At 42.5% G+C, this 72,089-nt stretch overlaps 2 protein-coding genes and 1 long non-coding RNA gene across 9 annotated transcripts in view; 2 read left to right on the top strand and 1 right to left on the bottom strand.

Annotated features, from left to right (window-relative positions):
• LOC115103944 (zinc finger protein OZF-like) overlaps positions 1–7,533 on the top strand; it is a 10,801-nt gene extending 3,268 nt beyond the window's left edge. The window contains exon 2 of the mRNA XM_065006327.1: positions 5,534–7,533. Coding sequence (XP_064862399.1) covers positions 5,534–6,678 — 1,145 coding nt within the window. The 3' untranslated portion in view covers positions 6,679–7,533. The remainder of the gene's footprint in view (positions 1–5,533) is intronic.
• A 23,632-nt stretch (positions 7,534–31,165) lies between these two features.
• On the bottom strand, positions 31,166–58,011 carry LOC115103949 (zinc finger protein OZF-like). Of its 5 annotated transcripts, none has more exons than XR_010460357.1 (2): positions 32,467–32,938; positions 31,166–31,497 (listed from the first exon to the last, which is right to left on the bottom strand). XR_010460357.1 is itself a non-coding variant. In XM_065006323.1 (2 exons), exons 1-2 carry the CDS (start codon positions 57,772–57,774, stop codon positions 31,487–31,489), a joined length of 378 nt encoding a protein of 125 aa, XP_064862395.1. In that variant the 5' UTR covers positions 57,775–58,011; the 3' UTR covers positions 31,166–31,486. The 5 variants fall into 5 exon arrangements, 3 of the variants coding, with proteins under 3 accessions (XP_064862395.1, XP_064862394.1, XP_064862393.1); XM_065006323.1 differs by lacking the exon at positions 32,467–32,938 and adding an exon at positions 57,408–58,011; XR_010460356.1 differs by lacking the exons at positions 31,166–31,497; positions 32,467–32,938 and adding exons at positions 34,478–35,853; positions 37,199–37,884.
• Positions 58,012–64,680: 6,669 nt separating this feature from the next.
• On the top strand, positions 64,681–69,390 carry LOC115103955 (uncharacterized). 3 transcript variants are annotated; one of them, XR_003859676.2, is made up of 2 exons: positions 64,681–65,257; positions 68,940–69,390. It is a non-coding gene; the product is annotated as an uncharacterized LOC115103955 (long non-coding RNA). The 3 variants fall into 3 exon arrangements; XR_010460370.1 differs by having other exon boundaries at positions 67,780–69,390; XR_010460369.1 differs by lacking the exon at positions 68,940–69,390 and adding an exon at positions 67,783–68,903.
• The last annotated feature ends 2,699 nt before the right edge of the window (positions 69,391–72,089 follow it).

Genomic DNA, 72,089 nt, shown 5'->3' with positions numbered 1-72,089 from the left:
ATGGTGACCAGCGAGCTGAGATAAGGGGGGACTTTACCTAGCAGGGTCTTGTAGATGACATGGAGCCAGTGGGTTTGGCGACGAGTATGAAGCGAGGGCCAGCCAACGAGAGCGTACTGGTCGCAATGGTGGGTAGTATATGGGGCTTTGGTGACAAAACGGATTGCACTGTGATAGACTGCATCCAATTTGTTGAGTAGGGTATTGGAGGCTATTTTGTAAATGACATCGCCAAAGTCGAGGATTGGTAGGATGGTCAGTTTTACAAGGGTATGTTTGGCAGCATGAGTGAAGGATGCTTTGTTGCGAAATAGGAAGCCAATTCTAGATTTAATTTTGGATTGGAGATGTTTGATATTGGTCTGTAAGGAGAGTTTACAGTCTAACCAGACACCTAAGTATTTGTAGTTGTCCACGTATTCTAAGTCAGAGCCGTCCAGAGTAGTGATGTTGGACAGGCGGGTAGGTGCAGGTAGCGATCGGTTGAAGAGCATGCATTTAGTTTTACTTGTATTTAAGAGCAATTGGAGGCCACGGAAGGAGAGTTGTATGGCATTGAAGCTTGCCTGGAGGGTTGTTAACACAGTGTCCAAAGAAGGGCCGGAAGTATACAGAATGGTGTCGTCTGCGTAGAGGTGGATCAGAGACTCACCAGCAGCAAGAGCGACCTCATTGATGTATATAGAGAAGAGAGTTGGTCCAAGAATTGAACCCTGTGGCACCCCCATAGAGACTGCCAGAGGTCCGGACAGCAGACCCTCCGATTTGACACATTCTGTGAAATCTATCAGAGAAGTAGTTGGTGAACCAGGCGAGGCAATCATTTGAGAAACCAAGGCTGTCAAGTCTGCCGATGAGGATGTGGTGATTGACAGAGTCGAAAGCCTTGGCCAGATCAATGAATACGGCTGCACAGTAATGTTTCTTATCGATGGCGGTTAAGATATCGTTTAGGACCTTGAGCGTGGCTGAGGTGCACCCATGACCAGCTCTGAAACCAGATTGCATAGCAGAGAAGGTATGGTGAGATTCGAAATGATCGGTAATCTGTTTGTTGACTTGGCTTTCGAAGACCTTAGGAAGGCATGGTAGGATAGATATAGGTCTATAGCAGTTTGGGTCAAGAGTGTCCCCCCCTTTGAAGAGGGGGATGACCACAGCTGCTTTCCAATCTTTGGGAATCTCAGACGACACGAAAGAGAGGTTGAACAGGCTAGTAATAGGGGTGGCAACAATTTCGGCAGATAATTTTAGAAAGAAAGGGTCCAGATTGTCTAGCCCGGCTTATTTGTAGGGGTCCAGATTTTTCAGCTCTTTCAGAACATCAGCTGAATGGATTTGGGAGAAGGAGAAATGGGGAAGGCTTGGGCGAGTTGCTGTTGGGGGTGCAGTGCTGTTGACCGGGGTAGGAGTAGCCAGGTGGAAAGCATGGCCAGTCGTAGAAAAATGCTTATTGAAATTCTCAATTATGGTGGATTTATCAGTGGTGACAGTGTTTCCTATCTTCAGTGCAGTGGGCAGCTGGGAGGAGGTGTTCTTATTCTCCATGGACTTTACAGTGTCCCAGAACTTTTTTGAGTTAGTGTTGCAGGAAGCAAATTTCTGCTTGAAAAAGCTAGCCTTGGCTTTTCTAACTGCCTGTGTATAACGGTTTCTAGCTTCCCTGAACAGCTGCATATCACGGGTGCTGTTCGATGCTAATGCAGAACGCCATAGGATGTTTTTGTGTTGGTTAAGGGCAGTCAGGTCTGGGGAGAACCATGGGCTATATCTGTTCCTGGTTCTAAATTTCTTGAATGGGGCATGTTTATTTAAGATGGTTAGGAAGGCATTTTTAAAAAATATCCAGGCATCCTCTACTGACTGGATGAGATCAATATCCTTCCAGGATACCCCGGCCAGGTCGATTAGAAAGGCCTGCTCGCTGAAGTGTTTCAGGGAGCGTTTTACAGTGATGAGTGGAGGTCGTTTGACCGCTGACCCATTACGGATGCAGGCAATGAGGCAGTGATCGCTGAGATCTTGGTTGAAGACAGCAGAGGTGTATTTAGAGGGGAAGTTGGTTAGGATGATATCTATGAGGGTGCCCGTGTTTAAGGCTTTGGGGAGGTACCTGGTAGGTTCATTGATAATTTGTGTGAGATTGAGGGCATCAAGTTTAGATTGTAGGATGGCTGGGGTGTTAAAAGCATGTTCCAGTTTAGGTCGCCTAGCAGCACGAGCTCTGAAGATAGATGGGGGGCAATCAGTTCACATATGGTGTCCAAAGCACAGCTGGGGGCAGAGGGTGGTCTATAGCAGGCGGCAACGGTGAGAGACTTGTTTTTAGAGAGGTGGATTTTTAAAAGTAGAAGTTCAAATTGTTTGGGTACAGACCTGGATAGTAGGACAGAACTCTGCAGGCTATCTTTGCAGTAGATTGCAACACCGCCCCCTTTGGCAGTTCTATCTTGTCTGAAAATGTTGTAGTTTGGAATTAAAATTTCAGAATTTTTGGTGGTCTTCCTAAGCCAGGATTCAGACACAGCTAGAACATCCGGGTTGGCAGAGTGTGCTAAAGCAGTGAATAGAACAAACTTAGGGAGGAGGCTTCTAATGTTAACATGCATGAAACCAAGGCTATTACGGTTACAGAAGTCATCAAAAGAGAGCGCCTGGGGAATAGGAGTGGAGCTAGGCACTGCAGGGCCTGGATTCACCTCTACATCGCCAGAGGAACATAGGAGGAGAAGAATAAGGGTGCGGCTAAAAGCAATAAGAATTGGTCGTCTAGAACGTCTGGAACAGAGAGTAAAAGGAGGTTTCTGGGGGCGATAAAATAGCATCAAGGTATAATGTACAGACAAAGGTATGGTAGGATGTGAATACAGTGGAGGTAAACCTAGGTATTGAGTGATGAAGAGAGAGATATTGTCTCTAGAAACATCATTGAAACCAGGAGATGTCATAGCATGTGTGGGTGGTGGAACTAATAAATTGGATAAGGTATAGTGAGCAGGACTAGAGGCTCTACAGTGAAATAAGCCAATAAACACTAGCCAGAACAGCAATGGACAAGACATATTGACATTAAGGAGAGGCATCCTTAGTCGAGTGATCAAAAGGGTCCAGTGTGTTGTTAGCCACCTCTTGCGTACCGTCAGTAGATTAGTGAGGTTCCGTGTGGTAGAGGGGATTAATCCAAATCACACAAAAAAAAAATAAACAACAAATAAATAAAATAAACATTAGATATAGTTATAGAGGCCCAAGAAGAAACATAATAATAATAATAATACAAATAAATAAATTGTCCGATTGTCTATTCTGAGAGCAGCCGGTAAGACAGCTAACGGTTAGCAGGCCGCAGATGGGCGTCCAGGTAACGTCGCGACGGAGGAGCCAGCCGGATCTCCTTCGGGTAGATAACGTCGGCAGTCCAGTTGTGAAGGCCCGGTGGGGCTCCGCGTAGGCAGTAAAACGGGTCCGGATAGGTGACTGCAGCCCAGGAGTGATTGATGGAACTCAGGAGTGATTGACGGAGCTGGCTAGCTCCGGGGTAATTGATGTTTGCTCCGGAATCGACGAAAGCAGATAGTCACACGGATAGCAGCTAGCTAGCTGTGAGATCCGGGTATGAATGTCCAGAGAGCAGTTGAAATCCAGGGACATGGAGAGAAAAATTGGTCCGGTATGTTCCGTTCCGAGCCGCGTTGCGCCGTACAAAACTGGCGATAGATTTTCGAGCTAAAGGATAGCTGATGACCACAAACCGTGGTTAGCTGAATACTAACGATTAGCCAGTAAAGAAGCTAACTAGCTTCTGAACTAGCTTCTGGGCTAGCTTCTGGATAGCTCCTGGCTAGCCTCTGGCTAGTTTCTGGCTAGCTTCTTGGAGTTTCTGGCTAGCTTCTTGGAGTTTCTGGCTCGCTTCTTGGAGGATTGCAGATTTGAGGTAAATAATACTTATTTATAAATATAAATTGGTGAGGCGGGTTGCAGGAGAGTGTTTTGAAGATGAGTTGATGGAAAATAAAAATAAAATGTATGACACCTGCATTGTTTGCTGTTTGGGGTTTTAGGCTGGGTTTCTGTACAGCACTTTGAGATATCAGCTGATGTACGAAGGGCTATATAAATAAATTTGATTTGATTTGATGTGAAAAAAGTTGTAAATATATATATATACAGGACACGACAAGACGAGGACAAAAGACGTCTGAACTGCTATGCCATCTCGGACAACTCATTAGCAGGGAGGAGTTTCTATACAACATCCATAACTAGTGGTTTCCTCATTACCAGATATACTACATCCATAACTAGTGGTTTCCTGATTACCAGATATACTCCATCCATAACTAGTGGTTTCCTCATTACCAGATATACTCCATCCATAACTAGTGGTTTCCTCATTACCAGATATACCACATCCATAACTAGTGGTTTCCTCATTACCAGATATACTACATCATAACTAGTCGTTTCCTCATTACCAGATATACTTCATCCATAACTAGTCGTTTCCCCGTTACCAGATATACTACATCCATAACTAGTGGTTTCCTCATTACCAGATATACTGCATCCATAGCTAGCGGTTTCCTCATTACCAGATATACTACATCCATAACTAGCGGTTTCCTCATTACCAGATATACTACATCCATAACTAGCGGTTTCCTCATTACCAGATATACTACATCCATAACTAGCGGTTTCCTCATTAGCAGGGAGTTTCTACAACCAGATATACAACATCCATAAGTAGTGGTTTCCTCATTAGCAGGGAGGAGTTTCTCAGCTAAAATATACTACATCCATAACTAGCGGTTTCCTCATTACCAGATATACTACATTAACCTCATTACCAGATATACTACATCCATAACTAGCGGTTTCCTCATTAGCAGGGAGTTTCTACAACCAGATATACAACATCCATAAGTAGTGGTTTCCTCATTACCAGATATACTACATCCATAACTAGTGGTTTCCTCATTACCAGATATACTACATCCATAACTAGTGGTTTCCTCATTACCAGATATACTACATCCATAACTAGTGGTTTCCTCATTACCAGAAAAACTACATCCATAACTAGTGGTTTCCTCATTACCAGATATACTACATCCATAACTAGAGGTTTCCTCATTACCAGATATACTACATCCATAACTAGTGGTTTCGTCATTCGCAGGGAGGAGTTTCTGCAACCAAATTGCGTGTGCTTCACCCTCATGCCGCAATTTTGGCAAACACAGAAAGGGGCCTGTATTGGCGACCAGAAGTCGTCTGGCACATTGCTTAGGGTTTCAACAACTTTAATAACTTTATTTTTAGCCTTCTATCATAGATGTTACTACTAATGTGAAAACAAGACTAAATATGACTATTGTTGCTCGTTTTAAGACAATTGTCAAATCATTTTAACCTTCATTATACATCAATTGTTGTACAACGTCGTGGCTACGCTGTTGGCATCACCTTTTACAGTGGATTTCCACTGTTGTGGGCCTTTAACCATCTGTCTGACTTTTTGTTCACACAGGAGAGAGACGGGACTACCGTGGGTCATCTGGGAAGCCTCAACAACCTCATGATGCTGACGAGGCAGAGAAGAGTCTCTACAGATCAGAACACGTCAAGAAACACCAGCGGAGATCCACAGGGAAGGGAACTCACTGCTGCTCTGACTGTGGGAAGAGATTCACCTCATCAGGCATTAAAATTCATCAGAGAATACACACAGGAGAGAAACCTTACGGCTGTGATCAATGTGGGAAGAGTTTTGTTCAATACAGCCATCTGAAGATACACCAGAGAACACACACAGGAGAGAAATCTTATAGCTGTACTCAATGTGGTAAGAGTTTTAGTCATTCAACCAGCCTGATACCACACCAGAGAACACACACAGGAGATAATCCTTATAGCTGTGATGAATGTGGGAAGATTTTTACTACATCTAGAAATCTGACTCTACACCAGAGCATACACACAAAAGAGAAATCTTTTAGCTGTACTCAATGTGGGAAGAGTTTTCTTCAATATAGCCATCTGAAAATACACCAGAGAACACACACAGGAGAGAAACCTTTTAGCTGTACTGAATGTGGGAAGAGTTTTAGTCATTCAACCAGCCTGATATCACACCAGAGAACACACACAGGAGAAAAACCTTATAGCTGTGATCAATGTGGGAAGAGATTTACTCAGCTAAGCATCCTGATATCACACCAGAGAACACACACAGGCGAGAGACCTTATAGCTGTTCTCAATGTGGGAAGAGTTTTACTCAGCTAAGCAACCTGATTTCACACCAGAGAACACACACAGGAGAGAAACCTTTTAGCTGTGATGAATGTGGGAAGATTTTTACTACATATAGAAATCTGACTCGACACCAGAGAATACACACAGGAGAGAAACCTTTTAGCTGTACTCACTGTGGGAAGAGTTTTACTCAGCAAAGCAACCTGATATCACACCAGAGAACACACACAGGAGAGAAACCCTATAGCTGTGATCAATGTGGGAAGAGTTTTACTCAGCTAAGCAACCTGATATCACACCAGAGAACACACACAGGAGAGAAACCCTATAGCTGTGGTCAATGTGGGAAGAGTTTTGCTACATCTGGGCAGCTGACTATACACCAGAGAACACACACAGGAGAGACATCCTGTAGCTGAAATCCATGTGGGAAGAGTTTTACTCAGGCCAACAGCCTGGTACAACACCAGAGAACACACACAGGAGAAACCTCTTAGCTTTGACCAGAGATAATCTGATAAAAGATTTCAGATCAAATATCAGAAAGTACATACAGGAAGGAGTTGTTTCATGATATCAATGAATTACTGTCAATGTTTTAACATTGTACTAGGAGTATTTTAATCATGTCACAATGTAGAAGCCTAAATGTTTGCCCCCTCATCAATTGATATCAACATTCGGGGGAAAAATCCATGCTCTGAATTGAAAGTTGTGTTGAGTTGTGTTACACTTACCACGTTGGTGACACACTGCAGTTTATAAGGAGCTTGTTTAAAAAATACAAATAACATGATTATTGTGGCAGATGTTTGTGTATATAGCACATGTTATGTTTAGGTTTTCAATTTATCCCAAACTGTTTCTGCGTATTGGTTATTGATTTGGACACGTTAACACTGTTTTGACATCGGGCTATCCCACCGAGCAAAATGTAATTGAAAAGACGTTCAAAAGAAGACTATGCCCGACATCCAATATACGTTCGGTTGAAAATATCTATTTTGGGGTCATTTTTTTCAATGACATGAAAATAACTTAATTTCAACTAACTTGCAGGTATCCTAGTGGTTAGAGCGTTGGGCCGTCATTGTAAGCCAGAATTTGTTCTTAACTGACTTGTTTACAATGACGGCCTACCAGGGAGCAGTGGGTTAACTGCCTTGTTTAGGTGCAGAATGACAGATTTCTACCTTGTCAGCTCGGGATCCAGTCCAGCAACCTTTCGGTTCCTGTTAAATGAAGGTTAAAATAAATAAATAAATACACATGGACACAGTATAATAAATTGGTCTATAATCAATTTTATTAACCATCTTTCATCACTCCAGTATTTCTTGACAACATTCAATTGCTAATTGTCTTTATTCCACTACTGAAGACGCATGTCTCAAATCACCTCATATTTCAAACATTCAGCCTGACAAAAGATACATGTTTTATTATTCAATGCCTGACAATTAAGTGAATTATTGCCAATACATATTAACAAAGGGGTGTACATTTGATCACAATTTATTGTGACTGCACGTTTTTCTGTATTGGAGATGGGTTTTGTTTGGACTCGTTCCAAGTGGACTAGAAGCTAGTGAGTTTTAGGAAGATGAGAGTTCTAGAAGCTAGTGAGTTTTAGGAAGATGAGAGTTCTAGAAGCTAGTGAGTTTTAGAAGCTAGTCAGTTTTAGGAAGATGAGAGTTCTAGAAGCTAGTGAGTTTTTAGGAAGATGAGAGTTCTAGAAGCTAGTGAGTTTTAGGATTCTATAGAAAGAAAAATGAGAAAATGGTATATTATTATTTAGAAATGTGTTTTTAATTGTTGACAGCCAGTAGACGCCATGTTTATATTGGTGAAGGTGAAGCATTGTAGTTGATTATAATGTGAAATGGAAGTTTTTTTCTGTTGGTGGTAAGCAAACTTGTCCAACAAAAATATAGGATATATTTGTTGTCTTAAGGCTTTGTTACAGGCTTTGGTTTTTCCATTTATGTTTTGAGGTTGGACTTTAGCACGTAGGACGAACTGATTGGTGCCACCTCGTTAGTCAGTATGTGTTTCACCTGTGCTGGCTTGTCCATCTCGTTAGTGGGAAGGTGTTTCACCTGAGCTGGTCCAGGTTCTATTTAAGATTGTCTGGCCCAGTGCTCCAGTTGTCTTGATAGATGTGGAGAGGCAACACCTTTAGTTGCGCTACCGTTTTGGCTTGCTGTTTATTCCTGTTTATAAGTTTGAGGTGGTGGGACGGGTGCGCCATCGTCCGTGAGGAGATGGCGCAAAGTACATCTGGACCGTCGGTTCCGGGGATTGGACTGGTCAACACGGTGCGCTTTTCTTGGCGGGGAAAAGAGATGGAGCCTTGGGGGAGAGAAACCTTCGGTAGGAACATCCTAATGGGGCACCTAAAATTGAAGGTTAAAGATGTTCTATGCCTTCAGGGGAACCCAATGGAGAAGGGGTTTGATGTAACCCTATATTTGGAAGAAAAACACAATGAGATTATGAAGACGGTGACGGAAGGGAAAGAAGAAGGTCCCCTGTGTCATTACACGGTGACCAGCCTGGCAAGAAACAACTTCAGGGTGGTCACCGTAACCATGTACAATCCGCACGTGAAGGACGAAGAAGTGAGGGCCTTTCTGGGGAGGTACATGGACAATGTCTCCTCAGCGAGGTACCTCAGGGACTCCCTGGGTTTCTGGAATGGGAAGAGAGGCTTCCAGGCGTTACTCAGGGAGTCCCCGAAGAGTGTGGATGGCTACCTCCATCCTCCGGCAATGTTCTCCCTGGGGGCTGACAGGGGAACCCTATACTATGCACGTCAGCCCCCGTTCTGCAGGCGTTGTATGGCCTATGCAGTAACAAGAAATGTCGGTTTTGTGGGTCGGAAGAGCACGAGGCCAGGGAGTGTGACGAGCACACCTGTGGCGTGATTACCCGGCTCGTCACAGGTCATACGCGTCTGCAGCTGGGGGGGGAGCGGGGGATGGGGGAGGAAAGAGAGGACGCATGCGGATTGTACGGATGGCACAGGGGAAAGGACGAAGAAGGGAAGAACGAAGAGGCGAAAAGAAAGAGGAGAGAAGATGGACCGAAGGAAAAAGAAGGAGAGAAGAAAAAGAAGGCGGAAGAACGGGAAGGAGCAGAGAAGAGGGAGAAGGGGACAGTGGTGCGAGAAGGAGTGGAAGAAGAAACGGTGACAGTGACTGGGACGGAGGGAGGTGTGGAGGTGGGAGGGGAGATGGGGGAAGGAGTGGGGGACAGCCTGCCAAGCTTCCTCGAGGACGAGACAAGGGAATTGGTGGGGGGTTAGCGGGGATGGGACGTTGTATCTCCCCGCTACCTCCTACACCAAAGAAGAAGGGGAAGAAGAGGGGAAGTTTGGCAGGTAGTGAGAGGGAGGGGGTGTGGAGGGGGAGGGGGTGGAGGGGGAGGGGGGCTAAGAGAGTGGCGGGGGAGGGGAGGGTAATTTGTCCTCCCTGTTTGCCTCAGCCCCTTGCATTTTAGTGGATGACTCCAGTGAGGGGTCGGTGGGCTGTTTGCTAGAGGGATCCCAACTCCTGTTTGGGGAGATGGGGTCCCCTACATGCAGCCCCGAGGCAAACAGGGAGGGGGATGGTGGGTGGGAGGGAGGACCCAACACACTGCCTGGGTCATGGGTTGGGATGGAGGACGGGGGGGCATCAGGAGAGGAGAGGACGTCCCCGCCGGTGGAGATGGACCAGGGGAGCATCGGGTGAGTCTCCTGTTTTTTTTTGGTTTTTGGGGGTTTCATTTGTTGTTAATAATTAAATGAATAGTTCTGTTTCTTTTTTTAGTCTAAATGTTAGGGGGTTAAGGAATAATGTTAAAAGGAGGGCGGTTTTTTGTTATTTAGAGGGTGTGGGGTTTGATTTCTGTTTTTTACAGGAGGTTCACCTGAGGGATGGTGGGGATGTGTGTAGATTTAAGAGGGAGTGGGATAAGGGGGAATCTTTTTGGGGCATAGGTGGGGTGCACTCAACAGGAGTAGGGATTTTGTGTGGGCATAGAGAGGTTAAAATAGAGAACACTTTTGTAATAATGCAGGGTAGAGTTTTGGGGATAGATGTTAAGTTTAGAGAAGCTAGATATAGGTTAATTGGGGTGTATGGGCCACAGGTGGCGGCAGACAGGAGGGGGATGGTGGACTGTCTGGCGCCCCTGTGTGTTACAAACAGGCACTTGGTGATAGGAGGAGACTTTAATATAGATTTAGGGGTAGGCGGTGATAGCAGTGCAGGTGCCATCTCTGGGCTAATGGCTTGCCATGGTCTGGTTGATGGTGGCCTGCACACTACTCCGGCAATGGTCGGTCCTACATGGCGCAACTCCAGGGGGGTTGCGCAGAGGCTCGACTACATTTTTGTATCCAGGTCTTTGGGTCAGTTGTCTGGGCGGCTGGTGCCTGTTTTCTTCACGGATCACGACGGGGTGTTCCTGCAGGTGGGGTCACCAGTCTGCCTCTTCGGTAGGGGGTACTGGAAGTTAGATCGGGATATACTGGAGGAGCAGGCTTTCGTTGACGCATTTTTTTGTTTCTTTCGGAGGCTTGACGGCCTCCGGTCCATGTGCGAGGGGGTGTTAGAGTGGTGGGATTTAGTTAAGGTGAGGATTAGGGCTTTTATAATAGGATATTGTAGAAGGAAAAAAAGGGAGGAAAGGAGGGAGGTGGATCGTATCCAAAGGTTAATTGAACTCGAGTACGAGGCAGGCAACCTCGGCGGGTCGATTGACTGGGAGAGATTCGCAGCCCTAAAGGCGCAGCTCAGGGAGCTGCAGGAGCAGAAGGCTCGAGCTTTCCTGGAGCGTGCGCATAGTGGCTTTCTAGAACATAATGAGACTTGTTCCGCTATGTTCTTTAAGTCGGTTAGGGCCAGGCAGAGTAGGAAGGTAATGCATGGAGTTAGGGAAGAAAATGGTAGTATAGTAAGTAAACCAGAGGAAATGGTCAGGGTGACAACTGATCATTTCCAAGGTTTATTTAAGGAAAGGGAAATAGATGTAGAGCAGGGAAACGTGTTTTTAGAACACTTGTCCCGGCGGTTGCCAGAGGACATTAGAGACGTGATGGAGGCCCAGATCTCACTAGAAGAGGTTGAGAGCGCTCTTAGGAGGATGGGAAAAGGGAAGGTGCCTGGGATGGATGGGCTGCCGGCTGAGTTTTACCTCAAGTTTTGGGGTATACTTGGACCAGTGGTTCTCGAAGTCTTGAAGGCCATCCTTGAGACGGGGGTCCCGGGGGGATCAATGGCTGTTGGTGTGCTGTCACTTCTTTATAAGAAGGGGGAAGCAACTGACCTTGACAACTGGCGGCCATTGACCATGCTGTGCGTAGATTACAAGATTCTTGCAAAGGTTTTAGCAGACCGGTTGCGCACAGCCCTTCCCTACGTCGTCCACGAGGATCAGACGTGCGGGGTAGAGGGCCGCTCTATAAGATGGAACCTACAGTTGATCAGGTATTCCATCGCTTGGGTTGAAGATAGAGGGCTGCCTTTAATGGTAGCAGCGCTAGATCAGGCGAAAGCTTTTGATCGCGTGAATAGATCTTTTCTATTCAGGGTGTTAGGTAGATTAGGATTTGGGGAGAAGTTTATAGGATGGATCCGTACTTTATATGTCGGAGCGGGGTGTCGAGTTAGTGTAAATAGTCACTTAGGTGACGTTTTTGACCTCTCGTCTGGGGTCAGGCAGGGATGCCCACTCTCGGCTCTCCTCTTCCTACTGTACATGGAGCCTCTGGGGGCTGCCATTAGGGCAGACACAGGGGTGGAAGGCTTGTTGATCCCTGGAAGTGGTGGGCTGCGTGTTAAGATGACGCAGTACGCCGACGACACTTCCTTGCTGTTGTGCAAGGACTCGTGCCTGACAAGGTCCCTTGCCATCTTTGGGGATTTCACCCGAGCGTCGGGAGCAGTTCTGAACCATGCAAAGTCTTCCGTCAAGTTTTTCGGAAGATGGCGCGGTAGAACGGATGTGCCTGGGGGGTTATCTCTCTGTGTAGGGGCCCAAAAGATTCTCGGGGTTCATTTGGAGACCTCCGGCTCAGCGACGCTAAACTGGAACATGCGTATCGCAGTGGTACAGAGGAAGCTAGCAATGTGGAAGGCTAGGTATTTCTTTTATGGGCAAAGTCCTGGTCCTAAAGGTGGATGTGTTGCCGTCTCTTTTGTATTTGGCATACATCTACCCATTGCCGGCTTGTCTGAGGAGGCCTCTAGTGAGGCTTGTGTTTCAGTTTATGTGGAGTGGCAGGTGCGAGTGGGTCGCCAGGGCACGCATGATCTGTCCCATCGGGTAGGGGGGTACCACATTTCCCCCTCAAGCTGGACTCAATTTTTGTTTCTTTCTTGTTAGCGGAGCTTGCTCAGCCAGTGATACACCCGTCCGGTTACCTCCTGCGGGTGTTCTTCTCGTACCAGGCGAGAAGCGTAATGGTGTGGTCTAACGCGGGTCCTCGGGCGGAACAGCTGCCGTGGCACTTTGGCCATGCGGCCAAGTGGCTGCGTGCGCACCCCGAGGTTGAAGTTGCCCGAGTAGGTTTAGACCACAGGCACCTGTACGAGGAGGTCAGGCAGGCAGGGAGTCCTGCGCCTGTAGCGGGCATCTCGTCAGTGGTCTGGGAGGGAGTGGAGGCGCGGGGCCTGGACAACAGGCTCAAGGACCTGAATTGGTTGAGCCTTCATAAGCGCTTGCCGGTACGTTCCATCTTGTACCGGTATAGTTTGGTGCAATCCCCCACCTGTCCAAGATCCTCTTGTGGCAGGGAGGAGACTGTGCGCCATGTCTTTTGGGACTGTGCCTTTGCCGGAGTAGTATGGGCTAGGGCACGGGTGATGCTAGGTATGGTTAGGAGTGATTTTGTTTTGACATGGGCTAGGCTAGAGAGAGGCGTAGGGAGAGCAAAGGGAATGGATAGGGACAGGTTTCTGCTCTGGCTTCTCATGAGTCTCTTTAAAAAGGGACTGTGGGAAGCCAGGCAGAATTTAGTCAAGACAGGGAGAGATTGGGGGGTGGAAGGGATAGTGAGAAGGGTGGAAGGTGATTTGAGGGGGAAGATGAAGAGGGAGGAGAGGAAGTGGGGGAAGCATGCGGCACGGGAGAGGTGGAAAGGGGGTTTAGGGCTGGGAGTGTTAGAGTGAGTTTGGTAAGGGGATAGATTAGGGAAGGGGAGATAGGGAAAGGGTTAGGTATTGGTTTGGTATGACGGGGAGGGACGATGCTCCCCTGAGGTTTGTTTTTGTTTGGTGATTTGGTTTTGTAAATATAAATTAAGAATGAATGAGAGATATGATTTTGTAAAGTGTGAATGGTATTGATTGTAAATAAATTATTTTAACCACCTTTTTGGCTTGCTTCCTGTCTTTAAGTTTGGTGTGGGTTTATCTTTTCCTGTTTCCATTGGGTTGCATCCATGTCTGAAATGTGCTGTATAAATAAAGCTTGATTTGAACCCAATGACAGACCAATCAACAGACTCTTGGCCCATCTTAGTATGAAAAACAGTTTCAATCTCACTTTTCAAGCCTGTTGAAGGAGTGGTAAACACCACCCCCCGCTCTACCAGGGGCTTGAGGTGATCTCCCACAGCTCTGCTTATGTCATGTTCTGTGGCCTTGCCGTTCCATTTATTGACTGCCCCTGCAACACAGAAACACATTTAGTCATATTAAACACTCAAGTAATGGATATGGAGCATCTACGGCCTCAGTTACACCTGGCACCTAAATGTGACTTCTGTCATCTGATCACTCCAAGCTGCATTAGTTTCAGATCTACCAGGATGGGCCTTTGACATAGTCTGGATGCAGTCAGGCCACTGAATATGCATCAGCAATGTAAAGAGTAGTGGGGAAAAGTACATTTTACACAAATGACCTTCACAATAGCAAAGAACAAATGTGTGCCTGAGAGGAAATGTACTTTCATACAGCCAAAAGGGGTGGGAAATTATACCAATATCAGTGGACAATTTGCACTAATGTAAATAAACATAGATGGAACATATTACCTTTTGATGACGTGATGAACTGCTAAGGGGACATAAATATTTACCATCTAAACCATGTGTGACCTCTCACCTCTCTGACTGTAGAAGTGTTCTTCGTAACCAGTCCCTCAACAGCTCTCTGACTGAGCTCCACCCTCACTGGGTCTTCAGAGGACAGGAAGGCTGAGGAGGGATGGAAGGATGAATAGATCAGTCAGTCAAAGTGTAGAGCAGCTGTCTATGCTGTCTGACAAAATCACTATTTTAGTAGTTCATTAAAGTAAATAAGGCTTTATGACTGCTGAATACCAACTATCAATCACTTAGATCATGTATTTTCAGGTAGCGATACATCCTTGGGACGTCCCTAGCCCATTGAAGTTGACATTTAAAATGGTTAAGGTCGGGTTTAAGGTTGAGATATCCCAGATAGCATTGACCATTGTGCATTGTTCTGTCTCTTTTACATAGCAGGTGTAAAAGAAACACAGACAAGACAAATAGGCACGCAGTGGATTATGGTCATTGTAGTTAATTACGTTTTATGCCTAAACTATGTGGAATATTGCTCTTTTGGAAACTACAACTCCCTACTACATCACACAGTTCAGGCTGGGTCTGATTTATCTCTAGTTTAACATCATCTTCCTACTACATGAATGACTGACTGCCCGGTTCAACGTCAGTTCACCGTCTCACCTCATACTGTATTGGAGCAGCAGCAGCTGACTTGATCGTTGATGCTAATCAGCATGTTTTGAATCTGAGAGTAAATAGAGCCGAATACAACTCTAAAAATTAAGGGTTCAACTGGAGTTGTTGTCAGATCCCCTAAGAACCGTAGGGTTCTTGGTCAATGAAAAACAGCCCAAAAAGGTTATTCAAAGAGCTTGTTGAAGGTGGGTTCATCGAGGAACCTCCGTTGTTGCTGGACTTCCCCCGGGAACTTCGCAATTACAACTGAAAACGATGGTGACAAGTTTGGATGCAACAACAAGTTAGAAAGGTTAAGTTGGGTTGATGTTTGGCTCTGAATATGTCTCGAAATAATTTCTATATAATAATATAACATACTAATAATGAATAACGAAGATAATTCTGGTTTTCTGTGAATATCTCCATAACGTTACTTTAGTTAATTACCGTAAATATTAGAAAGTCGGGTTTGACTGTCGGCGTTGTATGAGCTACAGTACAGTACCGTTACCTAGCTAGATAACGTTATGTCCTATTGAGGCACAACTTGGTTTGGATTATTTCCCTCAACTATATTCTTTCCCATATATTGTATAACAGTTAAAAATGTAAGTTTGGGTTGATGTTTGGCTCTGAATATGTATCGAAATAATTTATATAATAACGAAGACAATTCTGGTTTGTAGTAAGATGTCCCTTGGGAGTATCCGTACCTATATAGGACATGCGAGGGTTAGGTTAATAAACCAGGCTGGAGCTAGAACCTTGTCGCGCGTCCTTATTTTAGATCATACTACATGGTGTCAGAGGTGGTTTTAAAATTCACATAAACGTGAAGGGCGTCCCAAGTAAATCATACATTCAGGCTGTTTCAAATCAGGGAGGGCACCGTGTTGGAGATAAATCAGCGCATATAATTATTTTGCTAACTAAGTTACTGCTAAACAACATGTTGCAAGAAGGAAGAAGCTGGCGGGATTTCAGGGTTTGCGTCTCCAAGTTAAACGGGCTCTGGCGCAAACACGGACAGGCAAGTGGCTAGTGCAGACGGATTTCGCATTAGTCCCGTGGATAATTTTGTTTGTATGGACATTCAAAACTGGCCGAACTGGATCAGGCGCTTTGAAAGGTACAGGGTAGCATCAGGCTTCAACGTGAAAAATAAAGCGTTTAAAGTTAATACACTGATCTACTCTATGGGTGATGAAGCCGAGGATATATTAAATGCTTCACGGTTGACTGAGGAAGAGAAACTTAACTACAGTGCCGTTTAAAGACTGTTTTGAAACGCATTTTGTAGGGAGACACAACATTATTTTTGAGAGAGCTAGGTTTAATATGCGCAAACAGGAGCAGGGTGAAACCACCGACAGTTTTATCACAGCTGTTCACAAACTAGCAGAACATTGTCAGTTTGGCGCGCTCAGGGAAGAGCTGATCCGAGATCGGATTTTAGTGGGAATAAGAAATATATAACTTTCTGAAAAGTTAGTTGGATTCCCAGCTTACCTTGTCCAAAGCAGTAAACCAGGTTAGGCAGAGTGAGACAGTAAAAAGACAGCAGACGAGGAAATAAATGCATTTTCATACCGAGCTCGAAAAAACAGAGGGGAACACAAAACAGAGACAGACGTGGAGAAAACAATCACAGACAGCACCAGTAGCTAGTTCAAGTGTTTGTCGCAAATGCAGGAAATCCCCTTTCCACAGATTGAAAGATTGCCCAGCAAAGGATGCAGAATGCAGGAAATGTCACAGGAGAGGACACTTTTCAGCTGTCTGTCGATTAAAGCAAATGCATGAGGTACAGCAGGACAGCATCTTTCTGGGAGAAGTAAAGGGAAACAATGCTGGCTGGCATTCAGACATTAAACTCAATGGGGAGGTTGTGTCATCTAGACACTGGGGCAGCAGTGACTGCTATCCCAACTAGGCTGTATAGCTATAGCAGAGATGGCCCTTTGCGCTCTACAAATAAAACTGTACGGGCCCAGTAATAAGATTTTACCAGTGGTAGGGCACTTGGTGATTGAACTGGAGAGTAAAGATAAAAGTGCCATCCAGCCTGTCTTCGTCATTGACTCTAGTTGGGGCTGCCAGCAATTGAAGTATTGCAACTCATTGAGAGAGTGAGCGAACTGGTGGACCCAGGTGAGGTTTTCAAAAAGAAATTCCCAAAAGTGTTTTCTGGTCTAGGAAGGATAGAAGGTGACTACAAAATATGCCTGATAGAGGATGCTGTCCCCTATGCCCTTACCACCCCCTGCCGGGTACCTATCCCTTTATTGGCCAGAGTAAAGGAAGAGTTGGGGAGGATGGAAGAAATTGGGGCGGTGTCTAAAATAGAGAGTCCCACAGAGTGGAGTGCAGGTATGGTGGTGGTCCCAAAAGCCAAATAAGGATCTGTGTGGACATGACTAACTTGAATGAGGCACTCTGCAGAGAGAGACACATCTTATCATCAGTGGAGCAGTCACTGGCTCAGTTGGATGTGCTCACAAGTCTTCACAAAGCTGGATGCCCGCTCAGATTTCTGGCAGATACCGCTGTAGAGTAGGGCGCTCACAACGTTTAAAACACTGTTTGGCCGTTACTGTTTTAATGTTTTGCCATTTGGAATTGCTTTCAGTCCTGAGCATTTCCAAAGACGCATGTCCCAGCTGTTGGATGGGCTGAGTGGCGTCATAGTCCACGCGGACAATGTGCTCGTGTGCGGAAGGGACAGAGCAGAACATGATGTAAGGCTCACAGCAGTTCTGACCCGACTCCAGGAGACTGGCCTGACACTCAATGAAAAATGCACTTTTGCACAATCAGAGGTCTTGTTCTTGGGACACAAAATCAGTGCAGCTGGAATAGAGCCGGACTAAAGCCTTTCTCACTTTTGTAAGAATGAACTAGCTAACGTTAACTAACTAAGGACGGTGACCTGTCCAGACGAGATGTTATGTCCTATTGAGGCAGAACTAGGTTTGGATTATTTCCCTCAACTATATTCTTTCCCATATATTGTATATCGTTTCCATAAAGCCAACATGGCTTTACACTCATTAATGTAAGTTCCCAATCTAGAGCAGTTCTCACTTTTGTGAGAATGAACTAGCTAAAGTTAACTGTGTACGGTGACCTGTCCAGATGATTCAGTTCGTTGTAACATCTCGTCAATGGAGATATTTTATATAGCCTGCTACATGATGCAATACTATTAACTCACAAGGGGTCATAACTTAACATGTACAATACTATCCCATTTTGGTAACGTTACATGGACAATACTATCCCATTTTGGAAACGTTACATGGACAATACTATCCAATTTTGGAAACTTTACATGGACAATACTATCCCATTTTGGAAACGTTACATGGAAAATACTATCCCATTTTGGAAACGTTACATGGACAACACTATCCCATTTTGGAAACGTTACATGGACAATACTATCCCATTTTGGAAACGTTACATGTACAATACTATCCCATTTTGGAAACGTTACATTTACAATACTATCCCATTTGGAAACGTTACATTTACAATACTGTCCCATTTTGGAAACGTTACATTTACAATACTATCCCATTTTGGAAACGTTACATTTACAATACTATCCCATTTTGGAAACGTTACATGTACAATACTATCCCATTTGGAAACGTTACATTTACAATACTGTCCCATTTTGGAAACGTTACATTTACAATACTATCCCATTTTGGAAACGTTACATTTACAATACTATCCCATTTGGAAACGTTACATTTACAATACTATCCCATTTGGAAACGTTACATTTACAATACTGTCCCATTTTGGAAACGTTACATGTCCGCCCCCCTGTGGAGGGAAATTAATATCTTAGATGGAAGCTGTAGATGGGATTCAAATGCATAATGGTATTAATACAGTGTCTAGACTACCTCTTCTGTATAAATGCTCTTCAGAATCCAAACACAGTATTGCACTGTCTGTATTCTCTGGTGCACTGTCAGAGACCCAGATGTAGTAAAACTCTTCCCACATTGATCACAGCTACAAGGTTTCTCTCCTGTGGGGATTCTCTGATTAATTTTAATGCTTGATGAGGTGAATCTCTTTCCACAGTCAGAGCAGCAGTGAGTTCTCTTCCCTGTGGATCTCTGCAGGTGTTTCTTGAAGTGTTCTGATCTGGAGAGACTCTTCTCTGCCTCGTCAGCATCATGAGGTTGTTGAAGCTCCCCAGAGGATCCACGATAGTCCCGCATCTCTCCTGCGTGAACAACAAAGTCAGACAAATGGTTAAAGGCCCACAACAGTGGAAATACACTGTAAGAAGGTGATGCCAACAGCATAGCCATGACGTTGTACAACAATTGAAGTCTGTAATAAATGTTACAATTGTCTTAAAATGAGCAAGAAAAGTCATATTTTAGTAGTAACATCGATGATTGTAGGCTAGAAATAAGTTATTCATGTTGTTGAAACTAAGCACTGTGCCAGATGACTTTTGGTCTCCAATATAGGCCCCTTTCGGTGTTTCCTAAAATTGCGGCACGAGGGCATTGCACATGCAATTTGGTTATAGAAACTACTCCCTGCTAATGAGGAAACCGATAGTTATGGATGTACTATATCTGCCTGGAGCAAAAATGGTGAGCAAAGATTTTAGTTTTTCACAAACTATTCTGAATGTGAATGGGGGAAAACTCAGGGGAGTAACCTCCATTTCCAGGTTGCTTATGACTGCATATCACACTACTTTGGATTATAATTGTAAGGCTCGCTTGAATGTCCTGCTTAATATAATGTTTGCTACAGTATTAAGAACCGCGTTAATGACAGTATCCATTTGAGTGTTGTCAATAAAGTTATGATTCTTTTGAACTTCTTGGTGACAGGGGGCAGTATTGAGTAGCTTGGATGAATAAGGTGCCCAGAGTAAACTGCCTGCTACTCTGTTCCAGATGCTAATATATGCGTATTATTAGTAGTATTTGATAGAAAACACTCTGAAGTTTCTAAAACTGTTTGAATGATGTCTGTGAGCATAACAGAACTCATATGGCAGGCAAAAACCTGAGAAAAAATCCAAACAGGAAGTGGGAAATCTTTTTTTTTTTTTGCTCAGCCCCTATTGGAGATACATGTTATGTTGCACTTCCTAAGGCTTCCACTAGATGTCAACCTCCTTTAGAAACTGGTTTGAGGCTTCCACTGTGAAGTGGGACTGAATGAGAGCTGAATGAGTCAGGTGTCTGGCAGAGAGTCACGCGCTGATCACGCGCATTTCACATGAGAGCGACCTGCATTCCATTGCTTTTCTACAGACATAGGAATTCTCCGGTTGGAACGTTATTGAAGATTTATGATAAAAACACCCTAAAGATTGATTCTATACTTAGCTTGAAATGTTTCTACGACCTGTAATATAACTTTTTGAACTTTTCGTCCGACGTTCGGCTGGACCTGAACTCACGTTTGGATTTGTGTATTAACGCCCTAACAAAAGAAGCTATTTGGACATAATCAAACAAATCAAACATTTATGGTGGAACTGGGATTCCTGGGAGTGCATTCTGATGAAGATCATCAAAGGTAAGTGAATATTTATAACACTATTTCTGACTAATATGGCGTATATCTTTTTGGCTGCATTGTTGTCTGAACTCTGTACTCAGATTATTGCATGGTTTGCTTTTCCGTAACGTTTTTTTGAAATCTGACACAGCGGTTGTGTAACAGGGTTATATTGGTGATTACCCTTGCCACTTTATTGTTAAGCCAATGGGTTTTTGGTTTGAATTTGTCTTTCCTTCACCTACTCAACATGGCATCTTATTGGCTGGTTTGCGTAGCTTGCTTACGAGGGGGATGTTCCAGTTAGAATCGTCCCAGTGAACAAGCACCAAACCAGCGGTAAGTTGTTGGTTGCAAAGCACTGTACATCAAAAGTGATTTTTATACTCTCAAGTGATGATTTAAATGTACAATTTATATCAAATTGTTTGTAAATGTTATTCGAACATCACACATAAGATGCAGCGGTTTTTGGAGAATATTTGTTGTGCATTTTGTTGTAAAGAATTCCCGCCAGTACTAGCTAGCAACTTACTGTGTCTGGTGGGGGGGGATCATATATTTTGTACAGAGTGTGAGTGCAGAGTTAGATGGTGAGCCGTGCATTGCATGACGTGCAATTTTGTGGTGTTCATATCAGGTACATTGTTAAAGATATTATATTGTAATTGTATTATTTTGGTAACTAGCCAAGTGAACAAGCACCAAACCAGCGAGCTTGAGTGCAGAGTTGGATGGTGAGCTGTGCATTGCATGACGTGCAATTTTGTGCTGTTCATATCAGGTACATCAGGTACAAGTTCTAATTTACAACTGCGAACTGGCCAAGATAAAGAAAAGCAGTGTGACAAAAAAAACAAAGTTACACGTGGTATAAAATAAGTCAATAAAACAATAGAAAAATATAAAGTGTGTGCAAATGGAGTAAGGAGCCACGGCAATAAATAGGCCATAGTAGCGAAGTAATTGCAAATTTGGAAATTAACACTGGAGTGATAGATGTGCAGATGATGATGTGCAAGTAGAAATACTGGTGTGCAAAAAAAAGTTTTAAAAAATGGGGATGAGGTAGGTAGTTGGATGGGCTATTTACAGATGGGCTGTGTACAGCTGAAGCAAGCGGTAAGCTGCTCAGATAGCTGATGCTTAAAGCTAGTGAGGGAGATAAAAGTCTCCAACTTCAGCAATTTTTTTTGCCATTCGTTCCAGTCCTTGGCAGCAGAGAACTGGAAGGAAAGGCGGCCAAAGAGGTGTTGGCTTTGGGGATGACCAGTGAGATATACCTGCTGGAGCGTGTGCTATGGGTGGGTGTTGCTATGGTGACCAGTGAGCTGAGTTAAGGCGGAGCTTTACATAGCAAAGACTTTTAGATGACCTGGAGCCAGTGGGTTTGGTGACGAATATGAAGCGAGGGCCAGCCGATGAGAGCACACAGGTCGTAGTGGTGGGTGGTATATGGGGCTTTGGTGACAAAACATTTGGCACTGTGATAGACTGCATCCAGTTTGCTGAGTAGAGAGTTGGAGGCTATTCGAAGTCAAGGATCGGTAGGAACGTCAGTTTTACGAGGGTATGTTCTGCAGCATGAGTGAAGGATGCTTTGTTTGCGAAATAGGAAGCCGATTCTAGACTTAATTTTGGATTGGAGATGCTTAATATGAGTCTGGAAGGAGAGTTTACAGTCTAACCAGACACCTAGGTATTTGTAGTTGTCCACATATTCTAAGTCAGAACCGTCCAGAGTAGTAATGCTAGTTGGGCGGGCAGGTGCGGGCAGCGATCGGTTGAAGAGCATGCATTTAGTTTTACTAGCGTTTAAGAGCAGTTGGAGGCCACAGAAGGAGTGTTGTTTGGCATTGAAGCTTGTTTGGAGGTTTGTTAACTTCTTATGGCTGAGATCCCGTTACCGGGAGCGATATAACAACAACCAGTGATAGTACAGGGCGCCATATTCAAAGGAACAGAAATCTCATAATTAAAATTCCTCAAACATACATGTATCTTATATCATTTTCAATGTAATCTTGTTGTTAATCCCACCACAGTGTCCGATTTCAAATAGGATTTACAGGGAAAGCACCACAAACGATTATGTTAGCTCACCAACAACTCACTAAAATACACAGTCAATTTTGCCAGCCAAAGAGAGAGAAAAAGCACATATAGAGATCAAATGAATCACTAACCTTTGATAATCTTCATCAGATGACACTCATAGGACTTGTTACACAATACATTCATGTTTTGTTTGATAAAGTTCATATTTATATCAGAAAATCTGAGTTTACATTGGAGCATTCCATTCACTAGTTCCAAAAACATCCAGTGATTTTGCATAGCCACATCGTTTCAACATAAATACTCATCATAAATGTAGATGATAAAACAAGTTATACACATGGAATTATAGAAATACCTCTCCTTAATGCAACCGCTGTGTCAGATTTTTTTTAAAACTTTATGGAAAAAGAAACTCATGCAATAATCTGAGACGGCGCTCAGAACAATAGAAAAATTAGCCTCAACAGTCAACAGAAACCAGAAAATACATGATAAATGTTTCCTTACCTTTGATGAACTTCATCAGAATGCAGTCCTAGGAATCCCAGGTCCACAATAAATGCTTGATTTGTTCAATAATGTCCGTTATTTATGTCCAATTGGCTACTTTGGTTAGCGCGTTTGGTAAACAATTCCAAAGTCACAAAGCGCGTCCACTATAACGTGACGAAATGTCCAAAAGTTCCGTAACAGTAAGTAGAAACATGTCAAACGATGTACTGAATCAATCTTTAGAATGTTGTTTACATACATCTAGAATAACGTTCCATCCAGAGAATTAGAATGACTTCAAATGACCGGTGGAACACAGGTCCTTCCCTTGTGAACGCGCATAGTGAAAGCATGGTCAACTCGTGGCAGTGGTGACTATTTCCTGTCTCATTCGACCCTCCTTCACATTAGTCATCAGACAAAGTTCGATTGACTGTTGACATCTAGTGGAAGGCGTAGGAAGTGAAAAGTTATCCATATCTAGCTGTAATTTCAATGAGAGCTAGGTTGAAAATCTGCCACCCCCAGAAAAAAAATCCAAACAGGAAGTGGAGTTTCTCAGGTTTTTGCCTGCAATATGAGTTCTGTTATACTCACAGACATAATCCAAACAGTTTTAGAAACTTCAGAGTGTTTTCTATCCAATACTAATAATAATATGCATTTGTTAGCAACTGAGACTGAGGAGCTGGCCGTTTACAATGGGCACCTTTTCATCCAAGCTACTCAATACTGCCCCTGCAGCCATAAGTTAACACAGTGTCCAAAGAAGGGCCAGAAGTATACAGAATGGTGTCATCTGCGTAGAGGTGGATCAAGGAAACACCCGCAGCAAGAGCGACATCGTTGATATATACAGAGAAAAGAGTCGGCCTGAGAATTTAACCATGTGGTACCCCCATAGAGACTGCCAAAGGTGTGGACAACAGGCCCTCTGATTTGACACACTGTCCTCTATCTGAGAAGTAGTTGGTGAACCAGGTGAGTCAGTCATTTGAGAAACCAAGGCTGTTGAGTCTGCCGATAGGAATACGGTGATTGACAAGAGTCAAAAGTCTTGGCCAGATCGATGAAGACGGCTGCACAGTACTGTCTTTTATCGATGGCGGTTATGATATCGTTTAGTACCATGCGCGTTGTTGAGGTGCACCCATGACCAGCTTGGGAACCGGATTGCACAGAGGTGAAGGTACGGTGGGATTAGAAAAGGTTGGTGATCTGTTTGTTACCTTGGCTTTCGAGACTTTAGAAAGGCAGGACAGGATGGACCGCCTTTGAAGAGGGGGATGACCGCGGAAGCTTTCCAATCTTTAGGAATCTCGGACGATACGAAAGAGAGGTTGAACAGACTAGTAATACGGGTTGCAACATTGGCGGTGGCTAATTTTAGAAAGAGGGTCCAGTTTATCTAGCCCAGCTGATTTGTACTAGTCCAGGTTTTGCAGCTCTTTCAGAACATCAGCTATCTGGATTTGGGTGAAGGAGAAGCTGGGAAGGCTTGGGCAAGTAGCTGCGGGCGGTGCGGAGCTGTTGGCCGGGGTTGGGGTAGCCAGGAGGAAAGCATGGCCAGCCGTAATGAAAAGCTTATTGAAATTGGCCCCCCAATGGTGGAACAAACTCCCTCACGACGCCAGGACAGCGGAGTCAATCACCACTTTCCGGAGACACCTGAAACCCCACCTCTTTCAGGAATACCTAGGATAGGATAAAGTAATCCTTCTCACCCACCCCCCCCCTTAAAAGATTTAGATGCACTATTGTAAAGTGGCTGTTCCACTGGATGTCTTAAGGTGAACGCACCAATTTGTAAGTCGCTCTGGATAAGAGCGTCTGCTAAATGACTTAAATGTAAAATGTAAATGTAAATTCTCGATTATCGTGGATTTATCGGTGGTGAAAGTGTTTCCTAGCCTCAGTGCAGTGGGCAGCTGGGAGGAGGTGCTCTTATTCTCCATGGACTTTACAGTGTCCCAAAACTGTTTGGAGTTAGAGCTACAGGATGCAAATTTCTGTTTGAAAAAGCTTGCCTTTGCTTTCCTAACTGACTGTGTGTATTGGTTCCTGACTTCTCTGAAAAGTTGCATATCGTGGGGACTATTCGATGCTAGTGCAGTACGCACAGGATGTTTTTGTGCTGGTCGACGGCAGTCAGGTCTGGAGTGAACAAAGGGCTATATCTGTTCTTAGTTCTTCATTTTTTGAAAGGGGCATGCTTGTTTATGGTGGTGAGTAAATTCATTTTAAAGAACAACCAGGCATCCTCTACTGACGGGATGAGGTCAGTATCCTTCCAGGATACCAGGGCCAGGTCGATTAGAAAGGCCTGCTCGCAGAAGTGTTTTAGGGAGCGTTCGACAGTGATGAGGGGTGGTCGTTTGACTTGCGGACCGTTAACGGATGCAGACAATGAGGCAGTGATCGCTGAGATCCTGATTGAAAACAGCAGAGGGGTATTTGGAGGGCAAGTTGGTCAGGATAATATCTATGAGGGTGCCCATGTTTATGGATTTAGAGTTGTACCTTGTGGGTTCCTTGATCATTTGTGTGAGATTGGGGGCATCTAGCTTGGATTGTAGGACGGTCGGGGTGTTAAGCATATCCCAGTTTATGTCACCTAACAGAACGAACTCTGAAGATCGATGGGGGGGCAATCAATTCACATATGGTGTCCAGGGCACAGCTGGGAGCTGGGGGGGGGTGGTCTGTAACAGGCAGCAACAGTGAGAGACTTATTTCTGGAGATAATCATTTGTAAAATTAGAAGCTCGAACTCTTTGGGCATGGACCTGGAAAGTATGATAGAACTTTGCAGTTCTATCTTGACGGAAAATGTTGTAGATATGGATGGAAATTTCAGAATATTTGGTGGCCTTCCAAAGCCAGGATTCAGACACGGCAAGGACAGCAAGGTCGGTGGAGTGTGCTAAAGCCGTAGAGTAAAACAAATTTAGGGAGGAGGCTTCTGATGCTAACATTCATGAAACCAAGGCTTTTATGGTTACAGAAGTCAACAAATGAGGGTGCCTGGGAACATGCAGGGCCCAGGTTTTACTCCACATCACCCGCGGAACAGAGGAGGAGTAGGATGAGGGTGCGGCTAAAGGCTATCAAAACTGGTCGCCTAGAGCGTTGGGGACAAAGAGTAAAAGGAGCAGATTTCTGGGCGTGGTAGAATATATTCAGGGCATAATGTGCAGAGAGGGGTATGGTGGGGTGCGGGTACAGCGGAGGTAAGCCCAGGCACTGGGTGATGATAAGAGAGGTTGTATCTCTGGACATGCTAGTTGTAATGGGTGAGGTCACCGTATATGTGGGAGGTGGGACAAAGGAGGTATCAGAGGTATGAAGAGTGGAACTAGGGGCTCCATTGTAAACTAAAACAATGATAACTAACCTGAACAACAGTATACAAGGCATATTGACATTTGAGAGAGACATACAGCGAGGCATAAAGTAATCGCAGGTGTTGATTGGGAGAGCTAGCTAACACAACAACAGTAGGTAAAATGGCGATGACTAGGCAGAGAGGGTCGTATTAACTACACACAGAGCCTGAGTTCGCGGCTGGAGCCGACAGATAAAAAATAAATAAACAGAATGGAGTACCGTGATTAATGGACAGTCCAGCAGGCATCAGCTATGTAGCCAAGTGATTATAGTGTCCAGAGGGCAGCAGTAGAAGGAACAGGGAAGCCGCCACTACGCTAGCACGCGGGCGACACAGTGTTTAAAGTTAGTAGCCCGGGGCTAGTAGGAGCGTCTGCTCCGACGGAGGCCGGTTGAAGGCACAGCGGATGGAGTATTCATTGGCAGACCAGTCGTGGTGGTCGACAGAGAATCCAAGCCAGATGGTGAAAGAGGTATTGTAGAATTTAGTTTGCTAGCCGGGAGATGCGCCTGGCCCTTGGCTTTCTGCTGCTAGCTTCGTGGCAGTGGCGTTAGCCACTATAGCCAATCGGTAGCAGCGGTGATCCGGTGCCAAGGTCCAGAGTTTACAGCAAGGATCCGGTAGAGTATTGGGCTCTAGCCGTGTATGAGTGGGGTTCGGGTGAACAGCTGAGTATGCCGGGAGGTGGGCCTCAGGGATAGCTTCGGTACTGGGTGCCACGGTGAGTGCAAGCTAGCTGTGAAGATCAGAAGTAGTGGTCCAGGGATTACGGCAGGGATCCGACGTTGTTGTGGAGAGACAGTCCGATACTGGTAGACTGGCGAGTATTATCCAGGCTAAAAACAGGGCTGATATCTATGCAGAAGGTAAAAGCCGCTAGCAGTGGCTAACAATGACTAAATAGCTTGTAGCTAATTAGCTGGTTAGTTTCTGGTGGTTCTTGAATGTGTTCTAAAATGAAAAATGACAGCGATTCCGTATCACATTGGGTGAGGCAGGTTACCGGAAGGTATAATCAAATTAAAAATCGAAAAAGAGATTTGAAAATAAAGTTGAAATATATACAAAAAAATACGAAAAATACAAACGGACGAACAAAAACACGTCTTCACTGCTACGCCATCTTGGATACTAGTTGGGGGCAGCACTAGAACATGATTTTGGGTCTCCCGAATGGTGCGGCGGTCTAAGACGCTGCATCTCGGTGCTTGAGGCGTCACTACAGACACCCTGGTTCGAATCCATAGCCATGAAGTGCTTTGAAAGGCTGGTAATGGCTCACATCAACACCATTATCCCAGAAACCCTAGACTCACACAAATTTGCATACCGCCCAAACAGATCCACAGATGATGCAATCTCTATTGCACTCCACATTGCCCCCTCCTACCTGGACAAAAGGAACACCTATGTGAGAATGCTATTCATTGACTACATTGGCATTCAACACCATAGTACCCTCAAAGCTGATCACTAAGCTAAGGATCCTGGGACTAAACACCTCCCTCTGCAACTGGATCCTGGACTTTCTGACGGGCCGCCCCCAGGTGGTGAGGGTAGGTAGCAACACATCTGCCATGCTGATCCTCAACACTGGAGCCCCCCCCAGGGGTGTGTGCTCAGTCCCCTCCTGTATTCCCTGTTCACCCACGACTGAATGGCCAGGCACGACTCCCACACCATCATTAAGTTTGCAGACGACACTGATCACCGACAATGACAAGAGCCTATAGGGAGGAGGTAAGAGACCTGGCCGGGTGGTGCCAGAATAACAACCTATCCCTCAACGTAACCAAAACTAAGGAGATGATTGTGGTCTACAGGAAAAGGAGGACCGAGTACGCCCCCATTCTCATATACGGGGCTGTAGTGGAGCAGGTTGAGAGCCTCAAGTTCCTTGGTGTCCACATCACCAACAAACTAGAATGGTCCAAACACACCAAGACAGTCGTAAAGAGGGCACGACAAAGCCTATTCCCCCTCAAGAAACTAAAAAGATTTGGCATGGGTCCTCAGATCCTCAAAAGGTTCCTCAGATGCATCACTGCCTGGTAAGTCAATTGCTTGGCCTCCGACAGCAATGCACTACAGAGGGTAGTGTGTACGGCCCAGTACATCACTGGGGCTAAGCTGCCTGTCATCCAGAACCTCTACACCAGGCGATGTCAGAGGAAGGCCCTAAAAATTGTCAAAGACCTCAGCCACCCCAAGTCTAGGACAAAAAGGCTTCTCAACAGTTTTTACCCCCAAGCCATAAGACTCCTGAACAGGTAATCAAATGGCTACCCGTACTATTTGCATTGTGTGCCCCCCCAAACCCCTATTTTACGCTGCTGCTCCTCTCTGTTCATGATATATGTATAGTCACTTTAACTGTACACACTACCTCAATTGGCCTGACCAACCAGTGCCCCCGCGCATTGGCTAACCGGGCTATCTGCATTGTGTCCCGCCACCCGCCAACCCCTCTTTTACGCTACTGTCGCTTTAACCATATGTACATACTACCTCAATCAGCCCTACTAACCCGTGCCTGTATGTAGCCTCTCTACTGCTATTTTTCACCTAATACCTTTTTTTGCACTGTTGGTTAGAGCCTGTAAGTAAACATTTCACTCTAAGGTCTACACCAGTTGTATTCGGTGCCTGTGACAAATAAACTTTGATCTGATCACAACCGGCCGTGATGGGAGTCCCATAGGGTGGCGCACAATTGGCCCACTATCATCTGGGGTACGCAGTCATTGGAAATAAGATTTTATTCTTAACTGACTTGCCTAGTTAATCAAAGGTTACTTTTTTTTTTTAAATAACAAAATAGTGTTTTATGACAAAACATTTTTTTTTTACAAATCAGTCAAGGCACCGACTTTGAGAAGGGCATAAAACAAAGGTTTCATACCAATTCATGAATGTAATTGAATCAAGGTATGTTTTCGCCAACACCTTATAACTGTTACGCCAAGATGTCTGAACTTCTTGACGAGGTCGCTAGGTGTTGGGTTAAGGTTGATACCATAGCTTTCTCTATGAATTTGAGAGTGGTTACATTTCTTTCTTTACCAAACCAAGTCTCTGGGCAGCCATTTTGTTGCTGTTTAAAAAATCCACACATCAATCAATCAACCAATCTGTAGTTCAAACACTGTTTTGGTTATAAATGATAGGGTTGGAGAAATGTAACTACTTTCAAATTCATAGACAGACCTATGGATGCAAGGACTGACCATCCATGATACCAACATTATAGTTTTAAGCATGTTGAGGCTAAACAGTGTTGATTTACATTGTTTCTTAGCGTTGGAGTAAGAAAAGCTTATTTTGGGTTCTGATGGGGTACAACAGTTGAGCTAAGCTCATGAGGCATGTGTTATATTTTTCAAGAATCAATGGCTATAAATAAATAATTTAAGAGTCACAATATGGATGTAGCAATTGCAAATTTCCCCTTTAACACCACACATCAGTTCAACAACTGCAGAGTTTGAGCCACTGTATTTAAGACAGTACATACTAGGAGAGAGGGGTACCCCTACACAGAACTGAACTGGATCAAAGATGGTAGACAGAAATACCAGGAGAGGTGGGTACCCCTACACAGAACTGAACTGGATCAAAGATGGCAGACAGAAATACTAGGATGGAAGCAAATGTAAGGGATTATAAGGTCATAACGAATCAAGCAGAAACATGTACAGTTGACAGGAATGTTAGTTAATGCAGAGACAAACGATTATGCATTTTTTTTACGTAAAGTTAATTTACGAAAATCGCGATTTAGCAAGCTAGCTGACTAGCTAACATTAGCCAGCTAGCATTGCGGATGTTGTGACATGAGTATGAAATTGTCATTCTGGTTGTTTTAGGAACTCCTGAAATGACCAGCAAACCAGGCTGTCGTTTTGTGAAACAGTGGATGTATAGAATCTATCTAGGTGAAGAATTTACTGCAAATTGAATGTACAATTTTGTAAGTTTGCCTTGCTGATATTTGCCATGCAGATAGATGAAATAACGTAGCTAGCTATGTTCTTGTTTATTGTGCAGTGGATGATTATAATCCCTGTATGCCCATGGATGTGTAGCTAGCTATCTAGCCGATCTGTGTAATGGACCCAAACGTTTGGTATACATATTAGAACCTAGCTATGAACGTCAGCTATCATAGCCAGTTGTATCAACTTCAAAACAGCCTGAATTACATTTTTGAAGCCTATGGATTGAGTAGAATATAATATCATGTTGTACCAAGGATGCAAGATTTATATACATGTAGTTATTACCATGCATGAGATCCCCACGTAGCCTGTACATTTAATATATTCACTGATCATGTACTCTACCTTGGCAAATAAAGGTGCTGTTCAGGTATGAATGTCTTTGAGATTATTTTTCAGTCATATCCAATACCAGGACTATCAAATGCCAGTCTTTGAATGATGCTGTGTCTGCATGTATGTATTACAATTATACACTTTAACAGTGTTTACCAATCTTGGTCCTGGGACATCAATGGACTAGAAACAGGATTTACCTAGTTAATTCATATATACAGAAATATAATGTTCAAAAACACTACACTTCCTATGCACCATGTAAATACTCTAAAACCGGTTCATCACAATATCTAATGTCCTTCATCTGCATTGATCTGATAAACACAGGATAGGTGGAGAATTTCATCACATTACACTTCATTTCAACCAGTAGAGAATGTGAAACGCTTTATTGAAAAACTCATTATCCAAATGTTATAAATACAAGTTCAATCTGGACTTCAATGCACATCTGTTGTGCATTATAAAAACAGAGGAAGAAAGAGGAGGTGGAGAGAGAGGTGTAAAAGACAGAAAGGGAACGAGGTAAACACATAGGAGCAGGGAAGGCAGCACATGATTAATGAATCACAGTGCTACATAAATATTCTCTCAGTTCATCACAATTACATAATAGTGTCTCTAGTCGGCCCAAAGGACATCTTAAAAGCAGGTGAGGTGGTGATGATGGGACTGGGGGTTGGCATCCTCTCACATCAAAACATGTCTGCAGATGAGAGACAGATGGAGAGAGAGAGCATGTTTAAGCGTTGCATTTTTATTTTTTATTCTAACATTGTTAGTCATCAATCAGGAGGTGAAATGCAAAACTGACCTTGGATCATTAACTCTGGGACTACTGCATCTATCTGTATTTCAATGTAAAGCATCTCTTGAATAATACTTCCTGTTGACCTGACCTTGTGACCTCTCACCTCTGATCATGCTGTGCCCTCAATGTAGCCAGTTCAGATGCTAGCCAACTAGCTAGCTCATTTAGCAGCTCATTTGAGTTAGTCTGCACTGTAACTAGTTATCTAATAATACATCAAGTTTTTTTACATTTTCAAAATCTATTTACTTACTTACTTGAATAGGTTCTCCCAGCCATGTGGACAATTGGAAATTGTATTTTAGATGTTTTCAGACAATGGATTAATCGCAATAAAAAAATAGTGCACTAACATTACACAAAGTGAACTCAAGCCTGACAGCCCAAACAAAAACCCAAATTCTCAGTCAAAAACATAAGTCATAAGACAGTCATAAGACATAACACAGCCTCTCTATTCTCTCATGTGATTTCAGGTCCTCTGACTGGGGAAATGTATTTTCACAATGAGAGCAGTGGTATGTCTCCTCCTCCTGTGTATTAGTATGTTGGAAAGGCTTTTCTCCTGTGTTTTCGCTCATGCTTTTTCAGACTCCCTGACCACCTAAAACTCTTTTCACACTGGGAACATTGGAAAGGCTTTTCTCCTGTGTGTATTCTCTCATGTGTTTTCAGGCTTACTTACCACCTAAAACTGCTTCCACACTGTCATGTTTTAGGCTGAGCAGAGCTCTATAATAATACATAATGTCATGTTTTAGGCTGAGCAGAGATCTATAATAATAGATAATGTCATGTTTATAGGCTGAGCAGAGCTCTATAATAATAGATAAAGCATGTTCCTGTTTTTAAGACAGTACTTACTGGTTTTAATCAGATCGCCTGTCTCCTACCCCTGTTCTTCCTTCAATGTGACAGTTCTCTCCCTCCTTCACTCCAAAACTACATCCTCCTCTTTCTTTTCTTCTTTGTCTGTAACAGCCTCACCCTCTACTGTTTTTTTACTGTGACATCCTTCTCCTCTTTCACGACAATGTTCAGTCATAGAGTTTCTTTCTCCGACCAGCAGACCCCCTCTTCTTTAACAGGAGCTCATGGTCGGGGATGTTAACTAGCTAGTTAGCATTAGCGACTAGCCGACCGCTAGGTAAATTTAAGACATCTGCCTGACTAACAGCGTAAATATGAAAAGAAATGGGGCAACTAGCTATAAAACATTAGCATGTTTAAAACACATAGGCAAATATGCACTGAAACAGTCTAAAAAGCTTGAATGTTTAGGCCATGTCGCCTAGCAAGCTACTGAAGTGACTGACTCGCTGTTGTTGTTGTTGAAGGGTCCGGTCCACTAGATTATATGTCACACTGGCAGCATTGTTATCAGCTGACTGGAGTGGGTAACGCAGTATAAGGAAATGTTTATTTAATTTCCTGACAAAATTGTTCATTTTTAAAATATATTTCGTTAAATAATATTATATTGATACCTCGAAATGAAAGCATGTGTTGATTGATTAATGAAGATTTGTAATGAATGAGAATTTAAACTTGACATCTAACCCTGCATTTAAGGCAATGTCATATTCATTCAGTCGAATAAACGCTCTGCAGCCTAGTTTAACAGTGATCTACGTTCTATGAAAGCTGCTGGCAGAAAACTGCAGAGTAGCTATAGGAAAACCACCCGATAACTCCTCCTTTTACCCACTCCATTGAATAAAGTACCATTTTTCAAATCCCCAAATCCAAAATAAAGAGGATTTACTTCACTGTCCAATCTACCCCTTTATTCAGACCTGTCCCTCTGCTTCATACTGAGCCTCCCAGCTACAGTTTCACCACATTCTCATTGACAACCCCAACATCTGTCTCTGAAATGGTCCATAATATGAGGTCAACTACCTGCCCATTGGACCCTGTTCCCACAGGACTCATACAATCATAAATCAATTTCTTAATTCAGGCACTGAATAATTCCCTTAAAACTGCCTCCATCAAACTAACCTTGAAAAATCTGCATGAACCCTTCTAGTCTGGCTAGATACAACTACCTCTCTATCAACAATCTGCATGAACCCTTCCAGTCTGGCTGTATACAACTGCAGAACTACCTCCCAACTACAGGCGGCTGGTTGAACCTTAATTGGGGAGCCACCTTGCATCTATATCTGCATTGCTGTTTGTTTTTTTTTGGCTGAGTTTCTGTACATCACTTTGTGACATCGGCTGATGTAAAAAGGGCTTTATAAAGATACATTTGATGACAAGATGTGGAGACCATCATAGTATAGTAGTGGAGCTAGTACAATAACAAGGTGTGGAGACCATCACAGTATAGTAGTGGTACTAGTAGTGGAGCTAGTACAATAACAAGGTGTGAAGACCATCATAGTATAGTAGTGGTACTAGTACAATAACAAGGTGTGGAGACCATCATAGTAAAGTAGTGGAGCTAGTAAAATAAGGTGTGGAGTCCATCATAGTATAGTAGTGATACTAGTAGTGGAGCTAGTACAATAAGGTGTGGAGACCATCATAGTATAGTAGTGATACTAGTAGTGGAGCTAGTACAATAAGGTGTGGACACCATCATAGTACAGTAGTGGAGCAGGTACAATAACAAAGTGTGGAGACCATCATAGTATAGTAGTGGTACTAGTACAATAATAAGGTGGAGACCATCACAGTATAGTAGTGGTACTAGTACAATAACAAGGTGTGGAGACCATCATAGTATAGTAGTGGTACTAGTACAATAACAAAGTGTGGTGACCATCATAGTATAGTAGTGGTACTAGTACAATAAGGTGGAGACTGTAGTGTCTTAACACTTAGTACTTATTTATGTAATAAGAAAGACTCTGAATACAAGCAATTGAACTGGAGCTTCACATTTACTCAAACGAGTTAGTACCAGAATAACATAGAACAACACTGTGCATGACCAAGGGTGCTCCATCCTTAAAGGGGACATCAGTAATTAACAGAACATAACAGAGACCATCATGGTATAGTAGTGGTACTAGTACAATAACAAAAAGTGTGGAGACCATCACAGTATAGTAGTGGTATTAGTAGTGGAGCAGGTATAATAACAAGGTGTGGAGACCATCACAGTATAGTAGTGGTACCAGACCACCATCAATTTCAACTGATTTGAGAAGAAATAGGGAAATTATTTCTAAGTGTAAGGGTGCCAATATATTTGGCTGCAGCTGTATCCAATCAAAGTAATTTAGCAATATCCAAATCATATATCAAATCAAATCCAATGTTGGAGTGATGAATAGCAACATTCAATTAATCTATGTAATAACTTCATAGACTAGAGTCTTGTCCAGGGGAAGTACTTGTACAGAAACAGGAGATAGGCTCCTGCTACTACACTGTGTACTGTATAGACTAGAGTCTTGTCCAGAGGAAGTACTTGTACATCAAGCTGCCTCACACTACAGAAACAGCTACAAGCCAAGGCTACTTACTTCCTTATATAATAATTTACATTTAGCAATATCCAAATCATATTATGAACTCCATCAGAGGATTTATACTTGTATACAACCAATCAAAGTTCATAATGAAAACGAAATACACATGTTAAAATATTTAATGGGATTTTAGATCAAGATGAATAAACAACAGAAACAGGCCTGTTGTTTTGGTCAGATTTTCATGTCTGATTTAATTTAAACAATATGATTTAATGTGACAAACAAAAACACATTCTCAGTCAAAAACACAAGTCAGAACACAGTCTCTCTATTCTCTCATGTGATTCCAGGTCCTCTGACTGCGAAAATGTCTTTCCACAATGAGAGCAGTGGTATGTCTTCTCCTCCTGTGTATGTATTCTTTCATGCTTATTCAGATGCCTTAACCGGTTAAATCTCTTGCCACACTGGGAGCAGTGGTACGTCTTATCCCCTCCTGTGTGTGTCCTCTCATGCCTTGTCAGACCCCCTAACTTGGTAAAACTCTTTCCACACAAGGAGCATTGGTAGAGCTTTTCTTGTGTGTGTCCCCTCTCATGCTTTTTCAGACTCGTTAACCACCTAAAACTCTTTTCACACTGGGAACAGTGGAAGGGCTTTTCTCCTGTATGTATTCTCTCATGTGCTTTCAGATGTAGTAATCGGGTAAAACTATTTCCACAGTAGGAGCAGTGGTGTCGTCTCGCTGGTTTGGGCATCTCCGTGTCTGGTTCCTCTGAAGGACTCTTTCTGCTGCCAGAGTGAGAGTCTGGTCTCTCTCCTGCCAAAGACAGAGCAATTTGTTTAATACTAAAGAGAGACCTGAATGAAATCTCCACATAATAGAACTGTTTTGCTATGAGGTTTTATCCAGACTAGATACCTCAATAACCCGAGGTCAGTCTTCACAACAATACATTATTAAACATAAACTTGGTGACGGTGTGATTGTCATGTTTATAGGCGATGTTTAGGCTGAGCAGAGCTCTATAATAATATATTCTGTCATGTTTATAGGCTGAGCAGAGCTCTATAATAATATATTCTGTCATGTTTATAGGCTGAGCAGAGCTCTATAATAATATATCATGTCATGTTTTAGGCTGAGCAGAGGTCTATAATAATAGATAATGTCATGTTTTAGGCTGAGCAGACCTCTATAATAATATATATTACTATTTCAGTCAATGTTATAGGCTGCATTTGATCCAATGTTAATAACGTTTTGTTGGTGGCCCACTTCATCTCTAAAGTAATAATTACTATATTTTCTAAATTATAATTCTTTAGTTCAGCCTTTCCTCGAAACGGCTATTTTGGCCATGTTTTATGTAGACTTAAAAACTTTTGCTAATATGCTATTATGTTTAGTCTCCCCAAAACGCTTGTCCTTTTGCTAACATGTTCCATCTCCCCAAAGCGCTTGTCCTTTTGCTAATATGTTCAGTCCCCACAAAGCGCTTGTCCTTTTGCTAATATGTTTAGTCTCTCCATAACACAAGTCCATTTCATGTCAATAATGCTTATTTTCTGTATTTCTCCAACATCTGAAATCTGCTTTTTGCGTATTTACACACTCCATGCAAGGTCTACAATAGACACACGTCAAACGTTTCATTTATAACTTGTTTGCCATTTGGTGAGACAATTAAGTTGTGATTTTGTGGTGGTGGTGGGGGGGACTCTGATGGTATACACGTCACAGTTAAGCAATAAGACCCGAGGAAGTGTGGTATATGGCCAATATAGCATGGTTAAAGACTGTTCTTATGCACAACGCAACGCAGAGTGCCTGGATACAGCCCTTAGCCGTGGTATATTGGCCATATATCAGAAACCCAAGGTGGATTATTGCAATTATAAACTGGTTACCAACGTAATTAGAACAGTAAAAATACATGTTCTGTCATACCCATGGTATACGGCCTGAAATACCACAGCTGTCACCCAATCAGCATTCAGGGATTTAATTAGCCCTTTTAAAATGTAGCTTTAATATTATAACAAACTCCTGTAGTAGTACAGAACATTTTCAAGTGTAGAATTTCAGTAGTATGCTGCTTTAAAACCACACATTCGTTCAAAAACTTTGGAGAGTTCGTGCCCGTTTTTAAGACAGTACTTACTGGCGGTAATCAGATCTCCTGACTCCTCTGTCAATATAACAGTTCTCTCTCCCTCTTTCTCCTCATTCACTTAAACTGCATCCTCCTCTTTCTCTTCCTCTTATTTTACTGTAACATCCTCCTCCTCTTTCACTCTGAACGCTTCTTCCTCTTCTTTTGCTGTAACACCCACCCCCTCTACTTCTTGTTTTACTGATACATCCTTCTCCTCTTTCACGACAATGTTCAGCCACAGACCCTCTTTCTCCATCCAGACCTCTTCTTCTTCAGCAGGAGGAGAGTAGCTTAGCTAGCTAGTTAGCATGAGCGACTAGTTTAGTGCTAGGCTAACTTATCAAGCCAGCTAGTTGACTAACAATGTACCTATAACATTTAAAATGGGGGCAATTAAGTAGATGTCAGAAGTATATTGAAAACACAGAGGCAAATATTCACAGAAACAGTCTAAATGTTTTAGCCTAGTGGTTAGAGCATTGGACTAGTAACCCGAAAGGTTGGTGGATTGAATCCCGGAGCTGACAAGGTAAAAATATGTTGTTCTGCCCCTGAACAGGGCAGTTAACCCACTTGTTCCTGGGTCGTCATTGAAAATAAGAATTTGTTCTTAACCAACTTGCCTAGTTAAATAAAGGTATAAATAAAAATGGCGTCTGACTCCTTATTGTTGATCCGTCCAATCTACTAAAGACCCGTCCACTAGATTATACGTCACGCTGGCAGCGTCGCCTGAAAGACGCACATCGCAGTCTGCTGACTGGAGGGGAAACGCAGTTAAGATACGCTTTTATATTTTTCATTCGCAGACCAATTTATTTTTTATTCCTTTAATTAAATAATAATCTTATATTGAGAGGTTCAAATATAGCAGTGAAATTTTGAGTGAGAATTTAAAACATACTGTCCTTCACATCTGTATTTAAGGCAGTTTCATATTCATTCATTTAAAGAAACCCACTGGTCAAATACTGGTTGAATTATCTGTCAAACTAGAAACACTCTGCAGCCTAGTTTAACAGTGATCTATGTTCTATGAATGCTGCTGGGAGCAAACTGTAGAACAGTTAAAGAAAAACAAACCCAACTGTGCATCCCCAGGCCCTGGTATATCATCAGACTGCATACAAACCTAACTGCATCCCCAGTCCCTGGTATATCATCAGACTACATACAAACCTAACTGCATCCCCAGTCCCTGGTATATCATCAGACTGCATACAAACCTAACTGCATGCATAGACCCTGGTATATCACCAGACTCAGACCTCTTAAAGAAGAAGTTACAGGTCTGTGAGAGCCAGAAATCTTGCTTGTTTGTAGGTGACCAAATACTTATTTTCCACCATAATTTGCAAATAAATAAATTTAAAATCCTACAATGTGATTTTCTGGATTTTCTTTCCTCATTTTGTCTGTCATAGTTGAAGTGTACCTATGATGAAAATTACAGGCCTCTCTCATATTTTTAAGTGGGAGAACTTGCACAATTGGTGTCTGACTAAATACTTTTTTGCCCCACTAAGTATACTGCTCAAGTAAATAAAGGGAACACTTAAACAACACAATGTAACTCCAAGTCAATCACACAAATCAAACTGTCCACTTAGGAAGCAACACTGATTGAAAAAAAAAATCACATGCGGTTGTGCAAATGGGCTAGAACACAGGTGAAAATTATAGGCAATTAGCAAGACAACCCCAATAAAGGAGTGGTTCTGCAGGCGGTGACCACAGACCACTGCTCAGTTCCTATGCTTCCTGGCTGATGTTTTGGTCACTTTTGAATGCTGGCGGTGCTTTCACTCTAGTGGTAGCATGAGACGGAGTCTACAACCCACACAAGTGGCTCAGGTAGTGCAGATCATCCAGGATGGAACATCAATGCGAGCTGTGACAAGAAGGTTTGCTGTGTCTGTCAGCGTAGTGTCCAGAGCATGGAGGCGTTACCAGGAGACAGGCCAGTACATCAGGAGATGTGGAGGAGGCCATAGGAGGGCAACAACCCAGCAGCAGGACCGCTACCTCCGCCTTTGTGCAAGGAGGAGCACTGCCAGAGCCCTGCAAAATTACCTCCAGCAGGCCACAAATGTGCATGGGTCTGCTCAAATGGTCAGAAACAGACTCCATGAGGGTGGTATGAGGGCCCGACGTCCACAGGTGGGGGTTGTGCTTACAGCCCAACACCGTGCAGGACGTTTGGCATTTGCCAGAGAACACCAAGATTGGCAAATTTGCCACTGGCGCCCTGTGCTCTTCACAGATGAGAGCAGGTTCACACTGAGCACATGTGACAGACGTGACAGAGCCGGGAGACGCCGTGGAGAACGTTCTGCTGCCTGCAACATCCTCCAGCATGACCGGTTTGGCGGTGGGTCAGTCATGGTGTGGGGTGGCATTTCTTTGGGGGGCCGCACAGCCCTCCATGTGCTCGCCAGAGGTAGTCTGACTGCCATTAGGTACCGAGATGAGATCATCAGACCCCTTGTGAGACCATATGCTGGTGCGGTTGGCCCTGGGTTCCTCCTAATGCAAGACCATGCTAGACCTCATGTGGCTGGAGTGTGTCAGCAGTTCCTGCAAGAGGAAGGCATTGGTGCTATGGACTGGCCCGCCCGTTACCCAGACCTGAATCCAATTGAGCACATCTGGGACATCATGTCTCGCTCCATCCACCAACGCCACATTGCACCACAGACTGTCCAGGAGTTGGCAGATGCTTTAGTCCAGGTCTGGGAGGAGATCCCTCAGGAGACCATCCGCCACCTCATCAGGAGCATGCCCAGGCGTTGTAGGGAGGTCATACAGGCACGTGGAGGCCACACGCACCACTGAGCCTCATTTTGACTTGTTTTAAGGACATTACATCAAAGTTGGATCGGCCTGTAGTGTGGTTTTCCACTTTAAATTTTGAGTGTGACTCCAAATCCAGACCTCCATGGGTTGATAAATTTGATTTCCATTGATACATTTTGTGTGATTTTGTTGTCAGCACATTTAACTATGTAAATAAAAAAGTATTTAATAAGAATATTTCATTCATTCAGATCTAGGATGTGTTATTTTAGTGTTCTCTTTATTTTTTTGAGCAGTGTATTTGATCACCTACTAACCAGTAAGAATTCCGACACTCACAGACCTGTTAGTTTTTCTTGAAGAAGCTCTCCTGTTCTCCACTCATTACCTGTATTAACTGCACCTATTTGAACTCGTTACCTGTATAAAAGACACCTGTCCACACACTCAATCCAACAGACTCCAACCTCTCCACAATGGCCAAGACCAGAGAGCTGTGTAAGGACATCAGGGCTAAAATTGTAGACCTGCACAAGGCTGGGATGGGCTACAGGACAATAGGCAAGCAGCTTGGTGAGAAGGCAACAACTGTTGGCGCAATTATTAGAAAATGGAAGAAGTTCAAGATGACGGTCAAATCACCCTCAGTCTGGGGCTCCATGAAAGATCTCACCTCGTGGGGCATCAATGATCATGAGGAAGGGGAGGGATCAGCCCAGAACTACACGGCAGGACCTGGTCAATGACCTGAAGAGAGATGGGACCACAGTCTCAAAGAAAACCATTAGAAACACACTACGCCGTCATGGATTAAAATCCTGCAGCGCACGCAAGGTCCCCCTGCTCAAGCCAGCGCATGCCCAGGCCCGTCTGAAGTTTGCCAATGACCATCTGGATGATCGAGAGGAGGAATGGGAGAAGGTCATGTGGTCTGATGAGACAAAAATAGAGCTTTTCGGTCTAAACTCCACTCGCCGTGTTTGGAGGAAGAAGAAGGATGAGTACAACCCCAAGAACACCATCCCAACCGTGAAGCAAGGAGGTGGAAACATCATTCTTTGGGGATGCTTTTCTGCAAAGGGGACAGGACGACTGCACCGTATTGAGGGGAGGAAGGATGGGGCCATGTATCGCGAGATCTTGACCAACAACCTCCTTCCCTCAGTAAGAGCATTGAAGATGGGTCGTGGCTGGGTCTTCCAGCATGGCAACGACCCGAAACACACAGCCAGGGCAACTAAGAAGTGGCTCCGTAAGAAGCATCTCAAGGTCCTGGAGTGGCCTAGCCAGTCTCCAGACCTGAACCCAATAGAAAATCTTTGGAGGGAGCTGAAAGTCCGTATTGCCCAGTGACAGCACCGAAACCTGAAGGATCTGGAGAAGGTCTGTATGGAGGAGTGGGCCAAAATCCCTGCTGCAGTGTGTGCAAACCTGGTCAAGAACTACAGGAAACGTATGATCTCTGTGATTGCAAACAAATGTTTCTGTACCAAATATTAAGTTCTGCTTTTCTAATGTATCAAATACTTGTCATGCAATAAAATGCAAATTAATTACTTAAAAATCATACAATGTGATTTTCTGGATTTTTGTTTTAGATTCGGTCTCTCACAGTTGAAGTGTACCTATGATAAACCTGCAAAATCAGCAGTGTATCAAATACTTGTACTCCCCACTGTACATACTGACTCTCCTAATGAACAGAATACCACAGGATCAGGCAACTCAAACTATTGGTTGATCAGCTAGCTCACAGACGAACCACAGTGGTTGAATAGTTTCAGGAAGTCAATTCATGATTCTCGGTTGTGACTAGATGGAGTACAGTTACGACCGCAAGTGACATTTCGTAGCAGGTTAGGAGAGCAATTTAGCTAACCCTTTTCCTAACCTTAACCTCAGCCTCCTAACCTGCTATGTCCATGAGGCAGAAATATTGGGCTAGTTTGTTTTGCATGGCCAGGTTCCCCAGGTGGGTGGAAATTTCACTTAAGGACAAATGGAATAGACTACAATGTGCAAACCCCACCTCCTCTTTACCAGATAGGTGGACACTACAGGACTACTGAGGTGGATCAGAGATGGTAACCTCCTCTTTACCAGATAGGTGGACACTACAGGACTACTGAGGGGGACCAGAGATGGTAACTTCCTCATTACCAGATAGGTGGACACTACAGTACTACTGAGGAGGATCAGAGATGGTAAGTTCCTCTTGACCAGATAGGTGGACACTACAGGACTACTGAGGTGGATCAGAGATGGTAACCTCCTCTTTACCAGATAGATGGACACTACAGGACTACTGAGGTGGACCAGAGATGATGGTAAGTTCCTCTTGACGAGATAGGTGGACACTACAGGACTATTGAGGTGGATCGGAGATGATCACCTCCTCTTTACCAGATAGGTGGACACTACAGGACTACTGAGGTGGATCAGAGATGATAAGTTTCTCTTTACCAGGTGTTCGCTGTAATAGACAAAGCCTATTGAAAACCAAAAAGACTAAAGAAGCAAACTAATTTAAATAAAAAGGTTAAAGGCTCCCAAAACCCTCTCCTGCTGTTCTGACTGACATGTTGTGTTATCTACCATCCAGCCATCCAATCACCCACTCAGAAGACCTGTCCTGACATCCATTCACCCAATCAGAAGACCTCTCCTGCCATCCATTCACCGAATCAGAAGACCCCTCCAGCCATCCATTCACCCAATCAGAAGACCTGTCCTGATACGTTGTGTTATCCACCTTCCAGCCCTCCATTCAGAATAACTCATTTCTGTAAGTACATAGATGTAGATAATGAATGTCCACTAGCGGCTAACATCGTTCTATACAGTTTATTCAGATAACGTTGCATTAATCAAATCATTTTTACAATCGGCACATTGTGGAATAATAAGGGTTCATACTTGTATTCAATTAAAAACATTTTGTAATCTTATTTTAGACATAATCATGTCTCCAGAGGAAAAAACTAAAACAAAAGTAGAGGCCTATATTTGAGTTAAATTTAATATAAACAATATGATTTAATGTGACATAAAACAACGTGACTCATCAGAACACAGTGATTCATCAGAACACAGCCTGTCTATTCTGTCATGTGATTTCAGGTCCTCTGTCTGGGAAAATGTCTTTCCACAATTGGGTTCCCTAACTAAAACTCTTTCCAAACTGTGAGGTTATCCTCCCCTGTGTGTGTTTGTCCACATGCCTTTTCAGGTTCCCTAGCTTAGTAAAACTCTTTCCACACTGGGAACAATGGTATGGTTTCTTTTTAGAGTGTATTAGCTTATGTATGTTCAGGCTATCTAAGTCAGTAAAACTCTTTCCACACTGGGAGCAGTGGTAAGGATTTTCTCCTGTGTGTGTCCTTTCATGCTTCTTTAGGTCCGGTGATCTTGAAAATCTCTTTCCACACTGGGAGCATTGGTAAGGCTTCTCTCCTGTGTGTGTCCTCTCATGCTCTTTCAGGTTATCTGACAATGCAAAATTCTTTCCACATTGGGAACAGTGGTAAGGCTTATCTCGAGAATGTATTCTCTTATGTTGATTCAGGGTCGCTGAGTGGGAAAAACTCTTTCCACACTGGGAGCAATTGTGTGGTTTTTCCCCTGTGTGTGTCCTCTCGTGTGATTTTAAGCTTTCTGACAATGTAAAATTCTTTCCGCAATGAGAACAGGGGTAAGGTTTCTCTCCAGAGTGTATTTTCTTATGTTTGTTCAGGTTCCCTAAATGGGAAAAACTCTTTCCACACTGGACGCAATTGTGTGGTTTTTCCCCTGTGTGTGTCCTCTCATGTGATTTTAAGTTTTGTAATAACCTAAAATTCTTTCCACAATGGGAACAGGGGAAAGGCTTCTCTCCAGTGTGTATTCTCTTATGTTTTTTTAGGTTCCCTAGATGGGAAAAACTCTTTCCACACTGGACGCAATTGTGTTTTTTTTCCCCTGTGTGTGTCCTCTCATGTGATTTTAAGTGTTCTGACAACCTAAAATATTTTCCACAATGGGAACAGGGGTAAGGCTTTTCTCCAGAGTGTACTCTCTGGTGTTTTTTTAAGTTCCCTAACTGCGTAAAACTCTTTCCACACTGGGAGCAACTGTGTGGTTTTTCCCCTGTGTGTGTCCTTTCATGTAATATTAGTTCATGAGTTCGTGAAAATCTCTTTCCACACTGGGAGCATTGGAAAGGCTTTTCTCCTGTGTGTTTTCTCTCATGCTCTTTTAGGTTCCCTAACTTGGTAAAACTCCTTCCACACAGAGAGCAGTGATGTCGTCTCACTGCTTTGGGAGTGTCTGGGTCTGTTTCCCCTGAAGGACTCTTCCGTCTGTCAGAGGGAGAGTCTGGTCTCTCTCCTGCCAAAGACAAACAAAGCATTTAGTTAAACAGACACCGGACTAAAACCTCCATATGACAAAACAGTCTTCCTATTGAGGTCTAGATATTTCATTATAACACATTTGGATCCTGGATACTGATTGGTTATAGCCGTTAGTTATTCACAATACTACCCGGGTAATGACTGTTCTATTTGAATCATTCCTACAAATCCACTGTCCCACAGCCCAGCCAGGAAATATATAAACTAATCTCCACTGTCCCACAGCCCAGCCAGGCAATTCATCAACTAATCTCCACTGTCCCACAGCCCAGCCAGGCAATTCATCAACTAATGTTCACTAGAAAGAATCATCTAGACATTATTACCCCATGTTTATAGCCTAGCATTTGGATTGCAACAGAGGGGGTTCATTAATATGAATGAATATAGGTGTCAATGAATATAGGCTCCTATGACCATGGCCGATGGTACAAGAAGAAAATAAAATAATGAAATAACAACAAGCCGAAGCAGCAAACTGAGGCAATAAGAAACACTGGTGCTAGTGTGTTCTGATATAGGAACACTGGTGCTACTGTGTGTTCTGATATAGGAACACTGGTGCTACTGTGTGTTCTGATATAGGAACACTGGTGCTAGCGTGTTCTGATATAGGAACACTGGTGCTAGCGTGTTCTGATATAGGAACACTGGTGCTAGTGTGTTCTGATATAGGAACACTGGTGTGGTCTGACATAGGAACACTGGTGTGGTCTGACATTGGAACACTGGTGCTGGTGTGGTCTGATATAGGAACATTGGTGTCGTCAGATATAGGAACACTGGTGCTACTGTGTGTTCTGATATAGGAACACTGGTGCTACTGTGTGTTCTGATATAGGAACACTGGTGCTACTGTGTGTTCTGATATAGGAACACTAGTGCTAGTGTGTTCTGATATAGGAACACTGGTGCTAGTGTATTCTGATATAGGAACACTGGTGCTAGTGTATTCTGATATAGGAACACTGGTGCTAATGTGTTCTGATATAGGAACACTGGTGCTTGTGTGTTCTGATATAGGAACACTGGTGTGGTCTGACATAGGAACACTGGTGCTAGTGTGTTCTGATATAGTAACATTGGTGTCGTCTGATATAGGAACACTGGTGCTAGTGTGTTCTCATATAGGAACACTGGTGCTAGTGTGTTCTGATATAGGAACACTGGTGCTTGTGTGTTCTGATATAGGAACACTGGTGCTTGTGTGTTCTGATATAGGAACACTGGTGTGGTCTGACATAGGAACACTGGTGCTAGTGTGTTCTGATATAGGAACATTGGTGTGGTCTGATATAGGAACACTGGTGCTAGTGTGTTCTGATATAGGAACACTAGTGCTGGTGTGGTCTGATATAGGAACACTGGTGCTAGTGTGGTCTGATATAGGAACACTGGTGCTAGTGTGTTCTGATATAGGAACACTGGTGCTAGTGTGGTCTGATATAGGAACACTGGTGCTAGTGTGTTCTGATATAGTAACATTGGTGTCGTCTGATATAGGAACACTGGTGCTAGTGTGTTCTCATATAGGAACACTGGTGCTAGTGTGTTCTGATATAGGAACACTGGTGCTAGTGTGTTCTGATATAGGAACACTGGTGTGGTCTGACATAGGAACACTGGTGTGGTCTGACATTGGAACACTGGTGCTAGTGTGTTCTGATATAGGAACATTGGTGTCGTCTGATATAGGAACACTGGTGCTAGTGTGTTCTGATATAGGAACACTAGTGCGGTCTGATATAGGAACATTGGTGTGGTCTGATATAGGAACACTGGTGCTGGTGTGGTCTGATATAGGAACACTGGTGCTGGTGTGGTCTGATATAGGAACACTGGTGCTGGTGTGGTCTGATATAGGAACACTGGTGCTGGTGTGGTCTGATATAGGAACACTGGCGCTGGTGTGGTCTGATGTAGGAACACTGGCGCTGGTGTGGTCTGATATAGGAACACTGGCGCTGGTGTGGTCTGATATAGGAACACTGGTGCTGGTGTGGTCTGATATAGGAACACTGGCGCTGGTGTGGTCTGATATAGGAACACTGGCGCTGGTGTGGTCTGACATTGGAACACTGGTGCTGGTGTGGTCTGATATAGGAACACTGGTGCGGTCTGATATAGGAACACTGGTGCTAGCGTGTTCTGATATAGGAACACTGGTGCTAGCGTGTTCTGATATAGGAACACTGGTGCTAGCGTGTTCTGATATAGGAACACTGGTGCTAGCGTGTTCTGATATAGGAACACTGGTGCTAGCGTGTTCTGATATAGGAACACTGGTGCTAGCGTGTTCTGATATAGGAACACTGGTGCTAGTGTGTTCTGATATAGGAACACTGGTGCTAGTGTGTTCTGATATAGGAACACTGGTGTGGTCTGACATAGGAACACTGGTGTGGTCTGACATAGGAACACTGGTGTGGTCTGACATTGGAACACTGGTGCTGGTGTGGTCTGATATAGGAACATTGGTGTCGTCAGATATAGGAACACTGGTGCTACTGTGTGTTCTGATATAGGAACACTGGTGCTACTGTGTGTTCTGATATAGGAACACTGGTGCTACTGTGTGTTCTGATATAGGAACACTGGTGCTAGTGTGTTCTGATATAGGAACACTGGTGCTAGTGTATTCTGATATAGGAACACTGGTGCTAGTGTATTCTGATATAGGAACACTGGTGCTAATGTGTTCTGATATAGGAACACTGGTGCTTGTGTGTTCTGATATAGGAACACTGGTGTGGTCTGACATAGGAACACTGGTGCTAGTGTGTTCTGATATAGTAACATTGGTGTCGTCTGATATAGGAACACTGGTGCTAGTGTGTTCTCATATAGGAACACTGGTGCTAGTGTGTTCTGATATAGGAACACTGGTGCTTGTGTGTTCTGATATAGGAACACTGGTGCTTGTGTGTTCTGATATAGGAACACTGGTGTGGTCTGACATAGGAACACTGGTGTGGTCTGACATTGGAACACTGGTGCTAGTGTGTTCTGATATAGGAACATTGGTGTCGTCTGATATAGGAACACTGGTGCTAGTGTGTTCTGATATAGGAACACTAGTGCTGGTGTGGTCTGATATAGGAACACTGGTGCTAGTGTGGTCTGATATAGGAACACTGGTGCTAGTGTGTTCTGATATAGGAACACTGGTGCTAGTGTGGTCTGATATAGGAACACTGGTGCTAGTGTGTTCTGATATAGTAACATTGGTGTCGTCTGATATAGGAACACTGGTGCTAGTGTGTTCTCATATAGTAACACTGGTGCTAGTGTGTTCTGATATAGGAACACTGGTGCTAGTGTGTTCTGATATAGGAACACTGGTGTGGTCTGACATTGGAACACTGGTGCTAGTGTGTTCTGATATAGGAACATTGGTGTCGTCTGATATAGGAACACTGGTGCTAGTGTGTTCTGATATAGGAACACTAGTGCGGTCTGATATAGGAACATTGGTGTGGTCTGATGTAGGAACACTGGTGTGGTCTGATATAGGAACACTGGTGCTGGTGTGGTCTGATATAGGAACACTGGTGTGGTCTGACATAGGAACACTGGTGTGGTCTGACATTGGAACACTGGTGCTAGTGTGTTCTGATATAGGAACATTGGTGTCGTCTGATATAGGAACATTGGTGTGGTCTGATATAGGAACACTGGTGCTGGTGTGGTCTGATTTAGGAACACTGGCGCTGGTGTGGTCTGATATAGGAACACTGGCGCTGGTGTGGTCTGAAATATAGGAACACTGGCGCTGGTGTGGTCTGAAATATAGGAACACTGGCGCTGGTGTGGTCAGATATAGGAACACTGGCGCTGGTGTGGTCTGATATAGGAACACTGGCGCTGGTGTGGTCTGATATAGGAACACTGGCGCTGGTGTGGTCTGATATAGGAACACTGGTGCTGGTGTGGTCTGATATAGGAACACTGGTGCTGGTGTGGTCTGATAGAGGAACACTGGTGCTTGAGTGTTCTGATATAGGAACATTGGTGTGGTCTGTTATAGGAACACTGGTGCTAGTGTGGTCTGATATAGGAACACTGGTGTGGTCTGATATAGGAACACTGGTGCTGGTGTGGTCTGACATTGGAACACTGGTGCTGGTGTGGTCTGATATAGGAACACTGGTGCGGTCTGATATAGGAACACTGGTGCTGGTGTGGTCTGATATAGAAACACTGGTGCTAGTTTGGTCTGACATAGGAACACTGGTGCTAGTGTGGTCTGATATAGGAACATTGGTGTTGTCTGATATAGGAACACTGGTGCTAGTGTGTTCTGATATAGGAACACTGGTGCTAGTGTGTTCTGATATAGGAACACTGGTGCTTGTGTGGTCTGATATAGGAACACTGGCGCTGGTGTGGTCTGATAGAGGAACACTGGCGCTGGTGTGGTCTGATATAGGAACACTGGTGCTGGTGTGGTCTGATATAGGAACACTGGTGCTTGAGTGTTCTGATATAGGAACATTGGTGTGGTCTGTTATAGGAACACTGGTGCTAGTGTGGTCTGATATAGGAACACTGGTGTGGTCTGATATAGGAACACTGGTGCTGGTGTGGTCTGACATAGGAACACTGGTGTGGTCTGACATTAGAACACTGGTGCTGGTGTGGTCTGATATAGGAACACTGGTGCGGTCTGATATAGGAACACTGGTGCTGGTGTGGTCTGATATAGGAACACTGGTGCTAGTTTGGTCTGACATAGGAACACTGGTGCTAGTGTGTTCTGATATAGGAACACTGGTGTGGTCTGACATTGGAACACTGGTGCTAGTGTGTTCTGATATAGGAACATTGGTGCCGTCTGATATAGGAACATTGGTGTGGTCTGATATAGGAACACTGGTGTGGTCTGATATAGGAACACTGGTGCTGGTGTGGTCTGATATAGGAACACTGGCGCTGGTGTGGTCTGATATAGGAACACTGGCGCTGGTGTGGTCTGATATAGGAACACTGGCGCTGGTGTGGTCTGATATAGGAACACTGGCGCTGGTGTGGTCTGATATAGGAACACTGGCGCTGGTGTGGTCTGATATAGGAACACTGGTGCTAGTGTGTTCTGATATAGGAACACTGGTGCTAGTGTGTTCTGATATAGGAACACTGGTGCTAGTGTGTTCTGATATAGGAACACTGGTGCTTGTGTGGTCTGATATAGGAACACTGGTGCGGTCTGATATAGGAACATTGGTGTGGTCTGATATAGGAACACTGGTGCTGGTGTGGTCTGATATAGGAACACTGGTGCTGGTGTGGTCTGATATAGGAACACTCGTGCTGGTGTGGTCTGATATAGGAACACTGGTGCTGGTGTGGTCTGATATAGGAACACTAGTTCTGGTGTGGTCTGATATAGGAACACTGGTGCTGGTGTGGTCTGATATAAGAACACTGGTGCTAGTGTGTTCTGATATAGTAAAACAACCTGTCAGAGGAACACAACCTGCTGATATAGGTATCAGCCTACCAGACGAGCTAAATACCTTTTATGCTCGCTTCGAGGCAAGCAACACTGAAGCATGCACGAGAGCACCAGCTGTTCTGGATGACTGTGTGATAACGCTCTCGGTAGCCAATGTGAGCGAGACCTTTAAACAGGTCAACATTCACAAAGTTGCGGGGCCAGATGGATTACCAGGACGCGTACTCAAAGCATGCGTGAACCAACTGGCAAGTGTTTTCACTGACATTTTCAACCACTCCCTGACCAGGTCTATAATACCTACATGTTTCAAGCAGACCAGCATAGTCCCTGTACCCGAGGAAGCGAAGGTAACCTGTCTAAAGGATTACCGCTCCATAGCACTCACATCGGTAGCCATGAAGTGCTTTGAAAGTCATGGCTCATATCAACAGAATCATCTGGTGCATATGTCAGAGTGTTCTGCCACATATAGAAACCCTGGGATGATCTTGATTTATTATTAGAACGGCCTGCAGCAAGCCGGCAGTGCAGATCTTTTGACCAATAGGAACATTTCCCACAATGCAAAGGTGACGTCTGAGCAGTAGGCTGGAACATTGGTGTCAGCATCTAAAATTAACTTTCAGATACCCATCAAAAATGGTGTGGAAGGTGGATACTGAGAACACGGGGTTTGCTGGTGGGAGTCGGGTATATGTTCACGAAGGTAGCTGGAAAACCTGGTGTCTTCTGTGTGGAGAAAGTGTGTCGGTACTGAAATATAGGAGTATAATCTGGACGACATTATGGAAACACGCGGACAAAAACAAGAATATGGACATGGAACAAAGGCTACAAAAGGCAGAGGCGAGGCCTCAAATCTGACAGGCTCTGAAAAAGCCAAATCACAAGGCCAGGCTGCTGTCAAGGCCAGTTTTATTTTGGCAGAAGAGATCGCTAAACAGCCCGGCCATTTACGGAGGGGATTTCATCAAAAACTGCATGATTAAAGTTTGTGGTTTGCCCAGAAAAAGGCAACTTTTTAAATGTGAGTCTGAGCAGAAACACCATTGCCGAGAGAGTAGACCAGTTGTCCATCAATCTAAAAGAGCAGCTGAAAGATTTTAGTGCATATTCCTTGGCTGTGGATGAGAGCAACATTTCTGACATTGCCCAGTTGTCAATTTTCATGCGGTGGACTCCAACCTGCGTGACAGAGGAGTTTTCTTTACGTCCTATGCATGGCACAACACGGGGCATGATTTGTATGAAGAGGTGTCAAGATGTGTAAATGAGATGGAGCTGCCTTAGGAAAACTCGTGGGTTTGACAACCGACGGAGCACCTATGGACACAGGAGCGGACTGGTGGCGAAGATCGGGAAAAGATGCAAGAGGAAAACGCGACAGGTGAGCTGACAGCTTATCATTGTATCAACACCAGGTGCTGTGTGTAAAGCCTTGAAAATGGAGCATGAACATCATGGCACAGTTAACTTTATCAGAGCCAAAGGTTTGAATCACCGCCAGTTCAAGGCATTTCTGACGGAGTTAGAAACGGAGCATGGTGATTTGCCTTATCATAGGAACGATGGCTAAGCCAGGGAAAGGTGCTTCAAAGATGTCTGCTTCGTGAGGAGATTTGTCTGTTCTTGGACAGCAAAGGGAAAGACACAACACAACTCCGAGACGAAATGTTTCTGTGTGAAATGGCTTTTCTGTGTGACATTACGAGTCATCTGAATGCAATAAACTTGCAGCTGCAGGGTCGGGATCGTGTCATCTCTGATATGTACAGTACAGTGAAGGCATTTAAAACCAAACTGACTCTGTTCTGAGATGCGGAAAGAAAATTTGAGCCACTTTCCCAGTCATGAAGAGAAGCTCTCACCAGTGCGTTCCCGAGCACACAGTTGGCTGATAAAATAGGTATGCTTGCCGCTGACTTTCGACCGATTTGCTGACTTTGAAGCACAAAAAAGCAGGTTGGAACTGCTCGGTAACCCATTTGCTGTTGACGTGGAAAGCTCAACCAAACCTCCAAATGGAGTTGATTGACCTCAATGCAATGATGCACTGAGGGCAAAATATGCGGCAGTGGGTGCTCGGAGTTCGCCCGTTTCCTCCCCGGCACAATGCCCCAGCTGCGATCCAGGCTGCTCAAACGTTGTCTATGTTTGGCAGCACATACCTGTGTGAACAACTGTTTTCTTTGATGAACCTGAACAAAACATCACACAGAAGTCGACTTACTGCTGAACACCTCCACTCAATTCTGAGGATTTCTTCAGCTCAGAGCCTTACCCCGAACATTGATGAACTTGTGGAAAAGATGGGACACCACCAGTATCACCCTCAACCTCAAACAAGTGAACATTACTGTGCAATCACATATTTAGAGTTTTTACTCAGTTCAAGTTTAAAAGTTAAAATTTAATATTTGTTTTCACTGCATGTTACTTCTCCTTAAACAAAGTGTTGTTTTTGATTAATAGATTTTTGCACTTTATTTTTTTGTATTTCAATCCAATTATATTTTAAAAAATATTTCAGTTGAGTGGATGATAGAAAATTGCTATTATTGTTTTTCTTTATAAATTTAGCCCACTTTTGCTAAAATAGAAAATATAGTCTACTGATGGTGCCTTGAATACGGTTTCTTTCATTTAATGTTCATGTTATGGGGATATTTATATAAAGGAAATTTGTCTTTTGTGTCTGTTGAAAATTAAAGATTACTGACAGAGCCATAAGAAAATATTGCTTTATTTATCTGATCATATTGTAATATATTTGTTAGGTTTTCAGTAGGTTCAATTAGGTTCACTAGACTATATGCGTCATTTAAAAATTTTTCAATGAACATTCGAACAGTCCGGCCCTCGTCTTGTAGCTGATTTTTTTATTTGGCCCTCCGTCCATTTGACTTTGACACCCCTGCCCTAGACCCACTCCAATTCGCATACCGCCCCAACCGATCCAAAGATTGCACTCCACACTGCCCTTTCCCACTTGGACAAAAGGAACACCTATGTGAGAATGCTGGTCATTGACTACAGCTCAGTGTTCAACACCAGTGCCCACAAAGCTCATCACTAAGCTAAGGACCCTGGGACTAAACACCTCCCTCTGCAACTGGATCGTGGACTTCCTGATGGGCCGCCCCCAGGTGGTAAGGGTAGGCAACAACACGTCTGCCACGCTGATCCTCAACAAAGGGGCCCCTCGGGTATGTGTACTTAGTCCCATCCCAAAAGGTTCTACAGCTGCACCATCAAGAGCATCCTGATCGGTTACATCACCGCCTGGTATGGTAACTGCTTGGCATCTGACTAAGGCGCTACAGAGGGTAGTGTGTACGGCCCAGTAAATCACTGGGGCCAAGCTTCCTGCCATCCAGGACCTATATAATAGGCGGTGTCAGAGGAAGACCCATAAAATCGTTAAAGACTCCTGTCACCCAAGTTTTAGACTGTTTTCTATGCTACCGCACAGCAAGCACCGGAGTGCCAAGTCTAGGACCAAAAGGCTCCTTTACAGCTTCTACCCCCAAGCCATAAGGCTGCTGAACAATTAATCAAATGGCCACTGGACTATTTACATTGACCCCCCCACTTGTTTTGTACACTGCTACTACTCACTGTTTTTATCTACGCATTTGACTATTTTCTACATTGTAGAGTAATAGTGAAGACATCAACACTATGAAATAACACATATGGAATTATGTAGTAACCAAAAAAAGTGTTAAATCTAAATAGATGTGAGATTCTAGATTCTTCTAAGTAGCTACCTTTTGGCTTGATATTTAAGGATTTCATGTTTTTATTGATTTGATGTTATTATACATATATTTTTGTGCCACTTATTTGAAAAGTATTACAAATAAGACAATACTGTTATTATTACTATTATATAGCGCCCAATCCACTTTTCTAGACACGGGGCGAAGTCAGGATATTTAGGGGCGCTTTCAGTTGGAAAATATACTGCAGGACTATTCACAGATAGTTGATGAACACTTTTCTCATCTTTCTGTCTATAAAACAGTACTGCAATGTAGAGAAATGCATTTCACTATACATTTCAGCTTCCTGAACTGATTTTAAACCCCAGATTTCAGCATATATTTCAGCTTCCTGAACTGATTTTAAATCCCAGATTTCAGCATATATTTCAGTTCCCTGAAGCGATTCCAACCACTGACTTCAACCACTGACCATCAATATCCATCACATCCACAACCATTGTGTATGTTACTGACATAACGCTGGAAAAACATATTGACAATGAAAAGCAAGGAACTAATTATAAACCATATAAAACCTACTGACAATGAAAAGCAAGGAACTAATTATAAACCATATAAAACCTACTGACAATGAAAAGAAAGGAACTAATTATAAACCATATAAAACCTACTGACAATGAAAAGCAGGAACTAATTATAAACCATATAAAACCTACTGGCAATGAAAAGCAGGAACTAATTATAGACCATATAAAACATACTGACAATGAAAAGCAGGAAATAATTATAAAACCTTGATAAAAGTTCACTTTCCAGAGAAAGTTTCAAGATGATCTGATGTCAGCTCCAGGTTTTACATTTCCTAAAACCTCTATGGATGTTATATTGCCCGTCTCTTCCTTTGGGTCTGTACTGTTACATTGCCCGTCTCTTCCTTGGGGTCTGTAGCGTTACATTGCCCGTCTCTTCCATTGGGTCTGTACCGTTACATTGCCCGTCTCTTCCATTGGGTCTGTACCGTTACATTGCCCGTCTCTTCCATTGGGTCTGTACCGTTACATTGCCCGTCTCTTCCATTGGGTCTGTACCGTTACATTGCCCGTCTCTTCCATTGGGTCTGTACCGTTACATTGCCCGTCTCTTCCATTGGGTCTGTACCGTTACATTGCCCGTCTCTTCCATTGGGTCTGTACCGTTACATTGCCCGTCTCTTCCATTGGGTCTGTACCGTTACATTGCCCGTCTCTTCCTTGGGGTCTGTACCGTTACATTGCCCGTCTCTTCCATTGGGTCTGTACCGTTACATTGCCCGTCTCTTCCATTGGGTCTGTACCGTTACATTGCCCGTCTCTTCCATTGGGTCTGTACCGTTACATTGCCCGTCTCTTCCATTGGGTCTGTACCGTTACATTGCCCGTCTCTTCCATTGGGTCTGTACCGTTACATTGCCCGTCTCTTCCATTGGGTCTGTACCGTTACATTGCCCGTCTCTTCCATTGGGTCTGTACCGTTACATTGCCCGTCTCTTCCATTGGGTCTGTACCGTTACATTGCCCGTCTCTTCCATTGGGTCTGTACCGTTACATTGCCCGACTCTTCCATTGGGTCTGTACCGTTACATTGCCCGTCTCTTCCATTGGGTCTGTACCGTTACATTGCCCGTCTCTTCCATTGGGTCTGTACCGTTACATTGCCCGTCTCTTCCATTGGGTCTGTACCGTTACATTGCCCGTCTCTTCCATTGGGTCTGTCTCCACCGTTACATTGCCCGTCTCTTCCATTGGGTCTGTACTGTTACATTGCCCGTCTCTTCCATTGGGTCTGTACTGTTACATTGCCCGTCCCCCACCGATCTTTATAATACTTCAAAACAACACTCAGGACTCTTCCACTGGGTCTGTACTGCCTCATTAACATGCCCATAACTAATACTGGGGGACAGCTATGTCAATGACATCACCAGCTATGAGTGGAAAACAAGATGCGGAAAGCGCATTCTAAAAGACATGAAATATGATTGGCTGAAAAGCCTTTTGGAGACTTGGTCACATGCTCTGTACTGATCTAAATTCATACAATGACCTGTTTATAGGCCTTAAAGCTGCAATATGTCACTTTTTGGGTGACCTGACGAACTTCACATAGAAATGTGTGTTATAGATATGTCACTCATTGAAAGCAAGTCTAAGAAGTCACAGATCTGATCTATGTGCGCTGTCTATGCTTCCCATTCTTAAGTGTGTTTTTTGTCTTTTCCCTTAGGATTTTGTACACCAGCTTCAAACTGCTTTAAATACAATATTTGAGGTTTTAGAAAATATATTTCACAGCGGTTTAGATAATACAATGATTGTGACAAAACAAGTTCGGAGTGTAGACATACTGAAATCAGGCGAAATATTTCTGCACATTGAACCTTAAAGGATAATTATCACCGTGGTTCAGCATCACTTTTACGCAAAATCACCCTTAGAAATGTTGTGAAAAAGGATGAAATGCTTTCTAATATATTTTACGTTTTGTTGGTGGACCCCCCTCTTTGTAGCTTCATCAATTCCTACAGAACATATCCAAGTGGCTAATTAGAATATTGGGACATTGTTTGAAGCCACTACAGCAACAATGTTGACATTCTTAGACAGTAACATTTTCTGCTTGGCTAGAAACTATAGAATGAACAACCAGTGCGATTGGCCAGAAACTATAGAATGAACAACCAGTGTGATTGGCTAGAAACTATAGAATGAACAACCAGTGCGATTGGCTAGAAACTATAGAATGAACAACCTGTGCGATTGGCTAGAAACTATAGAATGAACAACCAGTGCGATTGGCTAGAAACTATTCCAATAGAAAGAACAACCAGTGTGATTGGCTAGAAACTATTCCAACAGAATGAACAACCAGAGCTTTTGTCTCTCAACCTAAAAAAAATAACTAATGACTGTCTGATGTACAGATTATATCTGTTAGAAATATAACTAAATGACTAACAGATATAATCTGGACATCAGACAGTCATTAGTTATATTTCAAACAGATTTAATCTGGACATGAGACAGTCATTAGTTATATTTCTAAATGTTTCCGTCTCATTTTGGTATCAGAAAGAAAAAGTATTTGTAGATATTTTTTATACTGAATAGAATGTTATATAATTATTTATAGTATATAGAATTAATATAGAAATGCTGACTGTGTACAGCGTTGTATGGAAGTTGTTTATTTGTATACAGAATATCCCTCTATTTGTCATGACCCCTAGTGGCCAATTGTAGGTGCGTTTCATTATTTGGAATATGGGAAGACGGGGTCAGTTTAAGTCTACATTGAACAGATGATGGGTGCCTGTATAGAAGATGCCGTTTTAAGATACAGTTTTCAACCATTTAATATCATTGTTTAATATAGTTTTATTGTGGATTTATACCTCTGGATTGACCTATTGACTTCAAGTTTTTCACCTTCATAATCGCTGTAGCATTTGAACATCAATATCAATTGGAATCTGTCAATGCTTCCTTGTTGTAGCTTTACACTGTCACTCCAGTCTCCTTTCACCTCCTGTCCATGACATCACCACTTCCTATCAAACCAACTCCTCGAATACTCTACTACTTGACGTTTGCAGTTGTCTATTAAACACAATTTTGAAAGTAATATTTGTTTCCCTTTAATGTGTTTATACTTTACTGTATGTATATATCACTTTTCAACAGGAAAAGTTCAAAGTAAAAATCACTGGAGGACGTCATGAACAATTCATATAGTACAACAAGTGTTGAATGCCCTTTTAAAAATCACACGAGATCAACAACCCTGTTTTATAAGATAGTACTCACGGTATTTACTGGTGTTAATCAGATCTCCAGTCTTCTCTTCTTCGTCCTCCTCTAATGTGACAGTAATCTCCCCCTCTTCATCCTTCATTAAAAAAACGTCTTCATCTTCTTTCACTGTGACAGTAACCTCCTCCACTCCAAAAACTGCATCCTCCTCTTCTTTTACTGTAACATCCTCCTCTTTCACTCTGAACGAGTCTTCCTCTTCTTTCACTGAAACGTCTTTCTCTTCTTTCACGGTAACAGCCTCACCCTCTACTTCTTTTTGTATTGTAACAGCCTCTTCTTCTTCCTCCTCTTTGACGAGAGCTTCTTTCTCCGTCCAGCAGACCTCTTCTTTATCAGGAGAGTAGCTTAGTGAGCTCATGGTCGGAGATAAAAGCTAGTTAGCATTAGCGACTAGACTAGTGCTAACTCAACCAGCCAGCTAGTTGACTTACAACGTATATATGCAATTCAATGGGGTAGCTAGTTGTTTCCACATAAGTATGTTTAAATCATAGTGGCAAATAAACCACGAAATTGTCTAAAGAACTTGAATGTTCCGACTTTGTTGGCTAGCGAGCTACGGAGGTGGCTGCAGTTGTTGAAGCGTTCCGTCCACAAGATTATACGTCGCACTAGAAACATCGCCTGAAAGACACATATCGCCATCTGCTGTCTGGAGGGAGTAAACGCAGTTGAGGGAAAGCTTTTTTTTCCATCATTGAATTATAATATTATAAAGCAGTTTAGGGAAACGATTTTTTCTCTCCATTAAATATGAATATTATATCAACACGTACAAAGAGCAACAAGTGTTGGTGTATTAAGTCAGATGTTTTATGAGAATTTAAAACAAACTCTACATCTACTCCACATCTGTATTCCTGATTCAGTCAAAAAACTAGATATCACAATGAGCACCTAGTTATTGATACCCTTGATAAAGATGAGCAAAAATAACTGTATAAAATAAACTTTTCCCACTACCAGGATAGTTTAGCCCAGAAACCTGGTTTCCTCTCTTCTAGGAGGCTGAAACTTGGCCATAATCGGGTCTTCTAGCAAGACACCAACACCCACGAAGAAACGGTTAATTGGGCACAAAATCAACATTTTTAACAGCCATCTCAGTCTTCAGACTTGAACTCCATTGAAAAGTTGTGGTTTGAATTGAACAGGACAGTCCATAAGAACAGACAAAAGAAATCAAGGACCTGGAGAGATTCTGTATGGAGGAATGGTCCCACCAAATGTGTTCTCTCATCTCATAAAACATTTCAGTGTTGCTATCCTCCTAAGGCGAGGGTGCTTCCTTTTGAGAAATACATGTTAAACTATATCTCTTTCTCTGAGCAATTAGTATGAAATTATATAATTTCCCTTTTTTTGTTGGTGTAACAATACATCATGTAGATGTATATAATGAATAGACTAGGTCTATACTGCTCCTACATGGTTTAACAATACATAATGTAGATGTATATAATGAACAGACTAGGTCTGTACATGACATATTATCTCCTAACCATTCACAATGCTGGCTGAGGTATGAGTAAAACATAAAATAGTATTTCCTAACCATTCACAATGTTGGCTGAGGTACCAGTAAAATGTGACATATTATTTCCTAACCATTCACAATGCTGGCTAAGGTACGAGTACAACATGACGTTCTTAACCATTCACAATGCTGGCTGAGGTAAAAATACCCCAGATATGAAATGTCAAGGCTTTAGTTCGGTGGGCTACTCCATTGTTGATGAAAGCAGGGGAAGCTACTCCATTGTTGATGAAGGCAGGGGAAGCTACTCCATTGTTGATGAAGGCAGGGGAAGCTACTCCATTGTTGATGAAGGCAGGGGAAGCTACTCCATTGTTGATGAAGGCAGGGGAAGCTACTCCATTGTTGATGAAGGCGGGGGAAGCTACTCCATTGTTGATGAAATCGGGGGAAGCTACTCCATTGTTGATGAAAGCAGGGGAAGCTACTCCATTGTTGATGAAAGCGGGGGAAGCTACTCCATTGTTGGTGAAAGCGGGGGAAGCTACTCCATTGTTGGTGAAAGCGGGGGAAGCTACTCCATTGTTGATGAAAGCGGGGGAAGCTACTCCATTGTTGATGAAAGCAGGGGAAGCTACTCCATTGTGGATAAAAGCAGGGAAGAATTGCCTGAGATGTGGGGGAAGGGAAGCTGCTCACTGATTGGCTGTAGTGAAAAGGGTCCCTCCAAAAAATCACTATCACTATTCCAACTGACATGTCAAATTCTCCCCCAAATCTACCACTAATATGCCAAGCCTCCACAGACCCTGTCTTGTATAGACAAACAGAACAAATCATTTGACATTCAAATATGGCATTTTAAATAGCTCAATTCAATCCAGCTGGGCCTTTTTAACACATACAGTTGTTCCTGCTGTAGATGTTATGCCTTTGTACAGATCTAGGATCAGTTCTCCTCCACAATGCATATACAGTTTGGACACACCTACAAATTCAATATTTTTTATTTATTTTAACTATTGTCTACATTGTAGAATAATAGTGAAGACAACACAACTATGCCAAGTGTGTGCAAAGTTGTCAAGGCAAATTGTGAATACTTTGAAGAATCTCAAATAGGAAATATATTTTGATTTGTTTAACTCTTTTTTTCACATATGATTCCATGTGTGTTATTTTATAGTTTTAATGTCTTCACTATTATTATACAATGCAGAAAATTGTAAAAATAAAGACAAACCCTTGAATGAGTAGGTTGTGTGTCCAAACTTTTGACTGGTACTGTATATAGGCTCTTTGTCATTATGGGGTATTGTGATGTCATTATTGGGTATTGTGTGTAGATTGAGAGGAAAAAATATTTAATCCATTTTAGAATAAGGCTGTAAAGTAACAAAATGTAGCAAAAGTGAGGGGGTCTGAATACTTTCCGAATGCACTGTATATTTTGGGGCAGTACTTAGTGACATCACATCCCAAAACAGGAGGTACAAATACATAAACATAGGTTCACAATATCAACATTCAATGTATCAAAATATATGACCAAGCTGGAAATTGAAACGCCAGCCCAGCCACAATCCTAGAGGTTCACTGATGATCAACCTCCTCCTTCACATCTGACTCCTGATGATCAACCTCCTCCTTCACATCTGACTCCTGATGATCAACCTCCTCCTTCACATCTGACTCCTAATGATCAACCTCCTCCTTCACATCTGACTCCAGTGATCAATCCAGAGCGTCTTCTTTTTTGAGGAATCCCGATCGACGACGTCATCGAATAGGCCGTCATCACGACCACAAGTTAATTGACATTCAGGATATCAATAGGAAGAGCATTAGCAATATGTCGTGTCTGGTAACTTGTTTCATTTAATGGATTTAAATTGGCAGGTGCACAGGGAGAAACCCCATTAAAACACTTTTGGAAGTCTTTAACTGCATCAAAGTCTGTGGCCTGTGATGTTGGGACAAATGATAGTCCCTTATTATACAAGAGACAAAATTCACAAATTATACAGCACAACGACAGAGTCATGTCTTCAGTGTTAAACTAACAATGACTCAATAATAGGGCGGTGCACAATTGGCCCAGTGTCGTCCATAGGCCGTCATTGTAAATAAGAATTTGTTCTTAACTGACTTGCCTAGTTAAATAAAGGATAAATAAATGTATAATACATTTTAAAAATCCATGCCTTCCGGGAATGTTATAACGTTACAAAGTTATGGGTGGAGTTAGCCAACTTTCTATCAGAAGTTATACAATGTCAAATTTATTTTAATCTGTCTGTCTGGTATTTCAAAACATGACATTTGAGGGTGCAGTGGGATACCCCAGAATTGGACAATACTTTTCTCGTCAATCATCTTAAATATTATACCTAATTAAAACCTGAAAATCAACCAATCCTCTGTTGTTAATTCAATAGAAAGGTAAATTGCTTTATTATCTAAAAGTGGGCGACGGAGAAAAATAAAAAGGGGCTGATGCGGGCGCTGGCAATGGGGGTTTGTTCTAGTGGGTTTGGGCAGGTGTGATGTAGTTAATGTTTGTATGATGTTGTTGTTTGTATGTGTATGTTTTGTATTGTTTTTAAAATATCAAATAACATGTTTAAAAAGTCACAATGCAAAGTTACACCTCACTGTTTTATTTTTGGAGTTATTACATTAAACCAATCAGAATTCAGAAGAATGCCAAAGTCAGGTGTGATGTAATAGAGGACCAGCCTACTCCCTATGACCTAAACTACAACAGAAATAACTTCAAATGTAGAACTTCAAATTAAACCAATCATTTGCACTCATGACTTGAGTGATTAAAGTAAATCAACGTTTTGGAAATACATAACGCCATCTAACCAAAAATCAAAGATTGTTAGCTATATGCAGTTATCTTAGCCAGCCAGCTAACATTAGCTATTTAGCCAACTAGCTATGTCAGCGAGCTGGAACACCAACTACCGGAGACCAGTTAGATCCCATCTAACAAAACCCAACTAAAACATGACTGCAGATCAAAAGAGCAGAGACATACAGAATGATGGCAGGGGATATCGCCAACATCCAAATGGATAGATTCCAGATATCAGTCAGTTTGCGCGGTAGCAGTAAGCCAAGGTGGAAAACCGTACAAAACTCCCGTAGTGTATTCCACAGAGAACATGCTGAAAAGTAGTGATGGGGAAACAAAGCTTCCTGAAGCAATGCAGCTTTTCAGCCTGTTATGTTGAAAATAGGTTCATTACTCAAGGCTTTGAGCGACACAGAATTTCGAACATCCCACACATGATAGCCATCGACTAAACCACTGGCCGTGTTCGAGACCATCAAATCCATGCTGTATTGTGGGTAAATGGTGACTGGCAGTCTGATTTATAAATAATAATGATTAGTTATTTATGATGCAAGGTGATTTATAGATCAGTCAGTCGGCAGTCACCTGCACTGTCGGCTGCAATGTCGAACAAACACAATACCAAACCAATCAAATGAAATTGTATTTGTCATATTTGCTGAATAAAACATGAAATGCTTACTTACAAGCCCTTAACCAACCATGCAGTTCAATATTTACTCATTAAACTCAAGTAAAAAATGAAATAATAACACAATAACACAATAAAATAACGGGGCTATATACAGGGGGTACCGGCACTAAGTCGGGCGGCAGCATAGCCTAGTGTTTGGAGTGTTGGACTAGTAACCGAAAGGTTGCAAGATCGAATGCCCGAGTTGACAAGGTACAAAATCTGTCATTCTACCCCTGAACAAGGCAGTTAACCCACCCTTCATATGCAGTCATTGAAAATAAGAATTTGTTCTTCACAACATTTTGTGACTAGGGGGCAGTATTTTCATTTTTGGAAAAATAACATTCCCGTAGTAAACGGGATATTTTGTATGCTAGAATATGCATATAATTGACAGCTTAGGATAGAAAACACTCTAAAGTTTCCAAAACTGTAAAAATAGTATAACAGAACTGATATTGCAGGCGAAAGCCTGAGAACAATTCAATCCGAAAGTGCCTCATGTTTTAAAAGCGCTGCGTTCCAGCAGTGCTATTGAGCAGTGAATGAGCTATCAACCAGATTACTTTTCTCCAAGGTGTCTACAGCATTGTGACATAGTTTTACGCATTTATGTTGAAGAATACCCGTAAGCGGCTACATTGCGCAACTGGTCACCTGATGGCTCCCAGAGTGATTCTCGCGTAAAATACAGAGGTAGCCAATATTCCAATCGGTCCTACTGAAAAACCAATTGTCCCAGTGGATATATTATCGAATAGATATTTGAAAAACACCTCGAGGATTGATTATAAACAATGTTTGCCATGTTTCTGTCGATATTATGGAGCTAATTTGGAATATTTTTCGGTGTTTTCATGACTGCAATTTCCGGGCGATTTCTCAGCCAAACGTGAAGAACAAACGGAGCTATTTCGCCTACAAAAATAATATTTTTGGAAAAAAGGAACATTGGCTATCTAACTGGGAGTCTCGTGAGTGAAAACATCCGACGCTCATCAAAGGTAAACAATTTAATTTGATTGCTTTTCTGATTTCCGTGACCAAGTTACCTGCTGCTAGCTGGACAAAATGCTATGCTAGGCTATCGATAAACTTACACAAATGCTTGTCTAGCTTTGGCTGTAAAGCATATTTTGAAAATCTGAGATGACAGGGTGATTAACAAAAGGCTAAGCGGTGTCTCAATATATTTCACTTGTGAGTTTCATGAATAGGAATATTTTCTAGGAATATTTATGTCCGTTGCGTTATGCTAATTAGTGTCAGTCGATGATTAAGCTCCCTCATGCGGGATGGGGAGTCACTAGAGGTTTTAACTGACTTGCCTAGTTAAATAAAATAAAAAAGGGAGAGGTTGAAAATGTCAGTGAAGACACTTGCCAGTTGGTCTGTGCATGCTCTGAGTACTCGCCCTGGTAATCCATCTGGCCCTGGGGCATTGTGAATGTTGACCTGTTTAAAGGCCTTGCTCACATTGGGTACGGAGAGTGTGGTCATCCGGAACAGCTGGTGCTCTCAATCGTGCTTCAGAGTTGATTGACTAAAAGAGAGCATAAAAGTCATTTAGATCATCTCCAAATTTTCTTCACGCGAATGACGGGGATTTGGGCCTGGTCTTCTAAAAGCAGCATATACTTTGCGTCAGACTCGTTAAAGAAGAAATATTTGTCAAGTTCGAGGTGACTAATCGCTGTTCTGATGTCCAGAAGCTCTACCGTGCTAACGGGTTCAGACTGGCCATCCATGACGTCATAATGATAGTTTAATCAGGTTTCTAGGCTATATAGTGCTAACGGGTTTCCACTAGATAACACAACCACACGTTGCATGAACGCATAACGTTAGCAAGCTTGAGCTAGCTACCGAGCTAGCATACAAACTCTGTAGCACAGAGTAGATACTCCACATGACGTTGAGAAATAGTGCATTGTGGGTAGTTTAGAAGATATCCAGAAATAAGTCAAGAAATATGTAATAACGCAACAACATAACTGTTTGTACTTATATTAAACCATATTGTGACTACAACTCCGTTACTAAGTCTTTAACCACACTGTGTTGTTACACTGGTGAGTAAAAACTCATGCTTCCTATACTTGAACTTTTAGTCAAATAATTTAAATATACATTTTACTCAACTGCGTTACCCACTCCAGTCAGCAGATGGCGATCTGCGACTTTAAGGCAATGCTGTTTGTGTGACGTATAATCTAGTGGACGGAACGCTTCTTTCAAGAGCAGCAACAGCTTGTCAGCCACCTCGGTAGCTTGCTAGACAAAATAGCCGAACCAATAAATCTCTTTAGACGCTTTAGTGTATATTAGCCACTGTGTTTTAAACCCTCTTCTGTCGTCTAGTTAGTTATCAGTTTTAATTTAATATTTATGGTGTTGTTGTTATTAGTCAGCTAGCGGGCTGGTTAAGTTAGCATTAGCCTAGCTAGCTAGCATTCCCGACCATGAGTTCACTAAGCTACTCTCCTCCTGCTAAAGAAGAGGTCTGCTGGACGGAGAAAGAGGGCCTGTGGCTGAACGTTGTCGTGAAAGAGGAAGAGGAGGCTGTCACAATACAAAAACAAGTATAGGGTGAGGCTGTTACAGTGAAAGAAGAAGAGGAAGACGTTTCAGTGAAAGAAGAGGAAGACGTGTTCAGAATGAAAGAGGAAGAGGATGTTACAGTAAAGAGGAGAAAGAGGAGGAGGGTGAGATGACTGTCACATTGGAAGAAGAGGAGGAAACTGGATATCTGGGCCCGGTTTCCCAAAGGCATGTTAAGGCATCTAATTGTTCTAACGATGAACGGGCCCTGATTAACACTAGTAAGTACTGTCTTAAATACAGAGGCACAAACTCTGCAGTTGTTGAGCTGATGTGTGGTGTTTAAGGGGAAATATGTAATAGCTACATCCGTATTTAGACTTTTTTAATTGTTAATTTATAGCCATTGATTCTTGAAGAATATAACACATGCCTCATGAGCTCAGTTCAACTGTTGTACCCCATCAGAACCCAGAATAAGCTTTTTTTTACTCCAATGTTTAGAAACAATGTAAACCAACACTGTATAGCCTCAACATGGTTAAAACTATAATATTGATATCATAGAGCCATTGGTCTGTCTCTGAATTTGAGAGTAGTTACATACCTCCAGCCCCATCCATAATCGTATTACCAAAACAGTGGTGGAATGACATCTTTGTTATTGTTTGAACTGCAGATTGGTTGGTTGATTGTGTTGCTTTTTTTAAAGGGGCACCGTAGTATTTAAACAGCAACAAAATGTCAGCCCTGAAGACTTTGTTCGGTTAAGAGCTGAGGGATGGGGGCTGGAGAAATGTAACCACTCTCAAATTCATAGAGAAAGCAATTTTATAAACCGTAACCCAAAACCTAGTGACCTTGTTAAGAAGTTCAGACATTTTGGAGTAACTGTAATAGGTGTTGGCTTGACAGTCGCTGGGTCCAGCTCAGGGCTACCCCCTGAATTGACTACACTGTAAATTCAAGGACTGTCAATCCATAAAATCAAAATGATAGTTCTAAACAAGATTAAGGCTATACATTTTATTTTTTATTAACATGTTTTGAGGGTTGGAGATACAAACTTATGTTTTGGTTTCTGGTCGGGGTAATACGGTTGAAACATTTGTGTCATGTATAAGTAATATTCTTCAAGAATCAATGGGTATATAGTAAATGGGTCTACCTGTAACTGCCAGTGTAGATTTCCTGTGGGGGTCAAATTGTTAGAGCCGTTGATAAGTCATTAGCTGTGTTAGAATACTCATACTAACCCTACTATTTGTGATGTTAATTGAGTATATAGTATGCTTATTGGTCACAGTATGATATTGTTAGTATTCCAAAAGTTGCCGTATGTTGTACTAAATTCGCCACAATATTACGTAAACACGCAGTACGTTAGGGCCCATAATGCAATTCTTCAGGAAATGGGCGTGGCTTCACATCGTTTTCAGATTTGAAGAAAATGGTGGAAAGTCCAACGAGAGCCGATACTAATTAATTGTTTTAAATAATTATGACAAATGCTAAGAAAATGTTGAGCAATGTAATAAAGTAATGACTTTTCAAATAAGTTACCTTACACGTTATTTTGTCTGGCAATTTGTTAGCATGTTATTACAGCAGTATGTACCGGTATGTCAACTAGCTACCTAACGTTAGTTGACTACTTATACATTAAACTTGCCAGTATTTTAACTATATTCTAACAAACTTAACTACCCAACATGTATTGACTTGATTATTTCAGTCATTCTTAGCTTAGCTAAATGGTATAGTCGTTGTGCTTTTTCAATGGACATTCGGGTACTTTCATAAATTCTCTCTGGCTCTCTACTCCGATTTCAGAGCTCTCTCCTCTGAGTACCAGAGAGCAGAATAATGAATTTACTAGCGCTCAACACCCGTTCAAATGTCCAGGTGTCAGTAAACGTAGGCTAAAAAAGCGTAAATTAAATGTTTTTCCAGCAGCACAGTTAGTCTCTCTGGATAACATGAAAACTGCCTAACCAGCTCTGCCAGGGCGAGTAAAATGGTCAGAGTCTCATTTGTGTTTGGAAGTAGCCAGCAAGCTGAGGTCAGAACTGTCAAATCAACCCAACTCCTCGAACGGAACGGCCAGTGGCTCCGAGAGAGAAACGGGATGAATTTACAAACAGACAATCTGACAACGGTCTGAATTTATGAAGCACTCTGGTATTCAAGATTGAATTTAAGAAAACACAACCTGAAGTGGGAAAATGTCTAACTAAAATTAACTAATAGTATATACTCATTAAGTGTGTAGAATTCAGTATGGGTATTCAAACACAGCTATTCGCCTTTTTTCAATGCCATTACATTAAGATGCGATGGAACGGTTGACGAAAATAAGAAATCACAGAAAAAAATATATTGACTGATATTGATTTATTTGGGGGGGTAATTAATATTTTAGGACTAGCTACGTCCCTGATTCCTACCCTTTAACTTTTTGTCTGAAAATTTAATTTAATTTTACTCAACTGCGTTACCCACTCCAGTCAGCAGATGGCGGTGTGAGACTTCAAGGCAATGCTGCTAGTGTGACTTCTAATCTACCTCGGTAGCTTGCTAGCCGAAATAGATAAACCAATAAAGATCTTTAGACGCTTTAGTGTACATTAGCCACTGTATTTTAAAACCACTTCTGTCGTCTAGTTAGTTATCCGATTTAATTTCATATTTACGGTATTGTTTTTATTATTCAGCTAGCAGGCTAATTAAGTTAGCATTAGCCTAGCTAGCTAGCTAACATCTCCAACCATGAGGTCACTAAGCTACTCTCCTCTTGTTAAAGAAGACGTGGTCTGCTGGACGGAGAAAGAAGCTCTCGTCAAAGAGGAGGAGGAAGAGTAGGATGTTACAGTAAAACAAGAAGTAGAGGGTGAGGCTGTTACAGTGAAAGAAGAAGAGAAAGACGTTTCAGTGAAAGAAGAGGAAGACGCGTTCAGAGTGAAAGAGGAGGAGGATGTTACAGTAAAAGAAGAGGAGAAAGTGGATGATGCAGCTTTTGGAGTGAAAGAGGAGGAGGGGGAGATGACTGTCACATCGAAAAAGGAGGAGGATGAAGAGGAGGAAACTGGATTTCCTTTCATCCAAGCTGGCCCTGGTTAATATGTTTGTGTTATTGTCGCAAATCAACTGATTTATAGTTAAACACTTCAACTAGAAAAATGCTCTTTGGCTAGCTTTGCCATCAGCATGACAATAAGTACACTAAGTTTTTAACCAATTTGTGTTTCCAAACCCTCCCTTGGGCGTATTATCAGGGGGCAGAAATCTCAAAGATGAATTGGTAAACTCTGATTTACTACCCCACACATTGCTCAATGCAATGGCACTTGTAAATGTAGATCCTTCAAACACAAATAGGGAAACAGATCCCAATCAAAGGTGTTATCACGTGCACCACTAAGGCAGTTATTTATCTTACAACTTGTCCTTGTGGTAAAATGTATATGACGTATCCAGTTGCGACCCACTTTTTGGAAGCGAAACCCTTGATTTCGTCCCTACATTATATCGGCATTTAATACATCACCCTCCCTAGGAGAGGGGGTGACCTCGACAATTTATTGTTAAAACGAGAGGCTGCCTGGGTCTTTAATTTAAAGAGCCTTGCTCCCGTCAGTCTCAACGTAGCCATTATTGTAATATTGCTGTTCATTGTTAACGGTTGGAGGTCTATGGAGCCAAATTGTATCTATGACCGTATGCTCTCCATTTATGTTTTTATATGTTCTATTTATATCTGTAAATTAACCAATGATAGCAGGCCACACCCGGACATGATTACAGACACCTGTGTGTGTCCTTTGACACAATATAAACCAGTTACCTGCAGTGTTTGTCATTATACCCTGACAATGACAGCTTGTCTGTGAAAACGTTGGTATTTGGTTATTAAATTATTGCATTTGAGCTCCTAGAGTGTGAGGTTCTCCTTTTCTTTTTCAGGCCACCGGGGTCTGACAACTTGGATGGAAAATGACTGAGGATATTAGCAATGCTATTGCCACTCCTATTTGCCATATCTTCAATATCACCCTCCTAGAAAGTGAGAAACCCCTACCTTGTCAAAACACAACTGATTGGCTCAAACAGATTAAGGAAAGAAATTCCACAAATTAACTTTTAATTATACATTTTTCTGTGACAAACTGAATTAGTTATTGATTTTTACCGCTTTTAAAATGGCATTTTATAGATGTATGTATTTCTACTAAATCAAAACTGGAATTTTTATTCATAAAAGGTTGTAAAAGTATGCTAGACATTTAAAGAATAAAACATACCTAGTCTGATGTTTCTGTAACAATCAATTAATTAGTTATTGATTTTTACAATTTTAAAATGTCCAATGTCTGTTGAATGTATGAATATAAATCCAACTTTACCTCAGTCTTAACTTTCATTGTCTAGGTCTCATTTTTAGACATCTTTCTCATTGCTACAGCCAGGACAGTGTCTGTGATTAGGAAACTATGAGAACCACGCAAAGTATAGGGGGTGATCACGCTCTACCACTAAGGGTCCGTTTAGTTGGCGCAATGTAAGACAGTCTTGTGTTCCAATTGTATGTTTAAGTAGCATGAATTGTTCCTGTTCACACCGAGGTGACGAGCGGAATAATTGAAGGAATGAATCGGAGCCTAACGCTCATCACCTGTGGAAGGCGGGACTTCCAACCAGGCGCGGATTTCATTGGCCTATTCATGTGTGATCTTAGATCATTCAACCGAAGTCGTGACTCCCAATAGTACTGTATGTTGTACCAAAGATGACTGACCCTTAAGAGAACTACACTGCCATAAATACAAGGCAAGTCTGATGTCATATGATTTTTTAAATTACAAATCCAGAGAAGGCACCAACTTTGAGAATGGTTTAAAACAAAGGTTTCAAACAATTCATAAATGTTATTGAATGTAGGTATGTTTCGCCTTTAACTTTTTATGGCTGCAGGGGCAGTATTGAGTAGCTTGGATGAAAGGTGCCCATATCAAACTGCCTGCTCCTCAGTCATATTCGCTAATATTTTCATATTATTATTAGTATTGGATAGAAATCACTGAAGTTTCTAAAACTGTTTGAATGATGTTTGTGAGTATAACAGAGCTCATATTGGCAGGCAAAATCCTGAGTTGAAATCAAAACAGGAAGTCAGAAATCTGAGTTTGTATGTATTCACCAGAGTCCCCAATGAAATCCCCTTGAGATATGAATGATGTTGCACTGCCTAGGGGTTCCACTAGATGTCAACCATCAATATAAATTATGAGGCTTCTATGTTGTTGTGTGAGTGAATGAGAGCAGAACATATCAGAGGTCCATCAAGCAGCCATTTTGTGAACGCGCTTTTCCTCATGGTATTCATTTGCATTCCATTGCTCACGTAGACAATAAGGAATACTCCGGTTGGAACTTTATTGAAGCTATATGTTAAAAACTCGACCGGTAATATCACTTTTTGAAGTTTTTGTCTGATATAAGGCTGACCAGAATGAGCGTTTGGATATGTGTACCAAACGCGCTAACAAAATAAGGTATTTGGACATAAATAACGGACATTTTCGAACAAAACAAACATTTATTGTGGACCTGGGATTCCTGGAGTGCTTTCTGATGTAGATCATCAAAGGTAAGGGAATATTTAGCATGTAAATCCTTTATGTTGACGCCATCTTTGCGGCTGTGGTGTTTTTACTTTTGAGCGCTGTCTCAGATTATTGCATGCGTTTCTTTTTCTGTAAAGTTTTTTTTTTAAAAATCTGACAGCGGTTGTATTAAGGAGAGGTATATCTATAATTTCATATAACTTGTATTATCATCTACATTTATGATGAGTATTTCTGTTGAATGATGTGGCTATGCAAAATCACTTGATGTTTTTGGAACTAGTGAATCTAACGCGCCAATGTAAACTCAGATTTTTTAAATATAAATATTAACTTTTTCAAACAAAACATGCATGTATGGTCTAACATGAAGTCCTACGAGTGTCATCTGATGAAGATAATTCAAGGTTAGTGATTCATTTTATCTTTATTTCTGGTTTTTGTGAATGCTATATTTTGCTGGAAAATGGCTGTGATTATTGTGGTTTGGTGGAGACCTAACATAATCGTTTGTAGTGCTTTCGCTGAAAAGCCTATTTGAAATCGGAGACTTTGGTGGGATTAACAACAAGATTACCTTTAAAATGATAAAAGACACATGTATCTTTTAGGAATTGTAATTATGAGATTTCTGTGGTTTGAATTTGGCGCCTTCTGTTTTCACTGGTAGTTGTCATATCGATCCCGGTATCGGGATTGCAGCCATAACAGGTTAACCTGTTGAACCTATGGGGGCGCTGTGTCATTATTGGATAAAAAGACGTGCCCGTTTTAAGCGCAATATTTTGTCACGAAAAGATGCTCGACTATGCATGGAATTGACAGCCTTGGAAAGACACAACTCTGACATCTCCAAAACTGCAAAGATATTATCTGTGCGTGCCCCAGAACTAATGCAACAGGCGAAACCAAGATGAAGTTTCATACAGGAAATGCCCCGGATTCTGAAGGCGCTGTGTTCCAATGTCTCCTTATATGGCTGTGAATACGCCAGGAATGAGCCTGCGCTTTCTGTCTATTCCCACGAGGTGTCTGCAGCATTGTGACGTGTTTGTAGGCATATCATTGGAAGATTGACCATAAGAGACTACATTTACCTGGTGTCCCACCCGGTGTCCTGTGTGCGTAATCTGTAGGTCCATGCGCGTTCCATTTCTTCAGAATTGAAAGTAAACTGCCACGATGGATTTTATCGTCGATAGATATGTGAAAAACACCTTGAGGATTGATTCTAAACATCATTTGCCATGTTTTTGTCGATATTATGGAGTTAATTTGGAAAAAAGTTTGCGTTTTAATGACTTATTATTATTATTTTTTCCTTACCCAAACGGAGCAATTAGTCGACACAAATAATATTTTTTGTAAAAACGGAACATTTGCTATCTAACAGAGTCTCCTCATTGAAAACATCTGAAGTTCTTCAAAGGTAAATGATTTTATTTGAATGCTTTTATGGTTTTTGTGGAAAATGTTGCATGCTGAATGC

The sequence above is a fragment of the Oncorhynchus nerka genome, linkage group LG21 (assembly GCF_034236695.1).
Source record: "Oncorhynchus nerka isolate Pitt River linkage group LG21, Oner_Uvic_2.0, whole genome shotgun sequence".
Taxonomy (NCBI): domain Eukaryota; kingdom Metazoa; phylum Chordata; class Actinopteri; order Salmoniformes; family Salmonidae; genus Oncorhynchus; species Oncorhynchus nerka.
The sequence above is the reverse complement of the archived record's forward strand: the minus strand, read 5'-3'. Positions and strand labels throughout refer to the sequence as shown.

Excerpts from the sequence above, each read along its gene's own strand:
- LOC115103949 (XM_065006321.1), bottom strand. The coding sequence starts at position 57,774 with ATGAGCTCACTAAGCTACTCTCCTGATAAAGAAGAGGTCTGCTGGACG. Across the intron at positions 44,354-57,407 it reads GATTAACACCAGTAAATACC|GAGAGAGACCAGACTCTCCC; the intron begins GTGAGTACTATC and ends TGTCTTTGGCAG.